We start from the raw sequence: 72,089 nt of genomic DNA, 5'->3' as shown, positions 1-72,089 counted from the left end.
GTTGATAAAGAAATCTTGATGGATCAATATAACCAATTAGATAACCTCTATTAATATTCTCTTGATCAGATAAATAATCTTACCAATGGATCAATATAACTTGCGTGTTTCCAATCTATTTCTTGGTGTTTCTCCTTTCGCCAAATATGCATGAAGTTCCATTCTCCAGTCTGTGATATTGTTCATTTGTTATTCTTCTTCATTGTCTATTATCATCACGTCCGCGTCTTCTTATTTTTTATTGATTGATGGTGACAGAAGTGTTTGTATTTTTATCCATCTCGCAGTTGGATCTGTCATCATACTTGAGATGAAAGCAAAAGCATCTGCGAGTCTGTTATCTTTTCTTGAAATGTGCCTCCATTTTATTTTTGGAATTTTCGCTGACAATTCTTCAATCAGCTTCTTGTATTTCTTCAAGGATGGTTCATTTGTAGTATACTCTCCTTTTATTTGGCGAATAACTAGCTGCGAATCACGAGTGATCCTGGCATTTTCTAGTTTCATTTCTATTGCGAATTTTAAGGCATGTATCACAGCTTCATATTATGTTTCATTATTGGTGGATGCAAATTCCAATCTGAATGAAAAAGCCATCTTTATTCCTTCTGGCGAAATTAAAACAATTCTAACTCCATTTCCTTCTCCATTTGATGATCCGTCTACCAATATTTCCCATCTATTTGGTTCTGTTAATAAATCTTTTGGATCTCCATGCTCTTCTTCTACATCCATCATTTCTTCTACTGCTTCATCTTCTTCTAAAGGAAATTATGCCAAGAAATCCGCAACAACTTGTGATTTTGGTGAAGACAAAATTTCATATTTAATATCAAAGTGGCCTACTTGTGCATTCCATCTCTCTACCCTTCCTGATCTTTTAGAATTCTTCATCACTGATTCAATTGGTACTTTTGTTAATACCTTTATCTTGTGTGCTTGAAAGTATATGCGGAGCTTAAATGATGCATAAACTAATGTTAAGATTAACTTTTCAATCTTTGAGTAATTATTCTCGGAAGTATTAAAAGTTTTGCTAATGTAATAAATGGGTTTCTCCACTCCTGCGTCTACTCGCAATAACACAACACTTAATGCATGCGACGTTGTCGCAAGGTAGATCAATAATTCTTCTCCTGGTTCTGCTTTTTGTAAAATAGTTGTATTCATAAGATGTTCTTTGATTACTTGAAAAGCCTTTTCACATTCATCACTCCACTTAAATTTTGCACCCTTCTTGAGTATATCAAAAAAATATTTGCATTTGTCTGATGATCGCGAAATGAATCTCCCCAGCGAAGCTAGAAGCCCATTCAACTTCTGTACATCTTTTATTGTTGCTGGTGTTGGCATGTCACGAACTGGTTGCACTTTTTCTGGATCAACCTGTATTCCTTCCTTTGATACAATGTAGCCTAAAAAATTTCCCGATGCAACTCCAATAATACACTTCTCAGGATTCAATTTAATGTTATACTGCCGCATTTGTTCAAAAATCTCCCTCAAATCTTGTACATGGTCTTTAGCTTCTCTACTCTTTAATAACATGTCATCCACGTATACTTCTAACGTCTTGTATATCCATTTTGCGAACACCTTCTCTACCATTCTTTGGTATGTCGCTCCCGCATTTCGCAAACCAAATGGCATTTTCGTGTAACAATATAAACCTCTAGGGGCAAAGAAAGAAGTATGTTCTTGATCTTCTTCAGCGAGAGGGATTTGGTTATACCCTTTGTATCCATCTAAAGATGATACCCTATCGTTTCCCGCTGTGGATTCTACCATTTGAGGAATATCTGGTAACGGGAAACTTCCTTTGGGGCAAGCTTTGTTTAAATCAGTGAAATCTATGCAAATCCTGATTCCTTTATTTTTCTTTGGGACAATGACCATATTCGCTATCCATTTTGGGTATTTAGCTTCTCTTATAATTCCTGCCTCAAGCATTTTCTGTAGTTCTTCTTCTATTTGGGAATGGTAAGTTGTTGCAATTTTTCTTATTCTCTTTTTAAATAGTCTCACACTTTTGTTAATCTCCAATTTGTGGCATGAAATTGATGGATCTATTCCTGGTATCTCATCCATGCTTCCTGCGAAAATATCTTTATATTCTCGCAACAAGTTAACAGTTCTTTCTTCTTCTTCTATATCCATTTTGGTTCCAATTCTCAACATTAGAGGCTCCTCTATAGTCCCAACGTTTATTTCTTTTGTTGGTTCTGCGGCAATGTAACTGGGTTTAGGTTATCCCATTGGTGTTGGTTCTTTTATTGCTTTTATGGGTCCTTCTCCTTCTTCCGAAATTTCGCTGGGTATTCCTTTGCCTTCTTTTGCCCTTATCATATATACTCTAAATTCTTCTTCCTTCTTTTCTTCCTTTGCCAATTTTCTGCGAAATTTTTTCTTTTTTGCTTGTCCTTCATAAATTTTTACTTCAATTTAATGACATAATTTCGCATTGTCAACATCTCCTCTGATTTCACCTATTCCAGTTGGAGTGGGGAATTTAATACATTGATGCAGCGTTGATACCGCAGCTTTTATCGCATGTATCCATGGTCTTCCTAATAACATATTATATGGCGATTCCATATCCACCACGCACAATGTTACATATGTTTCGATTTCTCCAAGTGGAATTCGTACCACTATCTCTCCTTTAGGTTTTGTTGTGTATTTTCCAAAGCCGTGAACAAAATATGTTGAACTGGACATTTCTTCATCTTTAAATCCCATTCTCCGGAATACGTGATAAAATATTATATCAACTGAACTTCCTGTATCGATTAAAGTTCTATTCAACATCCATTCTCCTGTGGATTTTATTGTTGTTTCCTTCTCTTTTCGTGTAATAGGCACTGTGATGACCAACAGAGATGTGTGGTTCAAATTTTCTTTTGGTATTTCTTCCGCCATGAATGCAATTTTTTGCTTTTCCCAATCTTTCAATGGTGATGTTTTTCTACCGCCATAACTTTCTTTCCTTCCTTCAAAATTTCGTTTATGTATTCTTCCTTTGATGTTTTCATGGAATTCATTAATCATCGTTTTTGTTATCATATTACACTCCAATCTTTTGCCATTTTCATTAATTCTGTTCATCTTTCGTCTAACTGATTCACTGATTTGTTTAATCACTTTCTTTACTTGAATATTCTCAATCAACAATCTTCAACTTTCGATCTTCAAGTCCCTGTTTCTAGCGCCATTATGTAGTTGCAGGAAATCCTACACTACACTCTTCATGTGATTTCATTATTAATCAACTTATTTTAGGTTTATATTCTTAATTTTATTGATTAATCTTTGGATATTCTTACAAGAAAAGATAAAGAACTCAAGAATGATCTCTGCTCTAAACTTTCTCTCTCCTATTTACTTGTTTCTTACTCAAACAAGATCTCCCCCTCATCTTTACAACTTGAACGACTATTTATAGGGAAATACATAGTGGATGACATCTAATATGTCCTTTATTTTCGGATATGGCTTGCGACATTCTCGCAACCTTACAAATGTTAATTTCGCAATCTCTCTAATTTTTGCAGGACTATCACATCTTTCTCATGATCCTAGCTAACGTCGTTTGTTATATTCTTCCTGAAATTGTTCTGCGACGCTATTGTGTTGTACCGTTGATAATTTCGCTGAGACATTATTGTTGCGAGATTATGATACTACACGTCCGACAATATAAATGTCCAAGCGTCATTGACGCGCTCCAGATCCGAAAAGAGGGGCTTTATTAGCTGTCCTCCACTATATAAAATCCTATAAAAGGAACCAAACACCATTGTATGAGGGAGAGATCTTTTTGGTGAGCTAAGGATAGATAATTAGGAGAGAGAAAGTTATTTGTTTTCCAAGTTAGGGTTTTATCTTATCATCTTTGTATTTGTTCTAAGTTTTAATAAAAGATCTTGAGTATTTCATCATGGTATCTTAGATTACTTCATAGATTATCTTTAAAGTGTAGTTGTAGGATTTTCTGCAACTACATTTTGGCGCTGGAAACAGCTTGGATGAGTAGGAGGGATTGTCCCTGCCTGTGAAGATTTTTAGAGAGATATATAAATTTTTGTTAATCTTGTTCTAAAAAGAGGTTTTACTGCCATTTTCGTTGAGTTTTGAGAGTTTTTTAGTCTTGAAATCTGTTAAACAAAATCAATATTTTCATCTTGGGAGACCAGTCTTGTTGATAAACTTTTTCAGACCTTTGAAAGATACCTTTTACTTTGACAAAAAGATATATTATTTCAGGAAAAAAAGATAGTGACACAAGCATCTACAGGATAACTCGCGACACCGATTAGGAGGAGCAGGAGAATTTCAGGACGAAGAAGAGGCGAAAACGCAGAATCATCAAGAATAGGTTAAAGAAACAACCAGAATCGACAAGTTCGATCTCAGATCCAGCAAGTACAAGAAGAAAACAACCACATGAATTATGATGAGGTAAGCGTTCACACTACAGATACAAATACGGCGGAGGAAGGAGAGCAAAGAACTGTGGAGGAAGGACCAGTATGAGATAAATGAGGACAACATGACGATAGAGGAACTCAGACAAAGACTAGCTGAAGAAGAAGTAGAGAAGAAGAAGCACGCACGAACTTGACGCGACAAAATGATGAGCTAAGAGAGGAAAACCACATATTTACAGGAACAAAGGTCACGGACAACATCCAGGACAACACGTGCGAGCTCAAGATCAAGAACAAGTAGGAGCACGTCCAGGCGAAGTCGATCTGATCGCAGAAATGACGCACATGAGCAACTTTTAAATAACAACTTGGTTGAGCATTTTCATGTAGGCGATAATATGCAGGAGGAGCGCAGCTATTATCGGAGGGAAAAAAACCAAATTGATGACAGGTACATACAAGAGGGTGAATATAACCGTATACAAGGAAACCAAAGGGGTGATCGACAAGATAGGCAAGGAGAATATAACCGCATCCATGATGATCAAAGACAAGAATATGACGCAGAGCAGGCGAGAGTGATACTCCATGGAAGATAAATGTTTCTTGATCAACGCAACCGTGAAGAAGAAGATGAAAGGAATAATGTCGCACAAGTGCGTGCAAGGAATGAAAGAAAACGACGCAGAAGAAGAAGAGAAGACGCGGAGGAACGCGAACTTGAAGAAGCTATACGTCAAAGTAGACATGAAAACAGACTAAGGAAAGCTAGGTTGAAAAGACCTATGCAGAAAGACGCGGATCAAACCATGAATGAAACAATTCTAAGAGAGCTAGCAGAAGTGAGAGCGATGATGACGATGCAGAAAGATGGAGGAAGGAGACAGTTGGATGAGGCCATAGAGGAAGCAGGAAAAACAACGTTCGCAAGGCAAATACAACTTGCAGTAGTACCAGCTAAATGCACTTTACCTGTATTTACTAAAATCTTTGATGGAAGTACATGTGCAGTACAACATATAAGAGCATACATCATATCTTTATTACAATGGGAGGAGAACGATGCGGTACTCTGTAAATATTTCCCAGCGAGCTTGACATGGGAAGACTTACAATGGTTTGAATGATTCCCAGTAGGGACCATTATGTCATCTCATCATTTACAAAGCATCTTCCTAGGGCAGCACATCAGCAATCACATGCTACGGCCAGAAATAGAGAAGGTATTCAGCTTAATAAGGATGATCAATGAAAGTTTACGCAACTTAACTGCGCGCTGGAGGACCATGTGCAGCGAAATGGCAGGAAGAGTAGATGAGAGAAATTTCATCTTGGCTTTCATTAACGCACTTTTTCCTACAGATTTGCTATATACGCAGGTATTCAGAATAAAAGATACCATAACCATGGCAGAGCTGCGTGAGTACCAGGAAGAGTACATTGCTCTCAAAGAAAAGCCAAGAGACATGGACTCGTACCCAGTTGCAGTTGCGAACAGAAAGGATGGGAATGCAAGCCTATTACCAAGAACAAAAAATGCTGTTGCAAGCACCTCCCAAGGACGCCAAGAGAATGCGATAGAAGAAGATAAGCAGAAGCAAGTAGCAATGAGAAGAAGAGATCAAGAAATGTATGAGAGAGAATATAGGTAAAGACAATATAACAATCATGCAGGTAATAACAAGATCCCAAGGTTCGACAACCAAACATAAGGATATGGTAGACAGAAAAGATATTAAAATCAAGGACCAGGTGGAAGCAGTAAAGTATATGAAGAAATAAAAATGCCGCATCTGAATACCGCAATAGACAAGATATGGGAGGCGGTAATTTTAATGGAAGAGATACCAACACCACCGAATTTGGGACAAGAGCCACTGTCAGGAAGAAGAAGCCGAGAGTTTTGTGCCTATCATCGCTTCCATGGGAAACACCAATGACTGTCGAAATGTACAAAGGATTATACTAAGGATGATCGACCAAGGAAAATTGAACCATTTCCTAGCTGCACCACAACAAAACTTACCACCACCACCAGAGGGACAGGCACCATGAATGGAGACCGAGAAGAAAACATATTTAATAGAAGTAGGAGAGAATGCAAAAAATATGTATTGCAATTCAAGAATTCACTCGTTCAGAAGCATCGAGGATTTTCATGATAATGTATTAAGCTGAGTGTATGCTAGAGATAATGAAGGAAAAGCGATATTCAACTTTGCAAAAGTGCCAAAACTCAAGGAGTGGCAGAAGAAACCAATCACATTCAGTGCGGAAGAAATACCAGGAGGAGGAGAAATAAATGAGAGTCCATTGGTAGTCAAGTTGGAAATCAAGCCAAAATTAAAAATGGAAGGAGAAGATGATGATGACGCAGACGCGTGGGCAATAAACATGATATTGATCGATTCTGGCAGTTCAGTAGATATTTTGTATTACCATGCGTATAAGACCATGGGTGGCAAAGATGAAGATCTTATTCCTTCCACTTATAAAATTTATGGGTTCAATGGGTCATCTAACAAGCCAAAAGGAGAAGTCACCATGTGAATCCCTCTCAAGACCATTACCACCGAAATAACCTTCTGTGTCGTTGATGTAGAGTCTCTATATAATGCCTTGATAGGCAGACCATGGTTACACAACATTTTGGGAGTGGCCTCTACATACCATAAATGCATAAAATTTCCATTATCCCAGGGCGTAGGAGTAATCAGATGAGATACTTAAGAAGTTAAAGTATGTGATGGAATTGATGTTGAGAAGAGTGAAGAACGCGCAAACAAAAGAAGAAATTGGAAAAATGAAGAAAAGGAGGAGGAGCGTCGAGAAAGGCTGACGGTTGATCTAGTGAACAAGGAAGAGGAAATGGATAATAATAACACTGAAGAGGTAATGTTGAAAGACAAAGAAAACATGTATACAGAGAAAAATAAAGACGCGGCTTCTAAAATTCAGACCCGCACAAAGGAGACATCATTCACATCAAATCATAACAACAACGGGCGCGTCAAACAAGGCGGATTCCAGTCTGGAGAACTAGTATTGAGAATAATACCGCACTACAAGAAAGGTAGAGATGAGAAAGGAAAGAGTGTATCGGACGGGCCATATGTCATAAAGAAGGACGTTGGAAACGACATGTATGAGTTGATGAATAAAGATGGAAAAAGCATAGAGGAAATGCTCGATCAGCCGTGGAATCAAAAATATTTTAAGAAGCACTACACTTAGGTGATGCGGCAATGAAAATATATTTCAACAAAGTAATCCCGGTGCGAAGATGATGAAGAAGAAAAGCTGCGAGTAGTAGATAAGATATCTTGAGTTACAAAATCTTTAAGTAGTTATTATGTAGGCGAATAAATGAAGAAAGAAGAAATCAACTGTTAGAGAATAGCTCGGTCGACCTCGCATGCGTTGCTATATCAAGCATGTTTGTCAATGTTAGTGATCAAAACTATGAGTCTTGATTTCTAGTCTATTATAGCTAAGTCTCGGACTAGGATAGAAAAATGTAGTTGAGCTCAAGGACTTCATGGCGATTCATTATACAACGACGAAGATCTACTCAAGGAACCGTGGAACTTCATCAACAAAAAGGTATGTGGAGACTTGAACTTATCTATCACTCAAAAGTCTATCTATTTTATCTCCTACTTCTTATGAGACAAAAAGTCGTATGCTATATAGACTGGATCATACACATTTGACATTTCGAGTTGAGTAATAACTGCTTATCTTTTTCACGAAATCGTGTGTTGGTAAAGCGTTTCGCTTTGGTCAAGTTTATCTTCACCTAGTGACGAAAGTCATGAAAAGTTTCAATTACTTTGAGAATTACTCTGACGTGAAATGGTCTGTGAATAACGGCTATATAATGTCCTCTGAGAATGTCTCAGTTATTGGAATGAGAGTTTAGATTACATACCATGTATTGCTTAATCCGAAGTTTTCGAACTTTGTTGATTGAGAGAAACCGGAGGAATTGGCTTTTCCAAGTCCGCGAACCCAGTTTGCAAACTCAGTCCGCAAACTGGTTATGATCTAAATATGTTCTCTGAACATGAAACCTAAATTTACTAAGGAATGCTTTATGCAAACTGTGGCTATAAAGTTCATGAGCCGATTCAATCGAATCATATTTGTTTTAATTGTGTCTTGTATAGTTACATAAGATCTCATAGCAATTGAACAACTCTCTAACTAGTTCATTTGAGTCAATTGAACTAGTTATGGTGAATAAGAACTAGGTTAATATGAATTTCTCATGTGGTTAACCTTTTGGGTTACTATGTTGAACCAACATACACATACACGTTTGAATCTAAATCAGATTTTCATCTAATGGGGAATATGGATTGCTTTGTAACTAAGGAAAAACCCTGATTTGAAGACTATATAAAGGAGACATCCAGCATTGTGCAAAACTAATCCCCACACGTCTGTGTGATACTAGTGCGCTCGCTAGAGTCGATTCTCCTTTAACCTTTGGTTTTCTTCTCTAAAACCAGGTTAACGACTTAAAGACTTCATTGGGATTGTGAAGCCAGACCGATACTACTTTTATCGTAGTTGTGTGATCTGATCTCGCATCTTCTATCGTACGAGTACAATCTATTGATTGGCTTGAGATCGTGAGAGTTCTCCGATAGGCAAGATAAAGAAGTCACAAACATCTTCGTCTTACTGTTTGTGATTCCTCGACAAAACGATTGTGTAGTCAAGAAGGATTGTTGAGAGGTAATTGATTAATCTAGGTTGTTCTTCGGGAATATAAGACCGGATTATCAATTAGTTCCTGTTCACCTTGATTTTATATCTTAAGACGGAACAAAAACCTAGGGTTTTTCTGTGGGAGACAGATTTTTCCTTTGATAGACTTTTCTGTGTGAGACAGATTTTTTTATTATCAAGTCTGCGATTTTGGGTTGCAGCAACTCTTGGTTGTGGGTGAGATCAGCTAAGGGAATCAAGTGTGCAGTATCCTGCTGGGATCAGAGGCGTAGGAGTACAACTGTACCTTGAATCGGTGGGAGACTTATTGGGGTTCAACTATAGTCCAGTCCGAAGTTAGCTTGTAGTAGGATAGTGTCTGTAGCGTCTTAATGCAATGTGTATTCAATTTAGACTAGGTCCCGGGGTTTTTCTGCATTTGCGGTTTCCTCGTTAACAAAACTTCTGGTGTCTGTGTTATTTCTTTTCCCATTATATTTTATATAATTGAAATAATACAGGTTGTGTGTTAAATCATCAATTGGAAATCCGACCTTTGGTTGTGATTGATATGATTGATCCTTGGACATTGGTCTTTGGTACCGTCCAAGTATCCTTTGTAAAGACTCGCAGATTTATTTGCTTGAGTAAAATCAAATCGAGAGATTGATATAACTCTTGATACTTTTATTGATTGAGTCTACTGTCTAGTTGATTCTCATAAAAGTATTTGGAGTTTCCATACAGATTGCTAAGAGAAATATTGGGTGGTGTTGTTAGACCCCCGCTTTTTCAATTGGTATCAGAGCAGGAAACACGTTAAAGACCTTATAAGTCTGTGTTTGTAGCGATCTGATTATGGACGAGTCTATCTCTAATAACGTACCAGTTCAGAAATTACCAGATGATTCTAAAAGCTTGGATTCACCTGAGAGAACTGTCACATCTAAGTCAATATCCAAACATTCTCTTGATGTAAAAACTGTTGATTGGGAAACTCTCCTAGAAGAACAGTTGGATGAACTTTCTGATGAAGGTGATTCAGATATTGATAGAGATGTTGATGAGGAAGTCTCAGAGTATGTTAAGTTTTTGGATTCGTGGAATATGAAGAAGATTACAACTTCTCATGTCACACCTCTTCTGACTCCTCTCTGTCGAGAAAACAAGAAATTGAGAAGATGTTACGCAGGTGTTTATTTTTCGAATCGTTCTACCGAATCGATCCTCAAGGATTCTGAGGAAAACCTACGTATGAAGTCACTTGAATGTGATAATCTTTATCAAAAGTACTTTTTGTTGGAAGAGAAACTTGCAGAATCTGAAGCAAGGTTTAACTTCCAGCAAACAAGTTTTGACGACAGAGAAAGCGCTTATCTCACTCGAGAAAAACGCCTTGAGGCTGATTTAGCTTGCTCTTGATAAAATCAAGATGTTGGAAGATGACTTGAAAAAGTTCAATACTAGTTCAAGCAAATTAACCACTATGCTAGGAGCAAGTAAAAATCATCGTGATACACGAGGATTGGGCTATAAGGGAATAGATGCTCCAAGTACTAGCAAAGAGGTAAAATTTGTCAAGGCTAGTGATTCTTCTCAACAAAAGGTTTCCACTGATGGAAAAGTGAAATACCTTCTCCGGAGTTAAGGTTCAAAAGAGCAAAGTTTATCAACCTCCAAAGTTAGCACACACGGATCGAGGTAAGAACATTCCTTATGTTTGCCACTATTGCGGAAATAAAGGTCACCTGGAAAGGAGATGTCGTTTCCGTATAAGGAATGAGAAACTTCATGATGTTCTTGTTTGGGCATCACAAGAAGTTGTGAAACCAAGATCATACGTTAAGACTGATCCTCTTAACGTTACAGGTTGTAATTGTCCAACCTTTAGGCAAAGGAATCAGTGCTATGATAGACCTAGATTTGCCTATAAACGTCGTACGAATCCTTTTCATAATCGTAATGGTTATCAAAAGGATAACTTCGTAAACGAAGACAATCCGATGCTCCCAATTGGAGAAAGACTAACTTGCAAAAGAATAGTCAATCCAATTCTCTTCCAAGAATTCTAGAAGAGAGTGATGGGAAGAAGGTTCCGACTGTTCCTAAACGCACTCAGAAGTGGATACCGAAGAAAGACAATGATGTTTTGAGTGTGAAAAGGAATGATCTTCCAGAAAACTCCATGACTATGGAAAAGGCAGTATCCATGATGTTGGAACTTAACAAGTTTTTTGGAAAAATGGAATTGGATGTGAAAGGTTCTAAAAGTGATCTCTTTCATGATAATCCAAAGGTCACTTGTGGTGAGCAACTTTGTTCACCCCAACGCAACTTGATTGTGTTGGAAGTGCATCCTCACCAAGGAATGCCCTGCTTTGTATACGGTGAGGGAAGCACAAGAATTGGGGCACACAGATTATGTTCGGTAAGGCGGTAGAATTCGATTGGATTCATCTAAAAAGGTATGTCTATAAACTTGAGCAAGATTTGTACTTTTATTTGCTTAGAATACTTATAATAATCTTGCTTATCGTTCATTTCTACCTAACTTGATCTGTGTTTAAGGTTCTTAAATGTTTAGGTTTGAAAATAATAGTTCGGGATGTTTGGACTACATGGTACACATACCAAGTATGCATAACAACATTCAAAATCAAAATCCAGGGGTTTAAGTTCGCAAACCCGTATGCATACTTGACGTCGATATTCGGTAAACTTGTTTTGGCCGTAACTTCTTCGTCCGAACTCGGATTTACCTCATTCTTTTTGCATTCTCTTCCTTATTGAATTCCCTTCAAAATGGAGATGAGAATTGTTGAATTTGGATGAGTTAATATTGGTCTTTGTCCTGTCTCTTGTTTTTTAGTGTTTGCTCCGTTTCGTTGCACTTGTTCTATTCTCTTGGACTTGGGCACTGGGATTCTTGGAGAAATCCTATTCTAAGCTATTTTGTGGCTGTTACAAGAGTGATGTTGGTGAATCACAAAGAAGGAAGTTCGAGAATGGGTAGTAGTTCACATTGCTATATATTCTTGAGTGTTCACAATCATCTCATGTGAACTATGGTGCATAGTCGTCAATGAATTTGTATGTTCTTCTTTGTTAAGGAAATATTTTTATACGACTTTGGTAACCACTCTTGGTATAAATCCGTGCGAAAAAGATTGATTCTACCTTTTAAGGGCAAAGATTGTTATTGCATTATTAATCTTTATGATTTTGTGATATTGCAATTGTTTATGGGATATGTATTGTTTTCATCCGTGAACTTGAAGGTCCCATATGTTGTCAAAAGTAAATTCGTTCATAAATTGGTATTCGTATTGATGAAAGGACGAATGGACTTTTGACAAATACAAAAGTTATGCCTATGCAGTCATTTATTTGATGGAAAATAGGGTAAAATATTTTGTGTGACAAGGATAAAGTCTATTATGTCGTTATGCAAATAGTGATGGAAAAATAGAATAGATCCTTGTATGTATTCCACAGTAATGATCATCACTGATCCATATCTTATGAATTACTGTGAGGCTCCGTAATGTGTCTTATGTCGAGCACGATACAACTAAGTTGATTATTTTGTGGTTAGCTTTGTTGGTTGTTCTGTAAGGTACTTTATGTCGAGCACCTTTGAACTAAATTAATCATCTTGGTTGGTTATTTAGTTATTTGCTCCGAAAGTCTTCTTTTGTCGATCAAAACAATTGACAATTAAATTGATTACTTCTGTGATTAGTTTGGTTGTGTTTTCCAATTAGATTAATTATAGGTTCTCTTGTAATTAGTCTAGTTGAGTATTCATATATTCCACAAGTCCTTTTGTTGAGTATATGAACGGCTATACTAATCATGTTCTCTTGGTTAATGTAGTCGTATATTCCATAAGGTTTTCCTTATGTTGAGTATGTGAACGATTAAGTTAGTCATCTCCGTATGCTTACCTTAGTCGTAGCTCCGTAAGTTTACTTATGTTGAGCACAATCAATTAAATTGATCACTTTTGTGGTTTGATTTAGTTGCGTATTCCAATTAAATTAATCATGGGTTTACTTGTGATTAATTTGAATGAGTTTTGGATATAGAAAATCATTTTCCGATGGTTTTTGGTGTCCAATTAAAAATCCTTCTTTTCTTTCGAAATTAAGGTCGCTCTTGTTGTTCTCTCGGGAATGACATCAAATGGGGGAGAGTTCTTTTGAACTTGTGCTTAATGGTAATATCTTGCGGGGTGTGCGGATGTGAAATTTTATAGGGGTTATTTTGTATCTTAAAACTCCTTGATGTATGCATTTAGCTTCGACTTTATGATTGCATATAAATTAAGTTGGTATGTATTTTTTCTTTTAGTCTCTGAAATATCTCTTGTGGAAATTTCATTATGATCCCGTTCTTTTACCTTTGCCAATTTTATTGACAAAAAGGGGGAGAAATAATGTAGTTCACACTACAAATACATATGGTTTTCGGATCATTGTGTAAGGGGGAGTGGTTTCCATGATCGAGATGGAGTATTGACTAAGGGGGAGTGATACATATCACCATAGTATTGTTTTTAAAGTCGTGATGCAATTGGACTTTGATGTTACATAATGATAATATGACACTGTATAATAATGATTGAGAATCTCGATTTCTCACATTGTTATAGCAACGGATCTTCAACAACAGTGGTGCTAAACTTACAACCTTTGGGATCATTGGAGTACTTGGAAGGACGAAGATTTCAAGGAACGTTGAAGATTATACTATGGAATAGGAGCCACTAAAGTTTATCTTTTTTGTATTCCATATGTATTAATAGTTTTGTCACTAAAAATGACAAAGGGGGAGATTTTCAGAGCATAGATCGGTCGACCTCGCATGCGTTGTTATATCAAGCATGTTTGTCAATGTTAGTGATCAAAACTATGAGTCTTGATTTATAGTCTATTATAGCTAAGTCTCGGACTAGGATAGAACAGTGTAGTTGAGCTCAAGGACTTCATGGCGATTCATCATACAACGACGAATATCTACTCAAGGAACCGTGGAACTTCATCAACAAAAAGGTATATGGAGACTTGAACTTATCTATCACTCAAAAGTCTATCTATTCTATCTCCTACTTCTTATGAGACAAAAAGTTGTATGCTATATAGACTGGATCATACACATTTTACATTTCGAGCTGAGTATTCACTGCTTATCTTTTTCTCAAAATCGTGTGTTGGTAAAGCGTTTCGCTTTGATCAAGTTTATCTTCACTAGTGACGAAAGTCATGAAAAGCTTCAATTACTTTGAGAATTGCTCTGACGTGAAACGGTTTGTGAATAACGGCAATATAACGTCCTCTGAGAATGTCTCAATGATTGGAATGAGAGTTTACATTACATAACCATGTATTCCTTAATCTGAAGTTTTCGAACTTTGTTGATTGATAGAAACCGGAGGAATTGGATTTGCCAAGTCCGCGAACCCAGTTTGCGAACTCAGTCCGCGAACTGTCGGAAGTTCTTGTACCGAGAATTTCTGCTGGGATTCCAAATTCGTTCGTGAAGTTCAAGTCCGCGAACCTAGTCTGCGAACTGGCGGAAGTCTCTTTGCCGAGATTTTCTGCTGAGTTTGGAAAACTCTGCCGGTTACCTTAATTCCGCAAACTTGTTTGTGAGCTTAAGTGGTTATGATCTAAAGATGTGCTCTTAACATGAAACTTAAATTACTAAGGAATGGTTTATGCAAACTGTGGCTATAAATTTCATGAGCCGATTCAATCGAATCGAATCATCTTTGTTTCAATTGTGTCTTGTGTAGTTGCATAAGATCTCATAGCAATTGAACAACTCTCTAACTAGTTCATTTGAGTCAATTGAACTAGTTATGGTGAAGAAGAACTAGGTTAATATGAATTGCTCATGTGGTTAACCTTTTGGGTTACTATGTTGAACCAACATACACGTACACGTTTGGGAACGGTTTTCACAAACCCAGTAAACGTCTACCCAAGTGTGTGTGACAAGCTAAGTTTTCGATCTAACGGTTGAGAAATATTAGCTTGAATTTAAATCCGGTTTTCATCTAACGGTGAATATGGATTGCTTTGTAACTAAGGCAAAACGCTGATTTGAAGACTATATAAAGGAGACATCTAGCATTGTGCAAAACTAATCCCCACCCGTCTGTGTGATACTAGTGCGCTCGTTAGAGTCGATTCTCCTTTAACCTTTGGTTTTCTTCTCTAAAACCAGGTTAATGACTTAAAGACTTCATTGGGATTGTGAAGCCAGACCGATACTACTTTTATCGTAGTTGTGTGATCTGATCTTGCATCTTCTATCGTACGAGTACAATCTATTGATTGGATTGAGATCGTGAGAGTTCTCCGATAGGCAAGATAAAAAAGTCACAAACATCTTCGTCTCACTGTTTGTGATTCCTCGACAAACTGCTTGTGTAGTCAAGAAGGATTGTTGAGAGGTGATTGATTAATCTAGGCTGTTCTTCGGGAATATAATACCGGATTATCAATTGGTTCCTGTTCACCTTGATTTTATATCTTAAGACGGAACAAAAACCTAGGTTTTTTCTGTGGGAGATAGATTTATCCTTTGATAGACTTTTCTGTGTGAGACAGATTTGTTTATTATCAAGTCTGTGATTTTAGGTTGCAGCAACTCTTGGTTGTGGGTGAGATCAGCTAAGGGAATCAAGTGCGCAGTATCCAGCTGTGATCAGAGGCGTAGGAGTACAACTGTACCTTGAATCGCTGGGAGACTGATTGGGGTTCAACTGTAGTCCAGTCCGAAATTAGCTTGTAGTAGGCTAGTGTCTGTAGCGGCTTAATACAGTGTGTATTTAATCTGTACTAGGTCCCGGGGTTTTTCTGCATTTGCGGTTTCCTCGTTAACAAAACTTCTGGTGTCTGTGTTATTTCTTTTCCGCATTATATTTATTATATAATTGAAATAATATAGGTTGTGCGTTAAAGATCATCAATTGGAAATCCGACTTTGGTTGTTGATTGATATTGATTGATCCTTGGACATTGGTCTTTGGTACCGTCCAAGTTATCTCTCTTTGATAAAGACTCGCAGATTTCCATTTGCTTGAGTAAAGATCAAATCGAGAGATTGAGATATAAACTCTTTGATATATCTTTTTATTGATTGAGTCTAACTGTCTAGTTGATTCTCATAAAAAGTATATTGGAGTTTGTCCATACAGATTGCTAAGCGAAATATTGGGTGGTGTTGTTAGACCCCCGCTTTTTCATCAACGATGTATGAATCGAAGATATGAATGACAATGAAAATATTTATTTCTTCAAAAATTGAATATTTCATAAAAATATACAAGTAGAAGAACGAGGCAACAATAAGACCTTAATAGGAGGCACTAAAAATTAAAACCTCTAGCTAGGGAGGCTAAGCAACCAATTGTGGTGTGCACCCTAGTTCGTATAACTACAAGAGGCAACAATAAGACCTAACGCGCGTCATAATTCGGGAAAACCTAGAATGCATGGCTCGGGTGAAAGCCATGCCATCCCATGAAACTGAGTCATGGAGAATTTGGGCGAAACGAAAGCCTATCCAGCAGAGACTCCTTAGTCAAAATACTAAGGTACTAAGCTCTCTCCTAAGGAGTGTAGAAACTCGATCAGGGCGCCGCAGTACGCGGTTGAGTCAAGAGTGCCTGTGGCGTCTGGAGCGTACCTGGCCATTCTTGACAAGTCATAACTATGATACACTCGGCCCCAAAGAAACCCCATTAGGGTGTCATCTCGTATGAGATCACGAAAACAACTGATTGTCGCCAATAACTAGATGGGAAGAGCCCACCCTAACCCGGTAGGGGTAAACTTCCTTAAAGGGGCATGATGGGGGAATATAAGGGTGACACCCTCCATTAGGGAGATGAATTGTGTCAAAAGACATCAATATCATGGGGCTATGACTCAAAGTAGAGTATAGGCCTGTCATATTGATGCGTCAATATATCCAGCAGAGGCAATACTACGAAAGATGATAAGGTGAAATCAATAGGTCGTTGCATGAAAGTGTAAAGACCGCCTGCGATTTCACCTCCCAACCATGAATAAATACCTTGGGAAAGCATAAGACCTATCAACAAGGGAAGGCATAATAAGACCTATATTTTGGGAGGCTCAATAAGACCTCATAAGAAATACAAATAGACCTATAAAATGTTACTAACATTATTTTGCAGGAAGGCAGCTCAGAGAAAAATAAATAAAAATATTAAGCGAAATTGACGCACACATATAAAATAGATAAGAGAAGAATAGAGAAATGCTAAAGCGCGAAGATGACAACTGAGGCAGGAACCAATAAAGACGCAGGGGAATGTATAAAAAGGTAAAGTATGCGAAAAATATTCAGATACCATGTAGAACTCGTAATTTCATTAATGTGCAAATTAACGCACATATTATAAGGATTCAAATGTGGCTTAAACACTGCACCCATGTGTATGTGAGCGGATAATAACACATACACCAAAAACTAATCAAATAAAGGCGAATAACAGAGGCAAGAATGGGAATGCAAGCATAAATATGAAATGTTATTCACCTTTATATTATTATCATCGGATTAATTCTAAATGTTATAAAGAATAGAACTTTGCTTTTAATTCATGGCTAAGTGCAGGATTAACACAAAGGTAAAGATAGAAGAAGATTTTGCATTGAAGAAAATAGCTTCAAAAGCGTGAGAATATACATCATATACAAATGAAGAAGGAAAATGTAGCACAAAGCAAATATAGAGACTACACAAGTAAGAAAAGGGTAACAAGAGAAAAAATTGGAAAACAATGCTATTCCCCGCCCATATCAACTCCGATACTTTTGGAGGAATCTTCTTCGAACTCAGAATCTCCTCCAGTCTCTGAACTACTACCATCTTCATCTTCAGTTTCTTCATACTCCTCAGATTCCGCTTCGCTATCAGAAATTTCAGAGTCTTCTTCATTAGCAGGAACTTCAGGAAAATCAAAATCCGGTAGAGGAATATTATGATCGGTACATATCTTGTCTGCATAACTCTTAACGTGTGCGTCGTGCAAACGAAGTGCTTCCTTAGTCAAATTAGAAACAGTGACCATCAACTTCTTCTTGAGCCTACGGTATTTAGAATCTCTAGAAAAGAATTTCACCTTCAAATTTTCAATTTCCTCAAGATACTTCTTATCGGAGTCTACAAAAGAAAACAAACGGATTAAAACCGCATGAAAATAAAAGTCAAAAGGAAGCACAAAAATTGAAGACATTATGGAAGAATTATGAGCAACCTTCTTTTTCAAAAATAATAGTCTTAACCAATTCAGTGTGATCAGACTCTAGGATAACATTTGTAGCTAAACCATTCCTACCACTATCAATAACCCTATCAGCCCACTCAAACTCATCGTCATTTTCTATAAGCAGTCGGGAGCGGACCATGTTCTCTCGATCAATTAATGCGTTGTTTTCGCTAATAGCCTGATCTCTCTCCACTTGAACTTGAAGTTGGGCTTCATGAAACTATTTTAAATCTTGCGCACCTTTAATAATAGCATCATCCTTCTCAGTTATAAGATCGTTATTTATTGCTTCCAAAGTTTCGATCTTCTCCTTGGCTTTACAACAGTGACGCCTAAAGCTATTACTAATGGATAACATGTTCCTATGCTCAACTTTAAGAGTTTCATATTTTGACTTCAGTTTCGCAGGGTTAAGAGCTTATATTTCATCATCAACAATGTTATTTAAGGAGGAGTAAAGATGCTCTAAAAGGATCTCATCTTCAACCGGATAATTATTGGCTTCATCACTTAAGTTATAAATCTCTGCAAGTACAGACAATTAAAAGGAGGTGAAAATGACACATCAATGTAAGAGCTGGGGCAACAAAAGAATACATACCAATCAACTGATTATTCCTCTCGCGGAGTTCCACAACATTATTAGAGTAAGTAGAAAAATAAGCCTTGAGTTTATGATTCTCAGTCTCAAGAGAACGAAGCCTTCTCTAAAGATCTGAAGTGACGGCATGAGACATGCGGGCACTCTTCGTCAACATGAGTGGGCGTTAAAATAAGCACAAAGCGTAAAAGCATAGTAATAGTGGGTGCGACAATATAGAAATTACCAAGGATCCAAGTGCGAACTGAAAATTTGAACTTAATGCGGAGGCAACTCCTCGTAAAGACTCATGAATCAAAGAAGGAGCATCACAAATTTTAGACACCGCCTCACATGTACGAGTCAATGCGTCATTATTGATAGATGATAAAGAGTCGGAGAAGATACTCGATAACTGCCTCATAGAAGTTGTAGATTCAGAATTATCAGGATGAAGCAGAGAGTCATCTTCAGTAGGAGAGTATAAAGGAATTGGAGAAGACGTCTTCCGCTTCTTATAAGGATTCCGCGAAGTGGACTTAGAGACAGTCTTCTTACCCTTGCCCTTAGAGGGAAGAGCACCAATGTTAGAACCCTCAACGTCTCCAGCCTCCACCTTCACGCATAATAAGAGATAAGAAACAGAGGCAACAATATTGTTCAAGTTCTGATAAAAGTATTTCTTACTTCATTAGCGCGCGCGAATCTGACGCTTGAGACGCATTTTCATTAGCTTTCTTTTTCTGCTTCGCAATCTGAAATCAAAGGAGATAGTAAGGGAAACGAAGAACAAAAGAAGGGAACTGAACAGAAAGACGAGGTTAAAACTAGCATACCAAATATTTTTCCTCGGGACATCTAAACTCCCAATGTTTGTAAGCGGTAAGATTCTCAGGAAGAGGAGGAATTGACCCATCATCACCCCTACCAGTAATGTAAGGACCTTCCAAAATAACGGGATACTCCACCCAACGAGTATCCTTTGAACGACGCCCGGAGTCATTAGCTGGATTGTAAAAATCAACATCCCGCATGATTCTCTTGTTCTCTGCGATACCATCCGTTCTCATCAAACGGATTCCCCAGCGGTATTGATCATTTTTTACGATGACGACATCGTAATTAGCAAAGAAGTTCTCTACTGTGTATTCTTCCTTGTTGTAGGGTTTACTCCACTTAGGATAAGAAGACTCCAATACATCCTCACGACGAGAATATTCGACCATTATTCTAATGCAATCGCCGTTCAACTGGAATATTCCACGCGAAAACCTCGCATCAGAAAGAAACTCATAAAAGAGAGGAACTTGAGGGTCATAAAGGGGAACGAGAAGACCAGCAGAAATTCACCGAGCGAAATAATGATTTTATGATCACCCCATTGATCAAGCGAAAACCATTCAGGTTTGAGCACAGAAGTAGATTCTGATCCAAGAGGAACTGATAATGTGAAACCCCTATGCTCAAATTCTCCTTTCAATCTATCGAATTCCTTAACATTTTCCGAGCTGGGTTTAAGACCCATTATTATAATGGGAATGTAAGATGAGAATTTAATCAAGATGATCAAATCAATCAAGATCAGGATGATCAAGAAAAGGACAAAATATCAAGGTGATAATGAAGAATAGAGTTTGAAAATGAGAAAAGTAAGAGGGGGAAAATGATTGGAAGAGAATGCGAAGTAAAAAATGGTGAAGAACAATCCAAGATTAGGCGGAAAGAGATGAACAACAGCAGCAGATAAAAGTTGCAGAAGAGGAGAAAATGTGAAGAGAGAAGGTAAAAGTAAAGAAGAGAAAGCGTGTTACAGTAAATAAAGGATTTTATCCCAACTCCTGAGATATTTCTTCCCATCAGTGCATTAATTGAGAACGGGCGGATATGAAGAGGCGGTTATCAAGGACGTGTCGTATAGCAAGTAGTCGAGTTAACACGTGTAAGCTGTCATGTCAAGATTCCAGAAAAATTATCAACCGAAAGGAATACGAAAGGATGAACTGGTGCGGAAAAAAAACAAACTAGAGTTTCTCACATCGCTCCTTCTACCAAAAGAACGATATGAGAAGAGGCAAAATGTGGGTGCAAAATACCGCACACTCATTGGGTATGCGAAATAATTCCTATAGTAGCAAGCGAACGCAAACGCGTACGACACATCCAGGATGACAAACTATATGACATCACCAAGTCACACCAAAAGTATGAAGGCATGTGCGGCAATGAAGAATTCGTGCGACAATATAAATGACCAAGCGTCATTGACGCGCTCCAGATCCGAAAAGAGGGGATTTATTAGCTGTCCTCCACTATGTAAACTCCTATAAAAGGAACCAACCACCATTGTATGAGGGAGAGATCTTTTTGCTGAGCTAAGGATATTTATTTTCCAAGTTAGGGTTTTCTCTTATCATCTTTGTATTTGTTTTAAGTTTTAATAAAAGATCTCGAATATTTCATCATGGTTTCTTAGATTACTTCATAGATTATCTTTAGGATGTAGTTGTAGGATTTCCTGCAACTACAAGGTAATTGAGACAATTCATAATTATACATACATGGATTGAGAAGCAATCAAGGTGATGAATAAGAAGAAACCAATGAGAGAAAGCGTTTTTGTAGCCATTGCTGAGATTTAATTACACTTGTGTTAGCAATTCGATTTGTGAAGACTAACAAACATCCAACCCCTCTTTTTATAGTTGCCAAACCACATTATCTAAGTCTAAACTCTTTCAAATCCTTGATTAGTAAATTTTATAGGGAGCGTATATTTATTTTTAATATTAAACTTAATTATTTGAATCATTAAGATAGAGTATTAGAGAATCACATGGATAAATCCTTGATTAGTTAATTAATTTTATAGGGCGCGTATATTTATTTTTAATTATTAAACTTAATTATTTGAATCATTAAGATAGGGTAATAGAGAAACATGTGGATAAAATAGACTCTAAGTTATGAGTAAGCTCAAAAATATATAAGAAATTATAATGTTAACTAGAAAGAATATTCATTAATACTTAGGGTGGGTAGTGGGAAGAATAGTTTTACGAGTGTGAATGGTAAAAAAGAGTGTGAAAGGCATAATTAGACTAAGAAACTTTCTTTGATTCCAAACCAGGAACCTGCATGATTACGGAGTACAACCGTAATGCCAAGTTGATTAGTATCATAGTCAAATGAGGCATCTACGTTAAATTTGTAAACATTCTGTAAAAGGTGGTTTCCAATGAGAAATATTAACTTCAAATAGTAGGGGTATGCATGTTATTATTATGAAAATATGAGCTTAAATGATAATTAATTATATGTGCAGTGTTGATAGGGTTAAGTGAATCTCCTTGAAATACACCATCGCGTTTGTCTTTCCACAAAATCCATGACCCAACCATTTGAGTATAAAACTCATTATTATTCTGATTATAACTAGTCGAGAACCAACTTTCAACCCATTCGGATACGTTGTTGAAATTGTCAAAGAGTGTATGGAAATACGTGAAGCTTTATTATGTGGTAAAGAGCTGCAGTTGCACGACATCCACATTGAAACCGATGCCAAACTGGTCATTCAATCAATAAAGGAAAATAGTCTTCACATCTAATAGGAAAACACAAACATTCTCAAGGAAATAAAACATTTAAGTTTGCAGTTTAGTAGTTGTCGTTTTTCTTTCGTGAGTCGAGATGATAATCAGGTTGCAGATAGTGTTGCTAAAACTGTTAGGGAATCAGCATTACCTGTTTTTCTTTCTAGTGATTTTCAGCCTCATATATGTAGTCTCCTGGAAAGAGACTTAAACATTTCTACACCTTAATAAAATCATTCTCCTTTATCAAAAAGAAATCTAGACGCACGACTTTTTTTTTTTGAAACTAGGCATAGGCCCGTCCTGCCCCTGGCAGCGTAGCCACTGGCTTACTTCCCCTGAGCAAACTCGGCCCCCTTCCCCGCAGTTAGTTAGTAATAATTACACGAGATCTCCAATGTTTGATCAAAGACTCGAACTGCTGACCTTCTACTTGAGAATCAGACTCCTAGCCAACTGGGCTAACCCCAGATGGTTAATGCACGATTTTGAAGGAATATTTATCTCTCATTCCAATTAAATCATTCTTGCAATCATAGGTAACAATTTAACGATAAAATTTCTATCTAACATATCGGGATTTATATTTCCTGCTAATAATAAAATTATATATTTTAAATAAACGAATCAAAAAAAAATCTAGACGCACGATTTTGAAGGAATATTTATCTCTCATTCCAATTAGATCATTCTTGCAATCATAGATAACAAATTAACAATAAAATTTCTATCTAACATATCGGGATTTATATTTCCTGCTAATAATAAAATTATATACTTTAAATAAACGAACGTGGAGCTAATTTTAGAAAGAGAAAATTTTAAAACGGTATTAAAATAATTTTTACCTTACAATCACCATTTTTCGTTTTATTAGGAAATTTTATTTTTGAAGCAATTTTTGAAACAGTTTTATTAGGAAATAATCTGTTAAATTTTTTTTGAAGCAATAAATTGTTAATACATTCATTTCATAATTTTGCTCATGATAATATTTATGCGCGTTTAATAATAATATCTTTTTTCCCAATTGTATGAAGTTACTTCCATAATTATATTATTATATCTTTTTCCCAATTATATGAAGATATTTATATTATTTTCAACATAAAATTTTTCCACATATAATATATTATTATTATATGTTTAATAATAATATCTTTTCTTTAGTATGCAAACACAACGAAATATGGGGAATGTTCTACATTTAAGACAAAGATTTTTTTACCATAAGAATTTTTTTTACCGAACTAGTGTACCAACCCTAAGGCAATACCGTGTTCAATAACTATGGTAGGTAAATTTATTTCAAACATCGAATTAGGCTTAGTTTGGTATTGTTGCAGCTTTTGTAGAAGCACTTTTCTGTTGTGCGTTGTTGTGTTGTGCTGTGAGAAAAAAAAGCAGTTTGATGTTTGGTAAAATATTAACTAAAGTTAAAGCTGATTAAAAAAGCAGTCAAAGTGTGTTTGGTAAAATTAGGGGTGTAAATTTTGCCCGGCAGCCCGAGGCCCAGTACCGTCCGCCCTGTCCCATGACAGCCCATGGGTGACCGTGGCCCTTTACGGGTTGGCCCGACCTAGCCATTTAAATAAGAGGGCGGGCACAGGCCACAATTCAAATTTTCTTGCCCGGCCCAATACCCTCCATATTATCCCGTCAATGCTACCCGCCAAGTTAGCCCGCCAGTGTTATCCATTTACCTAGCCTAAGTGACTGTTCTCATTTGTTTTATCCTAGAATATACTTGGTACATATACTTAATACAGTCAACCCTCATAGTTTTCATATGTATTTCTTAACTTTTATTCCATTGAAGTCTAATTTTGTTAACCATATAGAGAAAATATTGAGCAAAATCTAAGGAAGTTTCCTTTTCTGATGATTCAATTCAGGAAAAATTATAGGAAGTTTGGTTTATCTTATTCCCATCTAAATTCTCGTATTTGATTATTAATTTTAAGTAAAACTTGTGTATTATTACTACTTTCTTTTTATTTTTAACAATATATATGTATAATATATATATATTTGTTTGTAATATTCAAGGCCCTCCCGGCCCTACCCGCCCGAGCCCAAATTACAAAACAGACTTGGGTAGGCCATGGGTACTAACTGTAGATAAATAACCCTGCCCGCCCGGCCCTTTTAATTTCATGGATAAGAAATGTTCTGGCCCACCCTATAGCGTCCCATTTAATAAATAGGTCGGGCAGCCCGGCCCGGCCCAATTTACACCCCTAGGTAAAATATCAAATCCAACCATTGTTCTTGTAGCAAATGACAAAAACAGACATCTTTGAAAATAGTTTTATTCGATTTTATTGGTTTTAAAAATAAATTTATTTTTATTATTCAATATAAATATATATAATATTAAATTTACTAATTATTACTATTATTATGATTGTTAAAAAAATTATTTTACTTATCCACTTTTTAATATATATAATTTTCAAACAAAAAATCAAACTAAAATTAATTAAATAATTATTTAATATTTGTTTTTATTTTTATTATTGATAAATGAAATGAAATGGTAAATGGAATAGTTTGAAAATAAAAAATAATAATATTTAAAGACTAAAATATAAGAAATAAGAAATTGGTTGTATATAAGTTTAAAGGTAACTTTTGTCATTTATAAAATAAAATAGGGACAAAAAAGATAAATCAAGCATTAAATTTAGGTGGGACCAAAGCTTATGCTTTTGTAGCTTTTAAAAGGTCCTCCTCCCCAGCTTTTGAAAATTGAGGAATTTGGCTTTGGGTAAAAAGCACTTTGATTTTTTTTTACCAAACACCAATTCCAAAAATTATTGACATATATAGGTTTTGAAAGTACTTTTGGAAAAATAAAAGCATTACCAAAACCCAGCCTTAATAAAATTGTTTCAAATACTTCCATATTAAACGTTGAATCGAAATAACTTAAAAAAGAAAATCAATGCTATATAATCTTATGGTCAATCTTATCCCTTTTTATTGGTTGACAATGTTGAAGTTGAATGAGTTAAGTCGTTGGTTACTCATTTTAACGATCCTCATTAGTGAAGAATTAGTTGAAGGAAGAACAATTTCATATGCGGTAAACAAATCAATAATCAAAACCATTAAAGTGAACTATTGATTTTTACATTAGGAGAATATGGTTAACCTCATGCTTCTACACTTTTTCAATGATATCTTGGATTTTCTATTAATTTGTAGGTTGATGGTTAACCTCACGCTTCTACAAGTTTTCAATAATATAATGGATTTTATATTATTTTGTACGTTGAGAATGATGAGATCCTCCATTGTTATGATATTTACAGACAACCGAGTCTTAGTCATCCTTTGCTTCATAATCATACAATACAGGTAGAATACACGTTTTTCTTAATATAATATAATAAATATTTTCGTTGAATCTGCTAATTTTTTTTTTTATGAAACAGATGAAACCAAGTTCGTACCCAAAAAGGATGAAATCTAATAGTTTTGGGACACTCCAACTTACACAAACTTGGCATAAATATGGACTATGTCCAAAAGGAACTATCCCTATACGGAGGAAAGGAAAAAATTACGATCCTACACTATTACGCAAACATCGTTATCCAACATTATCACCTTCACAACCAGACAATGAAGGCGACCATGAGGTATATATAATTTTTATTTTTATTTTATTATAACTTATTTTTCTATGGCTAGTATTAATTGAAATTAATACGTCTTTGTATGTGCATGAATACATATATAGTACGCAATCATTAAGGTGCAAGGCAATTTTTTAGGAGCACAAGCAAAAGTAAACCTTTGGAAACCGCTTACCGAGACACCAACTGAAATAAGTATATCCCAAATCTTGGTTTCGGCAGGTGAAGAAAACAATAGGAACACTATTGAAGTTGGATGGGAAGTAAGTTATCCATCCAAAAGTTTATTTGCACAAATTTATATCCTTTCATGGATCATCATTGAAGTTTCCATCTTTGTTTTAATTATAGGTGGGCAAAGTAATATATGGTGACGAACAAACCAGATTTTTTATATACTGGACTGTAAGTACTTTTACCCCCTTTTTATGTACATGGGAAAAGCCAGTGCTAAGGATGCTCCCGAAGAACATCGACTGTTTTCATAAGAAGATAAACTCACTTACTGTATTACTTTTATTGTTTTCATAAGAAGATAAACTCATTCGTTGTATTTATTTTTCTGTTAGACGGACAATTACGTTGGCTCAGGTTGGTACAACCTCTTATGTGAAGGCTTTGTGCACACATCTTCAAATGTCTCCCTTGGTTGCAATTTCACCGAGTTGTCCACTTTCCAAGGAAACCAAAAAGATGCCACCTTCAGTATTTACAAGATAAGAAAATATAAGTGATCAGATTTTCAACCCCATCACAGCTTTGATCTAAAAATATATATCAAATAATTTGGCAGGACCAAAGCAGTGGAAATTGGTGGATAAAATTACAAGGAATTCCTATTGGATATTATCCAAGTTCCCTCTTCACAGAATTATCAAATACATCTACAGAAATAAATTGGGGTGGAGAAATCACTAATGAAAAAAGTAAAGGACGACATACTTCGACTCAAATGGGTAGCGGTCATTTCCCTTCAAAAGGTCATTTAAACATATCTAGTTATTTTAATTGGGTGCAAGTGGTTGATGAAAATAACGTGGTCAAGGATCCTCAAAATGTTGCAAAATCAGTGACAAATTCAAACTGCTATAATTTGGAAATCGAACGATCACCATCATAATGGTTATGGTTTTTACTATGGAGATCGTGGTTATAATGATAAATGGCAATGACTCTATATATAGAAATTAAGAGTTTAGTTTATTAGTTAACGATAATATGCAAATAACTTGGTAACTAGACCCTAACAAATTAGGCAAGTTAATGGAGAGTTAACATAAGATCGGGCATTCCCATTCGAGCAAAAGAACAAAGGATTTTCATGTATTGATATTGCTAGTTCTCTGCTTTTTCTTTTTGTTTGTGTTGGCAATCTTGTGTATAAACTGCAATAAAACAAACATAGAAGAAGAGAAAAATGATGCAAACCCAAATTAGACAAATCAAAGTCGAGGAAAGGATTATATCCTCTAGCCTTAAGAAAGATTCACCCCGCACTGGTGCTTACGGATTATCGATGTCTGTCTCCCAGGATACAACGACTAACTTCTCGATGTAGTAACACTCCAAACTTCGAGAAACGGCGAATCAAAGCAAGTGATGAACTCTCTCTTTAACACAAAACTTGAAAGGTGATTTTAGAATGCAGTAGACTGATAATTAGGTTTCTAGTTAATGTTCTAACCTAATTGTGCAGGGTATTTATAGATGTCAATAATACCTCTTCGCTGAACCATCACGATTCTTCAAGGAGTTTCCATCAAGGGTTTTCTCTGAAAGGTTGTTTCCTCTCACGTTTCTGAAAGGGTTTCGTTTGGTTTCAAACTTTAAACTACCCTAACCAAATGGACCAGAAACTTAATTGGGCTAAATCCAATCAACTCCAAAACCCGACTCCTTAAGGTATTAGACAAGGGATTTACATTCATCTGAAACTACTACTTAATTTTCCAACAATCCCCCACATGAATGAAAATTCATTGACTAACAATGCAAAAGAAAATGCACACAGACACTAAATAGAGTTCAAACGAAAATAAATTGCATGGGGATAGGTAGCTTTAGCCTTGAACCTTCCTTAGTGAATAGTTATTGGGCTTACTACTGGGTCAGTGTGCCATAGGCTTTGAACTGTCAGTTTTTAAGTGTAAACCAAGACAACAACTATCACACAATTTATTTTCTCACCAAGTTGGTTCTCATGGTTGTGTTCGTTTCGGCCCTGAACAGTTCCCGGACTTCATGAAGCGCTTTTAGATAAACCTAGCCTATCAAAGATTCTCACGGAAGCGGCCACACTTCTCACTTCATATAGGTGATTTCCTATTAAGAGTATCCTGCCATACCCTATTTGGAATTTTCCAAATCTTAGGAATCATTAAAAGCGATGCTTATCCTTAAATACGCGACAGGCTGCACTGTTTCATCATAGGAATGGGTAGAAACATATCTAGAGTTATGTTCCCCAGTGCTTCATGTGTGAATCGTTCTTAATTTATGTTGTCCCGTTGAACATAGATCTTGGGATCTCCATTCAACTAGGTTGGGTTTCCCTTAATACGATTCGTTAAATGTAGGCTTTAAGCCCATTCCCCTCGATGATGCAATTATAAGCTCTCTCTAGAAATTATATCCTTTGTCGACTTGATATAATTCTCAAATACTATTTCTTTTAGATGCGCGCACATTTGAGAGCAATTGCTTTATGGTTCTATGTCATCGATGCATTTGTCGAGACATTCCATAATACCTAATTAAACCATGTGTTATTTCGATTGTGCATATACTTTGGCCATTAGTATATACTCAAGGAAATTCCAAAGTCACTCTTACTTCTAATCCGACTTTGCGTCCAAAGTTTCGGAATCCATGGTTGATCTGGCAAACAACCCTTGTTTGGATAGTTTCCTTGCTGTCGCACCCTTTTTACAATAAAACATACAGTTGTTGATGATTTTGAATCACCAATTACTACTAATTCAATGTTCTGGGATTCTCACTCATATAATCCCATTTGCACTTTTATACCCACTATTTGATAGGGTATATCTCTAATTTTGTTAATCCATCGTGATTCAAAAGAGACTCAAAAGTTTAACCTCGCAATGAATGGTTCAGGCCGTTCCATTTCCTGGCAAAAGATGTTACAAAATAATATCACCAATGAAAACCCATGACTTGCGTCATATCAGAACCGTTCAAAATGCTCCTCACCCCACCCCCACCCCCACACACACACACACATTTCATGACTATACATGCACCCTGTGTGTAGCCATAAAGAGCAAACGATCCAAACAAAAATTAAGAGTCCACCTCTTAATTAAATCATTTTTAAAAAGATATTCACAACCATTGTATCCCAAAGAAGTACTATGAAAACCTCCTTTGTCTGTTCATGGCACACTTAGTCAAGTAACACCAGAAATAATTCCCTGACCTGTTCTTAGGTTAACCAAATTTCTATTAGAGAAAACCATGAAACATAGCGCAGTAATTAACTTAATACAGGATATTAAAAATTCACAAGGAAACTAGACTAGATAACTTATCTGTGTTTGGATGGTGGTTTCCGGTAACAAACAATTCGTATCTGTGTACCAGTTTCCGAAAACAACATCCATAGCGTATCAATTTCCTGCAACCGAATGCTTTTTAGTTATTTCCCACTTTGCTTTTGCTTCCTTGTTACTCTTGCACGAAGAACACAATTTTTGACAAGGGATTTCCATTCATCTAAAACTACTACTACTTAATTTTCCAACACTTTGTTTTGATAATAAAAGCAAATTCATTTATTAAGCAAAGAGAAAGTTACACGGTAGCAATGTCTTTCTCCAGATAAGAGGAGATAAGACTCGCATGATTTAAGAACATGAACACACCTGACTCCCTAACTCTACTAATATCCGATAGAAGGTTGCAATCTTGCCTTTTAGACAGTAAATTGCTACTTCTCTGATTCTCCTCCCAAAATTACATCGATTTACTTCTCTACGATTTTATCTACAAGTGATTTTGAGGATGATATAGTACCAAGCACACCTAAAACCAAAGCTAAAACCATTAGACTTGCATTCACCAATAGACGATGTCTTGAAATTTGGGACCAAAACATTTTGGTATAAAAACCACAAGGAAATATAACCGAAACTCCAATACTAACAAGGGAGCCAGTTAGGCCAAGAACTTGCTCAAAGTAAGGAACTGTTAAGGCCAATATTAGGACAATTATGAGCAGCAAAGACCCTACGAAACCCCTAATGAACAATCTTTTATTTGCACTCACAGATGAAGGTAATCTTTGATCGTATAACTGCGATGCTAATGGAACGAGTGCGAATGCGTATTTTGTTATAGGTGCTATAACAGTTGCCCATAAAGCAATCTTTGTGACAAAAATATGGCGAGGCATGTTCAATGTTACTTGTGAGTTCAGTTCAGACCCGAATAGCTTTGCTCCCATGAATGCCATCGTTGTGTAAAAAAATGTGACAATTGTGAAGCTCACAACCGATACCTGATTGATGAAAACGTACACACATGGGAAATTTCAGTGACAATTATGTATATGAATGGAAAAAGTATTAAAAGACTATTTATCATGATAAAATAACATTTAATCGGAATGTACCTTTGTGAATTTGGAAGGGTCCTTCATGGATTTGTAAATATCGGGGAAGACAACATGAGTCGAAAAACTGAAAATATATAAACCAGATATGGCAGGAATGTTTTGTATTTGAAGCACGGGTATAGATTTGTTAGCCTTGATACCTCCGAATATCGTAATATATACCACACTGATATAGATAAGGAACGAGCACAGAATTCCCACGATTGATAAGAAGGATATCTTGGAAAGATCTTTCAACCATACAGTAGGTAATGCAATAATAACTACTACAATAGTCAAGAATTGAGATGTTGAGAGCTGATGAATCCATGAAATACTCAAGTGTTTTCCGGTGAATATTGTTGCCAAATTATCATTCACTGCAATAGTGAAAGAAACAAGGGCCATAAAGACTTCCAAGTAAACAAAGGTTGAAGCTATATTTTTACCTATAGTACCGAAAGCATCATTTCCAATATCAGAGTAGTTTCTTAGCGTTTTATTTCTCTCGAGACATTTCTCTAAGAGATGTGCGGTATATGCACACAATATACCAAACCCTACCAGGAGAAATGAAGATGTCCATCCGCCTTTTTGTAAAGCATATGGAGTTGATAGCTGGCCAAGTCCTACAACGAGTTGAACACAAATGCATTAGAAGTGCTGCATGAAATATTTATCGTATCACCCAAACCATATGCCTCCTAATTAGCACTAATTGTTACTCGGCGACACGTTGATCGTTCAGGAAAAATCAAGCTTAAAAGGATGTAATTAACTGGGAGAAATTAAAAAAAGAAAACGCATGTGTACCTATAAGTATAGCAGACATGTTTATTACGGACCCAACAAAGGAACTATTGCCCGCTTTTACATTTGCCATTGCCGATGATTACTTCTAATTCTTTCTCATCATGTACATGTAGATGTTTATTGTTGATACACGTTTGAACCATTTGTTCCTCAGGGTAAACTGTAGAAGTATTCATAACTTGAATTTTTTGGTTAATTGTGAGAAAATCTCAGTACGTGGTTAAACACTTTCTGAGACAAAAATCTTAAATTTATTCAGAATCGGAAACTGTCTACTCACATACTTCAAACACTACCATACTTGAAAACTATTTATAGCCGAAATAGTATAGGTACTAGAATATGTTCCAAAACGAAGTCAGGTCAACGATTAAGCTTAAACAACAAAAGATTCTTGAAATGAAAAATCCTAGTAAATGATAGCTAGTGCCATTGAAAGTTCTAAGAATAATCGCACGCAGAATTTAAGTCTAGCTATCCAGCTAAGTAGTTTTATTCACCAACAACCGGTTACCGTACCTTTTCATTTCAATTAGAAAGGGTAAAAGTAGCCGATGTCACTGTAATAAAGTGGTAAAATGATCATTACCAATGACTTGAGTTTGAAACCATCGTGAACATATATATTGAACTGAGTTCGAAATTCGTCAGCACCACATAGTTTATGAATATAAGAGAGTAGTAATTAATAGACTATCCCACTTGAAGGTTTGATTCTATGTTGCCCAAAACAAACCTACCGTAAAATCCTTGGCAACCATAGCTACTCGGTGTATTTTATTAGTGTGAACGAAATGAACATTAAGGCTTCATTTTATTGATTCCCATTGATAATTTGTTTTTTCTGTTCTTCCTGAATTATTGATCTCGGATTGGCAATTTCCAACCCCATAATACATTTGTGGTAGCATTTTGTCTTCAGCAAAAGGCCACCACTGACCTACCTAACTGGTTTTTCAGATAACCGAAGACGTGTTATAAGGTATACCAAACTTAAAACAAGAATAAGGAAGTTACAGAGAGCTCTAGTCAAAAACGAATCATACTGCTGATGCGATTTTTTGTTGCACCAGCAAGATTCATAAACAAAACTCAAAATATCACAAGAGACCACCTAATAAAGACCGAAGCTAAAACCACAAGACTTGCATTAAGCACTAGACAGTCGTTTTGATTCGAGACCAAAACATCTTGGAGCCTAACTAACAAGGAAGTCAGTTAGGCTCAAATGTGTAAATAACTCGGCAAGGGGAAAATGGATAGTGCATTACACATCCAACACACCGGAATTGACATTTTGAGTATCCATTTCAGAATAAGTTTGGGGAAAAAAAAAACAAAGCAAATATGCATCAGTGTACAGTATACAATGGGTTTACATGAGTGGTTTTCCCTAGAAAAGAGAAAAAAATAAAAGTGTCATTTTCACCATCTGAAGATCACATTGAGGTTACAATGGGGTTACATGAGTGGTTTCCCCAAGAAAGAGACAACCGAAAACAAAATTGAAAAAATCTTTACCCCTGATAATCTCCTTGTTTCCAACAATTGCTTCAGTATCGTACGTACAGGCCCTCTTGCAGTCGGGACAGTAAGTAACCTGCATTTTCGTGGAAATTAAAATTGAAACATCTAGAAAATGTCGACAAACACAAAATTAAGTAATCGGGGTAAATATGGGTTCACAATGAGTTCCAAGGTTCGAAATATTGTAACAGTAAAAAATATATAGAACTATGATTGACGATTAAGTTGTTTTGGTTATATACCTCCAATAACTTAGGTTTGAAAGATGAGTCGAGCATTACATCCACACCATACATAGCCCTGGACATTGGGCTATGCATTTCAGGATGCACCACTGCAGCGGATTCAAATACAGCTCTGATCATTTTTCTAATGTTCTGATGGATATCCAACCAGTTGACTGTAATAAAGTAAAGTAGAAATGAACGCGAGCTTACATTTATCATAAACAAGAAATGATATATTAGTAAGTACAAATTATAGATAGGGGGGTCTTGGTACCATTATGTTCCTTCTCGAACTCCTTCACGAAATCAGGTGTGTTCATGTGGTTCAGTTTACCAATGTAGTTCTGAAATTTACAAGACAATTGAAGTTAAGTAACATAGGATGCACGAAAAGAAGTAAATTGAACAAATATAGAAAGAAAAATAGACATATGTCAACTATCAAGCCATCCTCAAACTTCAACCTTTTTGGTCCAGCACCAGTTCATAAGAATGCTGAGTAGAAAATAGCTCAGCACGCAAAACTTACCATAACAGTGAAATGAGTCTCATACTCAAAAAGAGTTCTTTCGTCCACTGAATATTGGTTATTTGCCAGTCTTACCTGTTAACACATCAAATCAACGTATGCATCATATTTACAACTCAAAAAGAATGTCTATATTTAGGACAGAACCAATATATCGAAATTCATATTCTATATTTACAACCAATTTGTACAATTTATAAAGCATGCCTCTGTAATATTATGGGAAGGATATACATACCCAGAAAACATCTGAAAGGAATAATTCCAGAGGGCGGATTTGACGAACCAAGACTATGTATCGTAGATCAAACTTCCTTCCATTGAATAAGGAAGGACGCTCTATATACTTCTGACATATCTTTGGACCTGTCTCCATAAGTCTTATGATAGCAGATATATTGCTAGTAACAGTTGTATCAATAGTTCTTGCCATATTCCATGGTTTCAAAATCCACAGATTGTCATTCCCATCTCTTTTGCGCACTGTATAGTCACCAATAAGTTGGGCTAGATGCGTTTCTAAATTATAGGTGGGTTGTAACCACTCGGGCGATCCCAACGCCTGTTTGAAAAGGATAAAGAATGTAAATAAACGAAGCATACCGATAAAGACATGCAAGAAGGAAAAGACAGAGCCCAGTAACCATCCTACCGATCATGCCTTTACCTTATTTATGACAAGGAAAAGCCGTGATCTTAAGCCGCGCTATTTTATAGAGCTTCAACTCAGCCTACTTGAGCTATGGCATTGCGTTTATACAGGATTACCAAGAGACATAACTTCCTCACAGTAAGAAAAAAAAAAAGCTTCTAGCGAACTGGTGCAGTTAAAGGTGTAACGAGTACTATTTTATAGAGCTTGAACTCAGCTTACTTGAGCTATGTCATAGTTTTTATACAAAATTACCAAGAGACATAAACTTCCTCACAGTAAAAAATAAAAATAAAATAGCTACTAGTGAACTGGTGCTGTTTAAAGGTGTAACGAGTACTATTTGATAGAGCTTGAACTCAGCCTACTTGAGCTATGGCATTGCTTTTATACAGGATCACCAAGAGACATAAACTTCCTCACAGTAAAATAAAATAAAATAGCAACTAGTGAACTGGTGTAGTTTAAAGGTGTAACGAGTTACCTTCTGTACGGTATCTGCCAAATAGTGTTTCATGACAAGACAAGCTTCAAAAGGAAACTGGTTTACGTATTGGCGGTCTGTAATTCCAGTAGCTTTTCTCGTTTCGTCATCCACTTGCACAGAAGTCCAGATAATATCAGCATCTGCTGGATCAGTTGCTGCAACAACAACAAAAAAAAAAAAAAAAGTGAAAGAAATTCGTTAGGCAAAAATTCTGAGACTTATGAATCAGAAAACTCACAACTGGCTTGGTCAACAAAAGAAGATTTATTTAGGTTGTGCTAAAGACAAATGTATCATCAAACGTACAAAGGAAGTATCTTCTATTAGTAAAAGAAACACACAACAGAAATAAATTTTAAAATCACTTACTAAGTACAAATTCGGGCCGCGTCAAAAAATCATCTACATGAGGTACATCAGTGTAAACACGAAGTGCAGCCCCATCATTTCGAGTAAGACTTGCAGGGCTAGAGGTTTCCACACAGGGAGAGGCAGGAACGGAACTCCTTGAGGCAAGTTGGTTCTTGTACATCTCATACTCCTAAAAGAATGCATATACGATAAGAAGATGAACAGCGAAAAAAAAAACAGTTTTTGCATATACGATGAGAAGATGGCAGCGAAAAAAAAACAGTTTTGCTCAGTAACAGTATAAATGGGAATACCTGGATAAAAAAATTCCGCGGGGTATGAAACCAAGCAGTATACCTTGCAGACCGTTGCTTATCTTCTCCAATACCAAATAGGAAATCACGAGTACACTCATCTCCTTTGCGAACATTGTGGATCGGCCATAAAATGGTAAAGCTGTAATATTTTATCCGCGTTAAACACATTTTGGGTAATAGTATAGCTAAATTTATTAAAGAAAAATGTGCTAAATAAAACATAGGTTATTAGCTTCCAGAATTCTATATGCATATTTCGGATCCAGCACCAGGGACAGAAAACTGCAAACCCCAAATAAAAACTGCCTGGATGTTTTTATGGCACATGCCATTAACATATGATGTAGCATATATGTGGCCATTAAGTATGACTATTTCCCATGGTATAGTAGGAGCATAGCAGTCAATGGGATCAGATGATCCTCACAGAGCAGCTGCATGCAAATTATACAATAGGTATGATTGAGATACATAGCATGTCACGCAGCTAATTGCAAATGTAAAAAGAATTTCAAAAGCACCTTATTGCTGATGCCAACTTCCCATCTGGCATATAGAGAAATGGAGACACCCTGAAGTTAGGCTTATCACTATGGCGCAAAGCTGAACCTAGCTCGTCCATCACGTACCTAAAATTAATTTCAAAATAGGTAGTTTAAATCAGTCTCTTTGCATATAAATGCAAAATACTGAACCCTACAGTTATAGTTAATTAGCACAAACAGACAGATAACTCAAAATACAAAGAATCAGCAAAAAAAATGGTTTCACACCCAAAAGAAAAGAAAGAAAAGGCTTATCTAATGGTAAGCTGAAAAACCCATGGTTAACCTTAGTAGGAAATTTTATGACCCACACAACCAGCAAAAGTCTAGTGCAGAAATCGAGCTTTGAGTATAATAAAGCAAAATCAGAAAGAATATGAAACAGAAGCGCATACCAGACAGAGGTTTCATCAATTTTTTCCTCGTCAGCAAGTCTATATGTCATCAAATACAACCACATTGCATTGACAACACGGTCAACCAGGGAATCATCTCTAGTCCATTCGGGCAGGCGTGGCTGGAGTGCTGAATCAATCACATGCTTTCCTGTTTCTAAAATTATTGATGCACTGACGCCATTAAACTCTAAAAGGTTTGGAAGGCATTCAAGAATTTCAATAGCACTTCTCCCAAGAGGACCAGGAATATCCACCTAAATGTAAAATTAAAGGTTAATGTGAATCATATCATTTCCACAATTAATTTAAAATAATTGTGAATATATGCAGAACAGATGTACCTCCAAAGTTCGTAAAGTGGTATATTGCTTCAAGAACTTCAACAAGTCCGTAACACAGTTCTGGTCCAAAGGATTCCCGCGCAAATTTAAATGTGAAAGAGAGGGGAGTTCTATAGGCGAAAATGTCTGTCCTTAAAGATAAGCCACAAAAAGAAGGAAATAAAAGAGGAATAAATTAGTACATTTTATAAACTTACAACACCAACATGATTAATTATAAACTTACAATGTCAGAGAAGTGACTAAAAGATTAAAAAAGTCATAAAACATCCGCTAACATAGACAGAACCTACAGGTATCCATCAAACAAATACTAAACTAGACGTGAAAGAAAGCGTGCACATATATAGAAGAACGAAGTCCCAAAACTTATGACAACGAAGAGTGAAATAAGAGAACATGTAAAGAAAATAATCATACCTCAATCAACAGATTCCGGATATATCTATTCGATAAATCAAGAGAGGTCAAGCTCTCCAATGGACGTGCTGTCTCATCAAAACAGCCAGCATTATCCTTGCCATATATTCCTCCACAGAACCCCAATGCCCACCGACTAAACTTATTAGTGAAATGTGAATTGTATATTTCCAAACCGTGAACTTCTTGCACAATTGTATCCTCCATTTGACCATCACTAGAAACAATCCAAAGGAAATAGTTAAGTCTCTTAATTAACAGAAGGTTACTAAACTAAAACGGAAAAGAAGAGATAGACATAAAATCCGCTGTTAAGAAATCAACAATAAAATTCGCAACACCACAAGCTCTTCATCTCTTAGTCAATGGATAACGATATCAATGTTTCTCAGTAAGAAGCAATGATAACATCATCTACAACATTTTAAGACCAGGTAAACATAACTTTATATAGGTAAGAATCGGCATTTATTAGTTGATAATTGTATTACTTGTATCCACTGATACAGAAGGGGGTCTGTTCTGATAAGCTAGTGAAATTCAAATTTATTCGATAATTAAAAAGCTACAGACAAAATCACTAAGAAGCGTAAAGCAAATAGGAAAGATGAACTCAAAAACATAAAAATGCATTCCACATTATTGATTGGACAAAGAGACAGAAATACTTACTACCTTTGCAGCACTGGGTTCTCATTCAACCAAAGAGCTCTTAAGTGCTTGAATTTAGTAATCTCACGTACCACTATTTCTGGATTCTGAAGCTTGTTGCCATACAAGCTAAGTGCAACCAGATTCTGATGCAAGAAAAAGGGCAAGATAATTACCACCGTGGAGATTGTAAATATTGATTAAAAAATGCATCAGTATGTATTATTCTTTCTTTAAACCAAGTTAATGCTTATAAGAAGGAAACGAACAAAACACATGAATACCAAAAGCATCTGCTATCGATTCAAGATAACGTTACTACACAGTACACACATGTATAAAAGCTGTCCTTTATACTCAAAGATATTTCATCATCTACTCCAAAAGGAATAAACTATCAAGCGATCAATAATTAAGGACTAAATGCACCCCTTTGTTCTGGTGATCCATATGATTATATCTGAGTATAATACTACACTTTAACTTGTATCATTAAAGAAGGATATGTGTTAGATTTGAGGATGGAAGGCATCAAATGCCAGCTCTCATCAGTACGAAACAACAATGCAGTATTCGTAGGTGGTAAAAAAAGTAAATATTAAGACAGAACGAACCGGAAACTTATTGGATAAATCCAGAGAGCAAAGTGTAGCGTCGTCTATGTCTAGCTCATCAAGCTCTAACCACCTCACACCATTAGAACCTTTATCTCGCGCTTCACGAATCTCCCTCTCTATTATTTCTTCCACATCTCTTCTAGTAATGTTGCCATGCCCATTTTCAGACTCGGTGTTTACCTCCTCCAAATCTGAGGTTACATCAAGATCTACACACATCAATGAAGCCATTCTTTGAGCTAAACCCGGGACCTCCAGCAGCTGCATTTACCAACATATGAAGACGTGTTTAGTTTATGTAACACAAATGGCAAACACACAAAAAAAAAGGTTGGATAAATATAACGATGAAGAATAAGCTTCTGCTTTAAACCCCATGTACCCAACTAACCCAACATCTAAGATCTAACAATGCAGACTAACGTAGCTGCCTGAAAATGACACCTTATAACTTGTTATCTTGATTTGTTGCCAGAAATTCCCATTATAACCAAAAACTAAGCTGCATACGCCCAATAAAAAAAATGCAAATTCTTGACTGCTACTTAATATTGACAATATACATTCCCACTTGTGGAAGAAGCGATATACCATACTTCGATTTAAGACAGTTTTAATACAATGCAATAACAAAATGTAACAAAACAGATCCAATCAGATTGTAGCATTGAATTCCGACAATATAACAGATTGCCAATAGATTGCAGCACACAAATAAAACTCTTTAAAGTGTTTAATTTTAAGCAAACTTGAACTAGTCTACAAAATTTGATCTGAATTACGATCTCCCAAGTCAACAAACATAGTCCAACGAGTTCAAATCAGTCCAGTTTTGAGAAAATCATAGAGTCAAATATAGTCCAACAGGTTAACTCCAAGTCAAATAAACCCTCAAAATCTAACAAAATAATCAGTAAACTTTTCCCAATTAAGCTCAAAAATAACACAATTTCAAATCAATCAAGAAAAATGAAATCAAAATCTAGTAATTCTGATGATAACTACTCACTTGTTTCCGAGCATCAGAGAGGCGAAAAGTCCAAGCATGATCAATAAGAAAGATTTGAGACTCTTTCTCAATGTAATCAGATGTGAAAACAAGTTTTCTTTGTTTATTATCAAATTCTTCACATGATTCAATCTGAAAGAAATTTCCACCATCGAAATTCTCAGTCGAAAGTTTTTGATAGAGCTGAGGGTAAAGAGATGAAGGAATGCCTGATGCTGCTAAGAGTATAGCATGAACTCTGATGAAATCCTCTAGGGTTTTGATTTTTGATGTCGCCATTAATGGAGTTTTAAGTGTTTCCGGAACTTCTAGTTTCGGCTGTGGGAGAGAGAGGGTACAGTGGGAGTGTGAAGCTTATTTTAGGGCGTAGGGTAGCTATTTTCGTGGGCCTGAAATTTAATTGATGGGCTTTCTTGTGAAGTCCATTGTCTTTGTTTGTTTCTTGTAAAAACCACGGGGAGACTCATTTTTCAGATTTTCTCCACTATAAAATCCATGTCCAGAAAAACTCAGGCGCGCACCCATTTTCTGTAAGAAAATTTCTCACAAACTCAGAATTTATAAAATTGTGCTCGGATCTTTTTCTTCTTCTTCGAGTATTCTATTTTTCTCTTCTTTCTCTCGTTTTCTACTTATCTCGTTTTTAATCATAATCATGTATTCGCAAGAGATTAGCTTTCCCAACACAATCGAAAACCCCTCGATTTTCTCCCCAAAAATTTCTCATCTCCTTCTCCAAATCTCAGAAATTAGGTTCACTAGAATCAAGTTTTTCTCGTTGTTCTTGTGAATTTCAGGATCAGATCTAATTGGTGTTTGTAATGGGCTGACTTGAGCGGCAGAAAAGTTGTGGTGGTATTGCTGAATCTCTTAATTCCGATCTATTAGATCGGGTGTTGAAAAAACAAAATTATCTTATTGAAATCTGATTGAAATCATTATCTCTTACCGCTGCGGATGAGGATTGATGGAATTTGGAAGAATCGGTAGTGAAACTAGAATGACAAAGATGAATAAACCTTCTTTAGATGAACCGCCTTCAAATAATTCATGTTCTCATCTTCCTAAACATGTTTCAGATACATGTTTCTGATAAAATGGCAGTAACGGGTTTCAAATTGGTTCTTGAGATAGAAAAGAGAAGAAGCAGATGGTTACTGCAAGCATAGAAGCTGAGTTGAAGTCGGGAAGAGAACGAAACGGTCCAATGTTGTGTTGCTGTTGTTGGTATGGTTTAATGGCTAGTGTTGCAACTGAGTTAGCTGGTGGTGGACGAGATATAGATGCTTTGTTGTTGTTGGTGCCTGGATTGACAGTGTAGTTGAGAAAGGCAAAAGCGTATACAATGGTGAATATGGAGAAGATTTGGCTCAAATTGCACCGAGCATCAACTTCGAAGACCAGTACCAGATGCCTCCTCACTATCCTCCAACAGAACTGACGACAGATGAATATGATTAAGACCCATACTGATGGTTGAGCTTCTAAGTGTTAAGATATTACCACCAGCAGATGAGTAAATTAGTATGGCTTCTTTATTTTCAAAAAGTATGGTTCTTGTTTGTCGGTGTTAAAATTATCATAAAACCATCTATAAACTCTCTTCACTTTGCCGGTTTGCGCATTGTTCTATGTACTTTCTGCTAGTACTCGTATTAATTGGTTACCCTGCAAATAGTGGAATTTGTTTTACATTAGGAAAGTATTTTGTATTTGTATAGTTGAATAATCTGTTATCCATCTATGGAATTGGTTGCATAACCTGTTATGCATCTACAAAATTTGTTGCATAACTTGTTATGCAGACCAGAAAACGGTTGCATTGCACGTTATGCATCAACTTTTTCGTCACTATTAAAACCAACAAAAACAAAGACTGCATAACTTGGCATGCACCTAAAATAATATCTGCATAACAAGTTATGCAGTCGTGAAAATTGATGCATAACCTGTTATGCATCCGAAAATATGGTTGCATAATGCATTATGCATCGAGAAAATTGTTGCACAATCTTTTATGCATCGAGAAAATTGATCGAATATGGTTGCATGATGCATTATGCATCAATTTTTTATGTACGCACTAAAATCAACCAAAACGATGGCTACATAACTTGTTATAGATGCATAATTTGTTATGCAGATGCATAATTTGTTATGCAGACGAGAAAAAGGTTGCATAATTCGCTATGCGTCTGCAGAATATGTTATGCATCTTTTTTGCTGGCTGCATAATGGTTATGTATCAAGTTTTCGAAAAATTTTCCTAAAATGATGATCATCTCCGATTTTTTCGTGATTTTTTTTTTGATATTCTTGTTTGTACTCGTTGCGTAGCTCTCTTAAAAAGATTTCCAACGATATAAAATTTGTAAAATTTCAAGGCGCGGATTTTTAGATATGTTATATCCAAGTTGTGTTACCAATTATACCCCTGAAAAATTAGGTTGCATAACGAGTTATGCCTGTAAAAAATAGTATGCATAAAGAGTTATGTATTGATTCTTATTAATTTCAGATAATTTTGGGTGTCACGGTATCTAAAATTAATTGTGGGTCTGACAATGAGAATATTATTTATTTTGGGTCTCCCCCTAAGTTCCCCTTGTTTCTTACACTTCTTCCTGGACCGCTAGACCCTAGTTAGCAATTTGGGATACGGGAAACGTTCGGAATGTGATACGTACGAGTATTATACGGATTCGTAAAATTTAAATTCGGTCAAAAATCCGGTCAACGATTCGTGATACGAAAATAGTTCGGAACGGCATGCGTACGTGTATAATTCGTTTACAGATACGAGTTCGGGACGTAAAATTCGCCAAGTAGGGAAAACATAAATTTCATGAGTTATATAAATATAGTTAAAATAAATATACAAACATAACAGCAAAATTTAATCACAACCTTGTGGTTTGGGGTTAAGTTAGTGCACCTGAGGTGGTGAGTTCGACCTCCGCTTCATACAATTTTTTGGAAAAATAACCTTAAAGTATGAGAATCGGTGCCGTCCAAGTAGTCCTAGTTAGAGTAGGTCCAGTACAACGAACAACGAACGATTTAAGTAAACCAAGCCCAGTTTAGCCAACGAATTTTCTGCCCGAATAAATCACGACTCCGTATATTACGCGGATTATTCGGCCACTCCAGAAAAGCCGCGTACTGAGTGCGGGAATTGAGTCGGACGGGTATGATACGCGTTTCAGTATAATACGGATCAGTTCGCGTATTATATGCCGAATTGCTAACTAGGCGCTGGACAAACCGGAAGTGTAAGAAACAAATATTTTATTAGAAAAACAAATTTTCTCCTGGTAAGCAACAACAACAAATTGGATCAAGTTATCAACAAATATTATCTTTGTTTTCACCTGGTAAGCAACAAAAACAAATTTTATTCAAAAGAACCTAAACACCAATAGCGTGCTCGGATCAAGTTATCAACAGGATTATAGGATAATCCATTTCCAGGAATTGGATTCTCGGAATCAAGATTATAGGATAATCCATTTTTGGTGATGTTTCGTTGGGAGAATCGGGCCCATTCCCTCGGAATTGAATTGTTTGGCTCCCGATTCCCCGAACTGAACGCGCTGTAATATGTGAGAAAAAATAATCTAACATTTGATCTTTCAGAATCTTATTCGTATGTAACTATGTTACCCCAAGTAATTGTCGAAACTGCAACAATAAAATATTGAAAGTAATGATGTTAAAAACATAGATTTCTGATAACTGAAATAAAAGCTCAATTGAAATCAGCAAACAGAGGACATAATCACTTGATCATCCAGTAGTCCTTATCACGATAGTTCATCAATACGCCTCAAAAATGATTGATGCTAACACCATGCGATGGAGTCGTATCCAAGATAAAACTGCCTGTTACAAGTACTGTAAGCACTACAGGAATCGCCCGCTATTACGAATACAACAGCAAATACAAGGAATTTAAAAACCACACAGAGGAATTTAAAGTCCATTGTATGTTGATTTTTCTCGAACAAGTTAGAAAAAGTCACCCTCCGTTCCTGCAAAAATGTTATTATCATTTTTCTCTTCATTTTAGGTAAAATGAAAAAAATAATACTAGCATTTTTATAGAAATAGAGGTAGTATTTTTTTTATCGAGAAATAAAAGTCTCAACTCTGGAGGAATATGTAAAAAATCGTCCTTAAAATGATAATGTTAATCATCTAAGCCCAAAACGATTTTGGTGAACCATAAATAAATAAAGTCGATGTTCAATAATACCAATAAGTATTATAAATACAAAGCTATGTTGTAAAAGACGTTGGGCGAGACGAGACGTCAAGCCCATCGCCTGGTCTGGCCTAGAGCTTAAGCCTTCCTTAGGTGCCGTAGGCGCTCAAAAATAAATAAATAAATATATTTGGTCATGTCTCCTCGCCTTGGCACCTTTTATTTCTAGACGCTGGTCCAGAGTTTAGTGGGTCTGGGTCATATTACAACATAGATAAAAAGTATAAGATTTTCCAAGACATATTTTGTAAAATAATCGTACGTTTTTGGTCATATTATAGGGTCTGGGTCCTAAAACATGCCTTTGATGTGTTTGGATTGTAGACTAACGGAAGACCGTTAGAAGCCCGCTACTTAACCTTTGACTTTAGTCAAATGCTAAGACTGTTTAAAAAGATTAACCCTGTTTTTTATTACAATTGGACACCCAATCTCATCAGTTGATTGTCATGTACTTATGTATAATGACATTATTGGGTTGATGACGTGAGGATAAACCTCTCTTCATTCGTGAGAATCAAACCTCTCTGAGTTCAAATGAACACAATCTGAAAAACAAAGTTCTATTGATTAATAATCTGCTTGATTTTCTCTTACAGACTCGATTAGCTTATAAAGATAGAGACAAAACCAAGCATCTACATCTACAATGCCACCAGATGTTTACATCTAACCCACTCATCACAATTGATAAAGACACCCACTTCTAAGCTAAATACCAACAACAACTAACTACCCCCTTGAGTACGATGTGGGCACTCCAATATTATACTAGGTATATGACATTGATCAGCAGCAGAAAAGTTCTTTTTTTTTGCATATGTGGTTGTCTGATTAGTTTATACAATTATAATTGTCATTACTTCACTTCCAAACTGATCCAAAGCATTGTAGTAGCAGTTCCGAATATTCCTTTACCACTCTTCAAGGGTTTTCCAATTAATGGGGGCAGAGCCGATCCTGAGTCTAGTAGGGCCTTGTGCAAACTTAATCGTAGGGCCTTTTATTTAGTTCAAAAAAAAAATTCCTCAGATAATGTAGTACACATATAAGATTAGAAAAACAAAAATATGACGAGAAAAAGTTGAAAGACTCGTTTTTCACTATGAAGAATCGAATCGTACGTTAAATTAAAATTTTATGGTGAGTTCTAACATATAAGATTAGAAATTTTACATTTAAATGTAGCACAAACATATTCTATATATAAATTCCAAAATAATAATGGTTATCGTATTCACTCTTGGCAATAAAACAATCATGGTGAATAAAAAAAGAGATTTTTTTTTCTTTTTTTTTTATGTTTCTCGAACATATATAAGGGCGATTGGTCAGGCGACGCTGACTTAGTCAATTTCAAAAAATTTCATCGTCTTCTTCGATTAATTTCTCTTCTTCTGTTTAGATTTGTTCATATTCTATGTTATTATAATCTTTTCTTAATCCTTATCTTCCCAATGATCTAATTGTTTTAATAGTTTCTCTTAGATTTCTTTCTCCTATTTAGATTTTCAAAACCCTAGTTTCTGTTGGTCTAGTCTTATCAGATCAATCTTCTTTTTTATTCATCTATCAATTGATTACTTTTGAGTTTAAATTTGCTTATTGATTTTGATTTAAATCTCTGTATTTTCTTCTTTGGTTAATCTTATTACAATCAATTTTCTAATCCTTTTAATTTCTTATCTTTTCTGATTAGGTTATGAGATGAGGTAGGCGGCAGCATCGGGTTCGGTTTTCATCATCATAAGATTAAACAAGAGATAGATGAATTATTTGATTAATAGAGGTCTCTTCCGGGTATGGTTCATTGCTCCCATAAAAGCTATTTTATTGGTTTGATTGATTTTTCTCTGAAGATTGTGCTTGGATGTTATTCTTAGCATTCTGAGATCCTACTTCTTGTAGGGATTTGTTTTTTAATGAATTGGTATCACAACTTCTGAACTTAGACTAACATCTTGGTTGAATTATTAAGAGATTTTATTTCCCTTGGATTGTGCTTAGGCTAATAATTTCATGTTCTCTAGACTTATAGGTTCTTCTTGTTTCTTGCTTTGTTTGAAGAATTCTAAGGGTTTGTCTTTGGAAATTGCTAGTACCAGTTTTCCCAATTGAATAGTGCAAGTTTAATATTGGATAATAATTTTGAAGATTAAAGTAACAATTATTTTTTAATAATTCCTGATTATACTAATGTTTCAACCTATCTAGAGAGCAGTTTTGATCATAATTCTTGTAACACTTGGCAATTTTAGATGCTAGAAATCTTGGGTCTGTTATTTCTGCTGATAGTATGTTGGTCTGTGGAGTACAATTTTTGTTTTTGGGTAAGCTAAATACAGACTACTCAGAGAAGATACATTGAATTGGGATGCAAGTAAATTTATTTATGTTTCTTCTTTTACATTTTATAAATAGATGCTTCATATTTTATGAGTCTCTTAGTTCTTTTTCTTCAATAGAAAGCTTCTCTCTATTTTGTTTTTTTCATTAGTCTGTGTTCTTTTCAATTCTGAGTGATTATGGTTGTGCCTGAAGATAATGTGAGGGTTCTAGATCTAGATGAAGATGTAGAAGAATTTATCTTTTAGGTTAGCAGGTTTGATGTGTGATCAATATCGTAACTACCACAAAACTTCAGTTAAGCATCATTTGAACAGAGTGTGTACAATTAACTCTGCTGACTTTAAGCTAGCTAAGCCTTTTATCCAAGGGATGGAGGGTTTCTTAAATCTTTTTGTTATCATGTTCAAGAAAGTTCTGACCTGGATTTGGCCATGGCTGCTAGGTCAACTTTGCTTTTTGGTCAGCTTCTTGCAGTTCAGCCCTTGGGTGAGCTGGAATCTGTATTTGACTAGTGTCTTGCCCGTGCATTGCACGAGGATAAATTAATGTAACTCGATCATCTTCTCTGTATTTTTATTTTTGTTGAAAATGTAGAGATGGGTCGTTCTTATTGTGTCAATCTTAGCATCTACTTTCATAGATTTCGCAGAGTATTATAAAATCGATAGTTGTAGGAAAAAATTTATTTCCAGTTATTAGTTGGGTTATTATATTAGCTGAAAATATAGAGATTGCAGAGTATTAGCACGTCAGATAAAACACAGATAGACAGAAGGCCCAATTTTTTTCCAATCTTCAATAAGTATTTTGAAGTTGACAACTAACATAGTTTACAGTTCGGCACTATTAAGTATTGACATCAGGAATCCTACATAATTCACCACCTCTTTCTCAAGAAGTACTCAAATAACGAAACAACTACTAAGAAACAGTTACTTGATATTCATTTTGCGACTACATGGATATTTTCCTCCCTATTTATATCAACGTTTACATTGTTGCTTCTTATTACATGAACATGGCGGCAAATTTTATACAGATCCTATCACCGCACACTACAAACTGTCTGTTGTTGTAGATGTCTTTCCGACCCAGAGACTCCATCTTTGCTTACGTCCCCACTATCACCATAACCACCTCCACCACCATCGCCGCTGAAATAATAAAAAAAAATAGTTATTCCAGTTCGGTTAGTGACATCTCAAAACAACATGAACTGAGAATTTTAGATGTTTTGTCTCGAAGTGTTTTACTTTGTGATTTCACCTGATATAATGAAGAAATATGCATTTATCTCACTCGCTCATAAGCATAAATTACTAACAATTAATAGATAGTCTTGCCACTGGTAAGTGACCATGAAAGCATGTCAATATATTCAAAAAAATCATTTGAACCTGATGACTACAGAAGGCAAGATCAAAAACACTATCAACAAAATTCACTATCAACATTTTTTTTCTTAACCTAGCTACTTGGCTGACAACGATTATATTACAATCAAAAACACAAATTTCATAAATATGGGATAAGAATAATGAAAGTTATGCGACAGTGGCTTACCCAAATTGACAACATTAATGCAAATAACAGTGTTCTCGTAACTTGAACTGGGTTAGTATAAATACATCTTACCGGATATGCTTCTAAAAGCACAAAAGAGTAGATGTACAACCACTAACACATTCCAGTTAGGAATTCAGTATTATCCCTTGAGACCATGTTGACTATTAAGCATGCAGGAGATCTTCCATCTTCTTGAATGAAGTCTTCCGTTCCTTTCGAAGATGCTCACCCGCGGCGAGACAACTAACAAAACCTAGCCTTACTAAAACACTCATCAAAACAAATTTCACCATAAATTTCATTCTTATGTAGCATAATTAATTGAAATCATGGTCATCAAAGAAGTTTTAGCAACCGAGAAATTGAGCTTTAGCAGTACGTGTATATGGAAATTACCTTTTAAGAATCTTTGTTTTTGTCAATCATTTGTTGTTTTGAGGAATAATAACTATAAGTAACGCAAAATGCATGATTTTACGCAAAATGCAAAACGAAGCAATGTCAGTGGAGAAACAAACAATTGCTGAAGTGAACTTAATGGTTATGTCATCAAGACATCAACAAAATTGCAAATTGATCAAACAGGTAGTTAATCAACTAAGAGTATGTTACAAAAATAAGAAGAACATGTTTAAATTTTAGCAAAAAAATTAAATAGAAATCGGCCTAAAAGAAAACCTAATCGATAATGAGATTTTTTCTACCTTGCATAAGACAAAAAAAAAATCACATAGATTAGATAATTAAATGGCGAGTAAACAATGACTTCAAATGTACCTAGTACTGTAAAAAACAGTAGTTGGAGACACATATTGTAATAGAGTGATGTCCTACTAATGTTTTACTTACTCAGAATTTAGTTCATCTCAATCAATACAGTGTATATATTTCATAGCAAGCATACAGCTTTTTCAAAATTGAGCATAAACATTCAAATATGATGAAATTATTAAAAAATCTATAACTTGACTAAAGGGTGAAAATTATCCACCTACAGGTCAAAAGACAAAAGTTACATTGTATAAATACTTCACCAAATGAAGCGTTTAGCAAAAATAATGAATCTAGCATATTGTAAGTTCCAGAATCCAGATACCTCATGGTGTTTTCAAGGTAGACCCCGTCGTGAAAATCATCACCTGCCACATCAACATACAAAGAAGCTACTTCACCTATCAAGGAAATATACACAGTTACTGTTTGTTGCAAAACCTCTTTAATATAGCAGTATACGCACAGACAAATAAATAAAAAGTAAAATGCAAGTAAGGAAAAACTCTAAGAAGAAGTGCTTAAGGCCCCAATTGAAGAAAACAGAAGCAGGGATACAACCCTAAACATGTCCGCAATATGACTATAGCGTGTGTAATGCTTCCCACACTAAAGGTTCCTGATCTATCAATATCAAGAAAATACATGAAGGGAGATTAGCTAGCTTTAAGATTAAAAGTGAACACACTAAAAGAACAGTTAACTCTTTAGCTTACAGATGAAACGAAAAAAAACTGATTAAAAATCCTAACAAAAAATTCAGAAGATATTGAATGATTATAAGGAAACTTTAACAAAAAAAAAAATCAAATAGATGAACGGAAAAAATTTGGATAAGGGGTCGGATTTTCTAATACCAATACAAATATTTTGTTGTTTTAATTGAGCGTCTATATGTGTTGTTGTTCTTTCCCTCCATTACTCCATTACACGATAGAGATAAACCTTGCAAAAACCAAAGATGAAAAAATGAATACCAATACAGAACAATAGAACAAAGAAAAAGAAATCATTAAGAGTTAGAACACACAGGAGAACGAAGAAGAAAAGTAGGATGCGGGAAATAGAAGAAGAAATAGGGTTTGCGTAGAAGAATTATGGCTTGGAGAGTAGATAACAACGGTTGCGTGGAGCAATGGGTCTGTGTGATGTTTATCCAAAATTGAAAAATAAATTAAAATCCTCTATTCCTATTGGTCGGGGATCAGGAGCTCTAGAATTCAAGCTTTTGGCCTAACTTTCATTCTGGAGCCATTATTTCGACCTCAAATTATATATACAATTTGGTTTGGGATAAAACTCTAATGCCTGTCCAACTAACTATCCCAACTGCTCTCATTAACAAAGGCAAAGCTACGGAGATTATAGAACAGTTTGGTAAGATTGAATCTGTGGAAACTCCTATGGGGAACTTTTATGAAGCAAAGGTTATGGTGCCTTTAAAGTCTCTAATGGCCAAGAAAGTGGTTTTCAACACTTCTGGGAAAACTTATACTATGTCTGCTTTTTACCCCAAGTTACCTTTTCATGCTTGCACAAAATGTTTTGTATTGTATCATGATGAAGTCAAGTGTGAGGAAATCCAGTATATAATTTTTGTGAGAGCTCTACCTGCTGCTTCATCTAATGCTACTCATGTTGCTTTATCTAAGGTGGTTTCTGAAAAGGGGAAAGTTCTGGTGTTTCAAAGAAGACTATGATCTCTGCTTCTGCTGGCTCGGGTTCCCCTATTGATGCAGCTGCACAAACCTCGGCTTGTGCATTTAGTCTTCAGCCAATTGGTAATGTACAAGGTTCATGTTCTCATACTCTACCTTTACTGTCTGCTGTTTTACCGCCTTTTCCTTCTGTTGCTGCTTTGACTATTAAGGATCCTAGTTCATCTCCTGTTAATGGATTTGCTCAGTCCTCTTCTTGTCCTTTGATTTTATCTCCGAATATCTCTACTTCTGCTGAGCATGGTTATTCATGATAGAAATGGTAAAAGATCTAGGCCGAATGTTGAATCTGTCTTTGTTGGTTCTAGTTCGAGTTCCTCTGCTTCTTTTATGGTTCCTACTCCCTGCTGGCCTCATTTGGTATCTTTACCACCTTTCTCTCCTCCCATTGGGGTTTCTTTCAATATGGGTAGAAGTAGTGTGTTGGGTCCGGAAATTTTAGAATCTAATGTCTTTTAGTCAGCTTCTTGTACTACTATTTATCAAACTATTTTCACTATCTCTGGAGTTATGTTTAGCTCTTCCACTGAACTTAGTTATACTTCAGATATGATTGTCAATCAGTCTTCGGAGATTTTAGGGTCAAGCAGTCAAGTTTTAGATAGTTGTCTGGATAAAGAAGTTGTCTATGAACCTACTCATATCACAGTTTTACCTCCTGAGCCTCTTATCACTGAAGAAGAATTTGAAAATGAAGTAAATCACATGATGATGGATTCTATGGACTCTATGGATGTTGAGCCTGCCTCTGCTCATAACCTTGTAAGTTTTCTTTAAACCTTTAATCTAATCAGTATTTTATTTGTCGTTTTCTTCTTGCTTAATAATTTATATTAGTTTAGAACCATGAAATTTCTTTGTTGGAATATGAATGGTTGCTGCTCGGATAAAAAATGGCTTCATGCGTTAAACATTTATAAGAAATTTAAACCCAAAGTAATTTGTCTATTAGTAACTATGGTAGACACTGAAACAATACATAAGTTTAATCATCATCTTCCTTATGATTCGTGGTATGTGGTACCTTCTGTTGGTAAATCTGGGGGTCAAGCTTTAGGATATTTTGCAAATTCTAATATTGAAGTGATTGGTAATGCATTTAACATGATTCATATCGTCTGTGATATAACTCCGGCTATCATAAATTGTATGGTTTCTTTCATCTATGGTTCTCTGAATGCTCTAGGTTTAAGAAATCAATGGAATTACTTAAATCATATGTATGAAGATGGAAATAGACCTTGGATTTTATTAGGTGATTTTAACTTTATATTGCATGCTTCGGAAAAGCAGGGTGGTAATCCTGAAAGTTCTTTTGCTCCGGATTTTGTTCGAAATAGCTTAACTCAGTTAAAAATGAATGAAAATTTTTCTTTCGGAAATCCTTTTACTTGGTGTAATCGAAGGTTTAAGAATCCGTCAGAATTGATTTTTAAAAAACTAGATAGGGATTTTATGAATGGTAAATGGGTCTCGGTTCTGCCTCATACTAGGGTAACTAATCTAGGAAGGAATTTTTCTGATCATATTCCTATCTTATTAAAGTGTTTTCATTATGAACAAGGTCTTAATATTCCGTACAAGTTCTTTAAATGTTGGCAGCTAAGCCCTGACTTTAAGAATGTGCTTATTAATTCCTGGAACAAAGGAGCTAATGGTTCGCCAAGTTTTATTGTTGCTGGTAAGCTTAAAAATCTTAAGCAAAACCTTAGCAAATGGAACTTAAATTCTTTCGGTCATATTAAATCTACTATAGCTAAGTTAAATTTTGAAATTGAGAAGATTCAGTCTATGCCCTATACTCCATTGATAGGTACTTATATTTTGAATTATTCTAAGCAACTAGATTTCTGGTATGAGATTGAAAACTCTTTTTATAAACAAAAATCGAGAATTGACTACTTTACTCAATATGATAAGAATACAAATTTCTTTCATAACTCAGTTAAGCTTAGGAAGTACTTTAAGAGATAATCAGGGTAATTGGTTGGAGAGCAGAGAGCTAGTTGTTTCTCTACTATCAAATCATTTTAAAGGTATTTATACTTCTTATTTGCCAAGTAATGTTGATATTGATGAAGTCTTCAAAGATGTTATGCCAATTATTACAGAAGAAATGAATGCAGACTTAGTAGCAATTCCTAATATTGAAGAAATCCACTCTACTGTAACGATATGGCTCCTTGGAAATCTCCGGGACCTGATGGTTTTTTCCAGGGGGTTTTTCAGGGATAATTGGGAGGAAGTTTCAACTGAGGTTATAAATCATGTTCAATCTTTTTTTCGCAATAAGTTTCTTCTCAAACAGTTAAACCATTCTTTCATTGCGTTTATTCCAAAGGTAAATAACCCTTCCTATCCTAATGATTTTAGACCTATTAGTTTAACTAACAATATTTATAAAATTATTTCAAAAATTTTAACAAATCGTTTAAAACCTCTTCTTGATTCTCTTATTTCCCCTTTTCAATCTGCATTTATAGCAAATAGACAGATTCGGGACAATATCATAATTAGTCATGAAATCTTGCATTCTTTTAAAACTAAAAAGAGAAAAAATAACAAAAGTGGTTTTATGGCCATTAAACTAGATCTTTCGAAAGCTTTCGATAGACTAGAATGGTCCTTCATAATTTCTGTTTTTAAAAAGCTTGGTTTTTCGGAAGACTGATGCCAAATGATATATCAATGTATTAGTACGGTGCCTTATTCAATTTTAGTTAACGGCTTGCCGGGAGAGGTTTTTTATCCTATTAGGGGTATTAGTCAGGGAGATTGCTTATCTCCTTATATTTTTATCATTTGTATGGAAACTTTATCTCAGCTATTACTGAAAGGTGAAAATGATAAAATTATCCAAGGTTTTAAATTGAGGAAAAATAGTCCCTCGATTTCTCACTTATTTTTCGCAGACGACTGCATGCTTTTCTTAAAAGCTTCTTTAGCTTATGCAAGAAGTCTTATGAAGATTATAAACATTTTTGCGAAGGCCTCGGGTCAAGCTATCAACTTAGAGAAATCTGGTTTTTTCACTAGCAGTAAGATGCATCATAAACATGTGAAGTTACTTTCAAAAACTTTGGGGATTAAATTTCTGAGTAGTTCTGAAAAGTATCTTGGTACTCCTTTATTTGTTAAAAGGGATAAAACTAAGATGTTTCAGTTCCTTATTGAAAAGTATCTTAATGGTGCTGGTAGAACAGTAGTTACTAAGCATGTTCTTTCTAGCTTAGCTGTTTATCATATTTCGTGTTTTCCTTTTCCTAAAAAAATTAATTTTAAAATTGATTCGATTTAGAGAGTTTTTTGGTGGTCAAAGAAAAACCCAAGACGAGCTGCTTATTTTCACTCTTGGAATGATATTGGTAAGTCTAAATTAAGTGGTGGTTTAGGTATTAGAAACTCTTATGCTACTAACATGGTTTTTATTGCTAAATTCGGTTGGAGAATCTGTAAAAATCCAGATCAGTTGGTTTCTAGATTTTTAAGAGATAAGTATTTTCCTAATCAAAACTTATTGGAAATATATAAGGCTGTTGATAGTTCTTCTTGGATCTGGAAAGGTATGGTAAAGGGTTTGGCTTTCTTAAAAGCTAATATTGTGAGTAAGATTAATGATGGAACTTCTACGAAAATCTGGTCTTCTAATTGGTTGCTTGGTAGTAATTCTCCTCCAGTTTTGATTAGTCCAAATTTTGATGATTACACTTTTGTTAGTGAACTTATAGATGCTCAGAATAACAATTGGAATTTAGGGCTTCTCAGTTCTTTGTTTCTCCTGATGATGTTATAAAGATTAGGTCTTTAAGAGTCAATATTAGAGAAAAAGATAGTATTATGCAGGCTCATACAAAAAATGGTGAGTTTACTATTAAGACAGCTTACAAAGTTTATATGAATGAGTCTAGTTCAGTTGAAGAAGCTTCATTTTGGAAAAAAAGTTTGGTCTTTAGATTGTCTTCCAAATATTAAATTCTTTATCTGGAAAGTTTTCGCACATATGTTACCAGTAAATTCAACCCTTGTGCTTTATAATCCTGTTGTTGATGACTGCTTCCCATTATGTAGAAATGATGTTGAATCTGTTATGCACCTGTTTTTTCTTTGCCCTATTGCATCTCATATTTGGTTTGCTCTATCTCTGCAATATTTAGTGGTTACTGATTATGATTGGATTGAAGATATATTTCTGTGGTGGTTTGATAAAATCTTGGGTATATATCCTTATGCTGTAAACTGGCCAAGCATTGGAGCTACTGTTATGTGGTGTGTCTGGATTAAGATGTGATGTAGTGTTTAGAAATGTTTCGATAAATCTTGACAGAGTTATTGTGGATGCTAGAAGACTAATTAACACTTATATTGCTCCTCCTTTGCCTAAAAAATCTATAAGATTGGATGTTAGAACTTATATTCAGGTTGTTGATCATATTATGTTTGTTGATGGATCTTTAAAGAATTTTAATATGGGTGTTGGTATTATTCTTTGTGATAATGCAGGAAGAATAAAACAATCTAGAGCGGATTTTGGATTGATTTCAGGTGTTGTTGGTGCTGAGACAACATCTCTAATTTTGGTTATCTCCTTGGCATTGGAGATGAATCTATCCAAAGTCCAGTTTGTTAGTGATTGCCTTCAGTTGGTGGATTTTGTTAATGAAGGCAAGGGTGCAATAGATTGGAAATGCATGCATTGATCTGTTGGAGGAGTGCCGGATTTCCTTTTCTAGTTGTAATAGTTATAAAGTTTTTATAATAAGCGTCCTAAGAACAAACTAGCTGACCGCCTTGCACGTCAGGCTAGAAAGTTTAGTTTGAAAAATATTTGGGTTTCTTCTCCTCCTTTTTTGGACAGTTTGTTGAGAAAAGAACCTTTGGATGAAGTTTGTAATTTTCTTTTAAGTTAATGCAATGGTGTGTTTCTCAGCAAAAAAAAATAAAAAAGAGATAGAAAGAAGAGGCGCCGTATCGACTTCTAGACTTCTAATGCGTCTTTTTCTCCGTTGCTCAAGTTTTTTGAGTCAAAGGTATAATGTACGAACTTCTAGACTTCTAGTGCGTCTTTTCAAGTTTTTTGTTGCAAGGACATAATGTCGTTTAACTAGTTTGTAAGGGTATTTTTGTAAGAAATTTGACAATCAAAATTAGTCTACCACCCTAACATAACAACAACATGTTTCATGATCTAGATCCTAATATGCCTAAAAATATAGGATTCTTTTACAAAATATCTCATTTTCAAACTCTTTTACAAAAAACCCAATCGTAAAGAAAAATACATGATAAAACCCAAAAAATGTTATAAATAGATGACATTTGAATTGTGGCCGCCCACCACTTGATCAAGCAGATGCAACCAGTTGAGATATACATCACTACAAGAGACAAATACTAAGAGCATCTCCATTGGGACATTCTCAACTTTCTATTAACTAGGCCACATAGGATTTATACGGTTTTTAATCAAAATCCTTCTCCAACGGGAATGTGAGGGCTAAATGTGACACAAAATTGGTTAAAAAGACCAAATCAATAATTCCTAGGTGAAAAAGACATGTAAAATTTGATACTGTTTAAATGGACGAGAATGTAAAAATAGTCATGATGTAAACAGTTTCATCCTACTCATTTTCAAATACTTTTTCTTATTTTTAATTTACACCAGGATGCATCCAGTTTCATCTTCGCTCTTTTTTAAGTCTAAGTCAGGATGAATCCAGTTTCATTCTTGCTATTTTTTTGGTGTTCATTTCACCCATAGTATTTTTTACTCGTCCATTAGAACCATGTTTTAAAAATATTTGGACAAATGACCCATTTTCCATAAATGTGAAGGTAATGTGGAAGGTAGTTACACTAACATCCTCAAACTCATCCTCTAGTTTTAGAGGTTCTTTTAGAGAATGTAAACATCCTAGTCACCAATATCTATGGTTGTTAACATATGGATTAAATATTTACTTTTAAAATCAAGGGTTTAAAAAATTCCTAACCAACGTAGAAATATTTATGGTTGGAAACTATCTTTCTGATATTCCTAAAATTATGAAAATATTAGACTTTAAGTTCTCAAAGGATGTGTTCTTACATGAACATGTAGGAAGCACACCAGAACCCGTTGGAAATGCTCTAAACAGCTGATCCTTATCCAACGTGATCAGGCTTAACTAAGTAAAGCCACTTGGACTTCCAGATGGTAGGTTAATGTAAAATAGTCCAATACATTCGAAACTATATAAACCCTTTCATGGGTTATTTATGTAATGTAATTTTAGCACTGAAACGTAGAAAATGGTTGCACGGACGCTATATTTTTTGAGCAGTGTCTGCGTTTGATTCGCGTTGGACACGGGACGCGTTTGGGCCGCTGACACGACGCTTGTCCACGCACCAATATGACTCGGGTTTGAAGCGTGTTTTTCTTTTTTTCATTTTCATTTAAACTTCTTCTCTTATTTTTACTATTATTAACTAAATGAAGAAAGACAAACATTGAGATCAATCATTTAGGTCTTTATTAGAGTTTTGTAATTGGAAATGACATCATGTATACCTTTGATTGGGCATTTGTTGTTCTAAGAATACATTTTGATTGTGCCATGTGTTTAATAATGATTGATTGCTTGATCTTCGGCGTGTATAAACAAATGATCTCTTCTTTTCTTTTGAAATTTATACACATGTAACATCATTTTCTAATTTTTAGGATTGAAACACTTGACTTTGCTGTATAAATATATGATTGTATATATAAATAAATATATATACGTGTGAGCGTCCTAGTTTTTTGAGAATTTTGTAATGTCCGCGTCTATGCACCCAGGTAGAAATGAAATAACATTTCTCCCTTACCAAATGATTTTGAAATGTTTAATCAAATTTTTTTGATAAACAAATGTTTAATCGATGGACACTGCCAATTTGCACAGAGCTCGAGTTGATGCTGATAGTTTGCGTCTTTGGGGAAAGATCAAAGATGTTCCACTTTGCTTTTTCCGATTAGCAGCAGCCGTTTTTACTAGATAAAGATGAATAAGAAACGATGAAGGAGAATGGCCATTAAGCAAATCTGGTTTGTGAAAGATCACAGGGTCATGAAGAGTTTATAAGCTAGATGGAAACAACGAGTATCTTTTTAGTTTCCAAAAAGTATGAAAGTGATTAAACCAAAACTGATTTTCCCGTAGATATTGTTTCAAGGATCTTTGAATTTCGGTAAGCATGAAGATCCGCCACAACTGATTTCCCAGCGGTGATATTTTGATCAATTTTTGAATTTCCCAACAGTAGGAATAATAACTACAATGAATGCTATAATTTAGGCGTTGAGTATGGACAAAACTGAATCGCAAATTCGCAATAACTATTGGTAAATATTGGATTTACCTGAAGATATTTTCGGAAATATTGCTGGCCATGAACAAACCCCGTGAAAATTGGATTATTTTTTAAAATTAAACTGACCGTAAAAAATGGATTGTTTTTTTATTTTAAATAAATTATTTTAACCAAATTAAATAAAAAGGATAATATAGTCACGAGTAATGTTGTCCCGCACAACAGTGCGTGGAGGAGTTATAAGCTAGCGGGTTCAAATTCGTTGGATGATAATATTATTTGCAAATCTAACCATTGGTGATGACTGTACAATTGTCATAAGATATAATTGTAAATAAACCCTTTACCTTAATTTAATAAATTTATTACAGCCTTGTAGATTATTATTTTTCATTTATAATGACGTCTTCCTCTTCCCCTTTCAACCCAATATATAAAGTTCCGTGAGGATGTTAAACCCAATCACAAATTATTGAAGATCGGTCTGTTAATGTGAAAACAAAGTGCATAAGAAGATCAAACCCGTACATGTTGAAGTACAAACGACTAATGTTGATGTTATATATATGAACACTTCAAATCATTAATTTCAATTTTGTACTTAATTTTAATTTGTTTTTATTTTCCATTGATTGTGAGTGAGTTTAATAGTATGTTGATAGTTGAATAAGATTAACGTTGATGTTGATGTTCAAATATAATAATAAGTGAACAAATTTAAATTCATTGTAATTGAACCTAGATTTTTAGTGCTTTTGAATTTTGGGTCGATATCGGTGGTGCTATCGGCAGAGGGTAGGAGTGCAGATGGTGGTAGTAAAGAGAATACACAGGATCTGGTTACTTAAACTCGAATTTAATTAGTGGGTTTGCGGTGTTTCAAAAAATAAATAAAAAATTAATGGGTTTGCAGGTGGTGAAGATCAAAATTAGTGTTGTAGTAGACGAAGGGTTTGAGTAAGGTGGAATACTAATAATAGATTAAGCTGGAGGATCTATTAAAAATTATTCACACTTCCAAAATGGCCCCAGTTGTCACTTTTTAAAAGAAAAAGTAAAATAAAGATATCTTCTCCATCCATTTCACATCCAACGGCTGTCTACCTGCTAGCTTATAACTCTTCCCCGAACGACAGTGCGGGATAGCACGATGCGAAATTTAAATTCAATCTAAGATTATTGATCTTAACCGTAGATCTTATACTTTGGGCCACACATATATACCATTTTAATGATAGGTTTCTGAAAAAGAGAGGAACCAAACTTGGGTTCCTCAGAAATTTCCACGTTAATTAACATATGTTGCTAGTGCTTTGAACGTATAACATTCTTTTCAACATGTAATACGTGCCTACTGAAAATAGAAAACAAGGAGGTTGAATAACCTGGCTAAATTAGGGCATATGCTACTTTACTGGGGCCTACAGATTACTTCATCTAACCAATTCAATGACAAGGAGTGTCTAATATTTATGTAAACTACCAAAATTACCCTCAAAAAATATTAATATTACTAAATTATCCCCATCAATCCTTAATAAACCTAACTAACAAAAATCAGTTTTTATTTTTCACATAAAAACCGATTCATCTCCTCCTCCACTCCCTCTTTTTCCATTTTTTTCAAACCAAAAATCGTCGATGATCGACGACGATTAATCGTTTCTTTCTTCTATAAAATGTCGAAACCAACAACAAGAATGAAGTATGCTACTAACAGGAATTATTCTAGCGACGACGATCCCGGACTTGTTGAAGCGATTCAAAATAGAACGAGGGAAGTGCAAGAACAATCCGAAGCCACTCGTATCGCACAGGAGGAAGAAATGGGTTGAATCAGGTACTTTTCTATCAACCTAATCCTCTAAACTAGGTTTTAGTAACATGATTTAGGTTAGAAATCGAGAATTTTAAAATAAAAAAATTTCAGTGTTCACAGAATCGGATTATGTTAGTCATGAAGTAAACCGATTCTTATTAGAAACGGATTTTGCTCATAAACTTATAGCCCGATTGTTCTGTATGTGAAAAGGAAACGGGGAACGTTATTGTATAAATAGCCAATGTTCCTGGATCTTTTTTTTTTAGGAATCAATTACATATGTCTGCAAAAAAACCGATTGTTTAGTTTAGAAACGAACTTTATATGTATATCGAGTAAACCGATTCCAGGAATCGGTTTACATTAGGACATAACAAAACCCGGTTGTGGATTGCATTATGTTAAGAATCGGGTTTTATATGTATATCGAGTAAACCAATTATTTACCATGACTTTAAAAATGAATTGTATTCCATTGTTTTTTGTCGCTTAAATCCGTATTCTATAGGCAAAAAAATCAAGCCGAAAATAAATATATGAGGAAACATGACCATGCTACTCCTAAGCCTTTGGGACCTCGTCAAAAAGGAGGTAAAAATTTGAATGCTTCTCACGGAAGGGCCACGGGGAGTAAAGCCAAAGGGACCAGCATCAATGACCCACCATCTCAAGCGGAGCAACCAACACATGAAGAACCTGATTCTGATACACCTACTGAACAAGAAGGTGGTGAGGAGGAGAGGAATGAAGAACAAAGTGGTGCAAAGGAAGGTGGTGAAGAAGAAAGTGATGAGAGTGAAAGTGAAGAAGAAGAAGGTGGCAAGGAAGGTGGTGAATAAGAAAGTGATGAGAGTGAAAGTGATGAAGATGCCCGTGGCAAGAAAGGTGTTGAAGAAGAAAGTGATGAGAATTAAAGTGATGAAGGTGCCCGTAGAAAGAAAGGTGTTGAAGAAGAAAGTGATGAGAGTGAAAGTGATGAAGGTGAAAGTGATGAAGAAGAAGGTGACGAGGAAGGTGATATAGAGATAAGAGAAGTCGTTCAAGAACAAGAAGGAGACCCTAAAGGAAAACCCGATTGTGATGAAGAAAACTCCCGTAACTTTGAAGCCAAGAATCGGTTTTCATCAACCAATATGTAGCCCGATTGCTAAGAAGAAAAGTTCTGTAACTCTTAGAATCGGTTTACATGTACACAAATGTAATCCGATTTTTTTGAAGAAAAGTTCTGTAACTTTGACATGTGCATTAAAAAATCCCGATTGTTGAGAGGCACAATTTATATGATTTTGTAAGAACACAATCGGTTTATGTAGACATACATAAAATCCGATTGTTTGATTTGAATTTGAAAAAAATAGCCGTTGAGTCCTTATCTATATAAGGACAACCTCTTTCACCAACTCCCGTATCACACACTTAGCCTAGAAAATGGAACGGGAACCGCAGGGAGATTTATGTCTCGTTAAATCCTTTGCTAATACGTTTCGTGAACGTCCGAATGAAATCTATTCAATTTTTTGGAAGAGAGTTAAAGAGTTATTTTATGGTCATACCGCGAATCCTAACAACCGCAAATGGAGAGACTTGGCATTTCGATTCCAATACATTAAAGGGTCAATGCGAGAGTACGTAGTAGTTAGAAATATGGTGTACCACTATCATCCAAGAGCTCCTCTTAGGGAAAAAGTGAGTAATACTATCATTTTTATACCCATGTCAACTACACTAGTTTCACATACTAACATATAAAAATTCATTGAATTTCAGCTGGAATGTTTCAACGGGCTATGGAGAATTCGTAATGGGGAAAGAAAGTTCATTCACCACAAAGAATATACGACGTTGTACCGACGTGCTCGGAGGTTCATTGATGAGCATTTGATGTGTCAAATTCTAAAATTCCCATACTGAGTCCTATATATATATGTAGTGGGCTAATTTCATAAACTATGTAATGAATATTTTGTTTCTGAAAGTAAAGCATAATCGGTTTACATATGCATCACAAAAGCCCGATTTTAGGAATCGGTTTATGTGGTTATTGATTAAAATACGATTCTGGGTTTACATCTTCCTAAGCGTAAAACTCAACCCAGAATCGGGTTACAAATGCACTAACATAAACCGATTCTGGATCGAGTAAAAATTAAATTTTTTTCACAAGTTTTGATTCTCGATTAATGAAAGTTAATTTCAGGATTAACGTGATTAAACATTATTTAATAATCCAAATTAACACTAATTTAATAAGGGTATATTGGGCATTAATATAAATATTGGATAAAGGGTTTCTATGAATTTTCTCCCAATGACCCTATTTTGTCATGTAGTTATAGGGCCCAATTAAGTGGCATAGGCCCCAATTTAGCCAGGTTGAATAATAGTATAAGGAAAAAAAGATCTTTCCAAATTAATCTTGTTCTATATATGGGCCCAACATAGCACAAAATACACTCAACCTTGTAAAAAGTACCACCACCAATAGCACAACCTCCACGGTCGCCAACATCAGCACCATCACAACCACAATGATCACCCACCAACACTACCATTATTAGCGTCACCATCACTACCTCTGCACCCACCACCACCACCATCATCGTCGTCGCGACCACCAGCACTACCGTCATTGTGACTATCACCACTCAATACCACCTCCACCATTGTCGGAACACCATTATCTTTGCGACCATCACCGTCACAGGGCCGTTCCGGAGAACTTTTTATCCCGAAGTGAACTAATTTTATTTTTGCCCCTATATTTTTTTTTTACAAATACAAGATCATTGTTTTTTGATATTAATAGTTAAAAGCTAAAAAAACTATACCTATCAACCTATCCCGATAATCAACCAAAAGCAAATTCAATTACCAAAATGTCACAGCTGTTTTAATGCACAAATTCTAAAAAATTAAAGAGCTTTAGATTCATTCCATCAAATTAAACTTTATTAACATCATAGTTACTCATAAGTAAAGAACCCCCACTGTCAAATAGATGATTCATTCGATTTGTAAACATCCATTAGGGCAAAAGCAGGGTTATTTTGTTTTTGGTACTCAAGTTTTGTCCAACTTTTGAGTTTGGTCTAACATTTGTCCAACTTGATGTTTGGTACTTGGAAATCACGTTGATCCGGATTGACCATCTTATATGTTGACTTATGTTAACAATTTATTAAAAGATTTATATAAAATGAAATTATTGAATAAATTTACTATTACACCCTTATTCATTCATTAACCCTAATTCCTTCAAAAGAAAGAAATCCGAATTCTTCCTCCCCGAACCCTTCACCGCCGCACCACCATTACTTTATTTCTCTCTAACCAGAGAAACACCGTCATTATTGTTTTCTCACTTTCTCCTTTTATTTTTCCTTGCCAAGCCATCTTCTATTCTTTCTACAAACCCTAATATTCATAAATAAGATGAAGTTTCTGGTCTTATTAATGGATCAATTTAAGTAAGTCACAGTGAATAATAGATTGATGCTGAAAGAGCTTCCTTGAAATTGGTAAAGGGGTTTTTACTGAATCACAATGGGTTATGATAAGAATATGATTTTAACCAAAAATTGAAGAACTCAAAATTCAATTTAGGATTTTGGGAAGATGAGGAAACTGTAAGATTCAGTTAGTGAATAAAAAGAATGGTAATCTTTTTATTGTTATATTTGCAATTCATGGAGTTATAAACGAGAAAGTAAATATTTCCAGGGGTGAAGCTTGTCCCAGTGTCACTGATTAGGGTTTTAATCTTCTGCATCATAACTCATCTCTCTAATCAGTTCAATTAAGAATCATAAACAAAATCAGAACATGTATTGTTTCGTTTTTAGCTTCATCACCTCAATCATTATCAATAAAGTTAGCTCATGTTGATTGTGATAGTGGGAGATGCAGATTAAAGAATGATCAGAGTCCTTGAAGAATCAGGAGAAGTGGGTTTGTTTTGGAATCCAAATTGACAGCACAGACAAGAAGCATGAAGCGAATCGATTGATTTTTTGGGGAGAAGTCATTAACGGAATGGTTGTTGCGATTGATTCTTGGGCAACAAATGCGATTGATATTTTTTGTTCTAGCCATAATCCTACTGCTCATAATCGTTAGGTAAGACTTTATTTCTCAGATTGATTTGATTGGGGATTTGGGGGTTTTAATTTGAGCATCAATTTACAGAAGTGTAAAGTGTTGCTGCAGATTTGGGTTGTTTTTCAGAGTACAATGGGTTTTGGTGGAGGTGACGGACGGTGACAGAAATCAAGAGACGGAGATTTCCAAACATAATATTTTTCATCAATATTCGTAAAGTGGAAGGATATAACAGTAAACTTGTATATTAATTAAATTTTATATAATATTTTTAATAATTACTAAAAAGAAGTCAAAAGTTAACCGAGTCAACGAGGGTCAACGTCTTTTCCAAATACCAAACACCAAGCTGGACAAATATTAAACCAAACTCAAAAATTGGACAAAACTTGAATACCAAAAACAAAATAACCCGCAAAAATAACTGGCCACAAGAATATTAGAAAAAACAAATTACAACATCACTACCTATAGCCTAACTTGAGTTAATGATAATTGTAGGGGGAAAAAAAGCAAAGCAAAAAAAAGAAGTTGGTGGATACCAACACTCTAGCAAGTATAGTGCTTAATCGAGGTGGTGGTGCGGACGGATATGGTGGAGGAAGAAAACTAGAAATAGAAAGAAAAGAAAGGAGGTAAACAGAAATCAAGCACAACCAACTGCTTAATTTTTCTTCAAAGATCCCCTTAATATTATTAAATTTCCATCCCTACTATTTATTTTAATATCATTTTAACCCTCAAAATGATTTCCCTTTTAAAAATACCCCGAATATAACAAGGCATTTTATTGCCCCCGGGCCTTTGTTGCCCCGAAGTGGAGCTTGTCCTGCTTCCCTATCAGGACCGGCCCTGCTGCCATCAGCACAACCACCATCACCTCTTCAACCAGTACCTATACCACCACCATCACCACCAATATCAACATCTCCGTCACCACAAAACAGTTTATATCATGAAAGAATTTCGTTACTTCGACCGATACTCGATAGAATGAAACAAAATCATATGAAATGAAAACCAACTTGGTTTCAACCCAAAATATTGATCACCGATAACGTTTGGTTTCGCTAACAGATACTAAGCAAATTGAAGAAAAAAAATTAGATGCAACTGAACTAGTTTCAACAAAAACCTATTATACTACCAACAAAATTTGCCAAATCGATTTGTTTTGGATGAAGTTAGACCTTGTTTCAACAAAGCACTTTTTATTTGTATTACAATATCTTAACGCGAATTCCATTAGATTTAAGTTTTCTTCACAGACGGCTAATGATAACCCGCCCAAGTGAAGATTGCTATCACAAGAGGTTAATGCTCATCCTCTTGTTCTCTCACTTTACCATGGTTCAAAACTCGCGTAGGGCAGGGGGAATGCCTCAGTGTAGTGGTGGTGAAGGAAAATAGGAATAAGCTTCGCCCAAGAGTGTTTTATTTTTATAAAATACTAAAAGTGGGTCCAAAATATGAGAAAATATATTTTATTAGATTTTTCTTATAAAAAGTGAATATGCGAGGATTGGAACCTGGTTTTTCTACTTTTTTTTAGTGAGGATGTTATCCTAACATGTGCCAATCTTCTCTCTAACCTTCCCCGCTTTCAAGGAGAGCGAAAGCACCTGAAGAAAAGTTTACACCACGGTTTAAGGTTTCCTCCATAAGAGTCAGCCTTAGTTGCTTATTGGTTTTGAAAAGGATTAGAGTTTTTCAACACTCAATCATATAGCACTTGCTTTAACAAGAAAAAAATCGAAAAGACGAATCCATCGGAGAATATTTAGAAAGATTAAATCTTGGTATATCAACCTCAAATTTGAACCGTAACTGCGCGCAATGTCCTAATTCGTGTTTTATTAAATTGAGGAAAAAATTTAAGTCCTTGGAAAGTAATTTCGTGATGTCACTAAATGATGGGTTTAAAAAGAATATAAATTAGGTTTTGAATTAAAACTTAGATGCTTTCTAATAAAGCCCAGATCAGAGATTAAAGAAAATCAAGTTTTGCAGACTCACTTACATACTATGACTGATTTCACTGATAACCCTAGAAATATTTGGAGGTATATATCCACTGGAATGATTGACTACGTGTTTCTCTCTACTAGTAAGAGAGGGAAATATGATACTAGGGTTTTATGGTGAGATATTCAGGTTAAAGATATATACCAGGGGTATCAGGGTTCGATGTTTAGGTTAACGATGAACTTAAAACCAGATTTGTGCCCTTGCTACACACAAGGCATTTTATTTCTTCTTTTGACCATATTTTTGGTTTGGTGTGCAGGGCTTCGCCACGTCCCGTGACGATGCATTAAATAGGGAAGAAAAGATAAGAAATATGTGCAAATTTTATTTATTTTCTCCTTTTATTTGCGCAGAAAATATGAGTGAAATATGTGGATTTTTTTCCCTTAATGTATTAATTTGGAAAAATGAATCCTAGTATCATAGAAACCCGACTTCCGAATTGAATTTGGACTTTCATAAAATTCCAAACACGGTAAGTTAAGTTTTCCTTTTGAGTTTGTATTTTTATACCAATCATACGTTGCCAAGTGTCCTCACCAAAACTCTTGTTTCACAATAACCACAAAAAATTTATTTCGGGCAATAGGAAACGAGGATTTCATCACTGTTCAACATGTGAACCTTATTTTTCTAGGCCTTTAAGTCTTAAGAAACTTCTGACGAGCATAAAAGAGCCAATATAGAATTAAATGAAATAGGAGAAGAAAACCTTGCAAGTCGCTTATAAGGGCGATGGTTTTATTTCAAACTATAAATATTATATCCAAATATGCATGGAAGATCTAAATAACTCATATTAGATTACAATTTAGGAATGCAAAGGTTTTGGGAGATTCGGTTTGCAGATTGGGAGAAAAAACGTTTATACAAAGCATTTTTGGGAGAGGGATTTGAGATTCCAAAGACACATACTATACCAGTAGTATGTGGGTCACTTAAGCAGACAATCACATATTTTTCTACAAGCAATAACTCAATACTAGACGGCAATCAATACAAGAAAGATGGAACAAAGTATAGCATAGCTTTTGTACATGATTTAAATGAATTTGACATACCATATTCCTTCTCTAGCTTAGGGGTGAGCATGATCCGGATTGGACCTGTTTTAGCCTCATATGTATCAATCCAATATACGACGGATCTCAAGTTTAAAAGAACCATTTAGTCAACATCCAATGGATGAGCGGATAGATAGAATGGATGCAGATGATCCAACGAGTTTCTTTTATAATTAGTATTTTAAATAGAAAGAGACAAAACCAACATGGATCGAACATGGCCTTTGTTAAAAAAAAAAATCTGATTTCTTAAAAGCTAAGCCAAATTTCTTGTAACTTTCTCCAAAATATTACAACTTCAGTACAAACTCACTAAAATAAACTAAAAATTTGTGATAATTCTTCCAGATTCAGACCCAATTCAGTCCAATTTTCAGTCGGCTGCCCACCATGACAATGATCATCAAGTTTATTTTTAGCCGTTCAGTTCTAATACCAAATGCCTTTATAATGGTAAACTTACATCCCACAAAAAAAAAAAATGTGTCTACCTACTTGAGAGGGGGTCCGATGCTCAAACTAAGAGAAGATAGCTCATTTTGTTGGAGAAGATACATACTGCCAATTGTAAGCATTGAAAGAGTTATAACTTCTGTGCCCACTCACTTCATCAATTGGAACTGCAGTAGAAATCTCGCTCATGTCTTCGAGTGTGAGCTTAACCTCCAACGATCCAATGCTATCATCTAGGTTTTTAATCTTTGTTGTCCCTGATTAAATTTCATTGATGAGTGACAATATAAAAAAACATAAAACGAATCAGCTCTTCCGTTATTGTAGATATATAACCATTAAATGAAATGCTAGATGACCTCTACTAATTCACCGGTCATCTAAAGAAACTAAATTGCAGTGAAATTTAGATAAATTACCGTAATTTCCTAATGCAGTTGGAAGGCTTCGGTTTGAAGGAATTAGAAGAAATTTAAAACGTCGTGCAAGGTTGATTTTTCATTTCTACGATTTTAGCGGTCATCTGAATATATTTTGTTGAAATTTGAGTACATTATAGTGAGTTAGTAATGCAATTGGATGATTTTCGGAAAATTGGAATAACCTTTTTTCAAATTGTATGATTGGAAGATTGTTGTGAATTTCAGCAAACATAGTGAGTTTGAAGTGCGATTGGAAGACTTTGGAGAAAAATTGAAAAAAATAAGCTTAAACTTTAAGGAATTAGAAGAAATCGAAAATTAAATAAAAATTCTAAAACCGTGACTTTTCAATTGCTTGAAAATCAACGGTCATATGAAATAATTGCATTGGATTTTACTAGTAAATTACAGTGAGTTGTCGTGCACCTAGGAGATTCTGGAAAAAATTTGGCTCAATTTTGAAGAAATTAAAAATATCGTGATATGTTGGTTTTCAATTTCTTCTAGCTCAGTGGTCATCTGAAGGTATTGTAGTGAAACTTGAGTATATTACAGTGAGTTTGTGATGCAATTGGAAGATTTTGAGAAGATTTAATAAAACATTGGTTTAGATTTGATATAAGTATGAACAATTAAATTAAAATGGTTTAGATTAATTAGGAACAATTAAATGTATCGTGCTTCATGACAAAAGTTTTGTCAACATTGGTAATTTTCTTGTTAAAAAAGAAACATTTGTAATTTTTTTAATTACATTAAAAAATCTACTGTTCTTGATGTGGATCTATGAAATTGTATGTTGATGATGGTGAACTGGTCTGCAAGGCATATTCATGAGAAATTAGGGTTAGTAACGACCAAAGGAGATAGGGGTTTCTGTCGAAATTACGTTTAAGAGGAAGAAAATGAAGAAATCAAGAAGAATCACTACAAGAAAGTGAGTCTATTGCCTCATTATGTTGCCACACATCTATAAATAATGTGGTAATAAGGGGGGTTTAGCCTCACGCCATAACAAGTGTGGCTTTTAAATAAGAGTTTTTGCTACACATGTGAACAGACGAGGCAAAAAACACGTTTTTGCCTCATGTTATTCTTTGAAGACGCAATAGCTTAATTTCTAGCCACATAGACGTGGCAACAGGTTTAAATAATATAGAATAGGATAATTAGGAAATTTTAAATTCCCTTTTTGAGGCTAAAAATATTTATTAAATATTCATTTTCTTTTTTCAATAATTTTATCAATTAAATAGTTACAATAATGACAATAATATCCGGTTAATTAGAAAGGAAAAGAAATCACGTGATTCGCGTGCCTTTTTTTTTTTGGAAAAACCCTGGATACGTATTCTTGGTAATGTCGAATAGCCAAAATCTCATCTTTTTTTCCCTGTGCAATCTTCCTTCCTCTGTGCAACTTAACCCTAGAACTTAACCCTTAAAATATATTAAGAAAAAAAAACAAATTAAAAAAAAAAACATAACATGGATTTTTCTTGGTATATGTCTTAGCTTGAATCCAATGTCCACTAACACAGATGAGCCATGTACTAACAAAGGTATAGAAGTGTCTGTCTCACAAAAGGTTAAAAATTCGGATTAAAAATGTCAACTTTTTTTTTTTGGTTCCTTGCTTACACATGGCCTGACAATTTATCCTCGTTATCTCCAGTTCAAATCTTTTTGTATTTGAACCCTAATATTTTCATTCTGGGCGGGATGAAATCAAAAGAAAATCCTTTTGGGCGGGATTATTCACGCCTAGTGTTTTGGAGTAGATACACCTTTTATGGGGGATTATCAGTTCCGAGATCAAAAACATCAAGGTATATCATTTTTATGCTTATATCAATAGTTAAATAACTTCCAATTTCATAATAAGTTATTCTTTTTTATTTACAGATTTACACAGTTCTTCGGATTAATTTTGGTTTTCACTCTCTAGAGACTATTCAGGTCATTTTCTCACCTCCTTCCGCTCTGGAATTTTAATTCGAAAAGGGGTTTTCTTTAATTTGGGTTTTCGATTTTCTGACTTTTTTTTAATTTTTGTTTGTAGGGTTATTCAATTTCTGAAGATGGAATTTGAGGAAGAGTAAGTTTTCAATCCCTATTATCTTTCCCTTTCTTATGAGGTTTATGTTGTTTTTGGAAAGATTTTGTTTTTTGGTTTGGTTCTCATATCTTTCACGGTTCATGAAAAGATGATGTTAAAGTGAAAAGTCAATGATAACAGTTGACACTAAAAGAGATTTTGAGAAGTTATATACTTACCGCCATGAATATATAGTCTGAAACAACCCAATCAGAGAATGATCAATCAATGAAATGAAATAAACACAAATGTATTGCATTTGATCTGTAATACCAACACCAATTAGCACTTCTGGAAACAAAGTTGTATAGAAATACAAAGTCATTCTTTTGATCTTCTGAGTTTTTAAAGAGTGCAATGAATCGGTCTTAAATAAGACGTCATGTGATGGAATTTTGCAAACTTAAGTCTTAAGATAACTTCTATACTTGTCTCTTTTTTCCATTAAATATGATTCTATATAATAACAACCAACCGTGTTGAAAAGTCACAATAGTCTTAGTTTACGTAAGGATTTTTCATCTGTTTTGTTTCAGTTCTTGTTTGGATTTTGTTTGAGAATTTCCAATTGTGTTTAGATGTGATGTTTAAAGCATTATCTTCTGTTGGTATTAATAAGACAATATGTTCTTGTTGAATTTTAGATGTTTAATAAGACCCATTTTCATAAGGATACATTGTAAGTCTATTGTAATGGTTTCAAAGTATCACTAGCAAAGTTCATGAATTTTCTCCTTATAGAAGATCCTTTTGCCTATTTTATTTTTTTCCTGATATACATAGGCCCAACTGAGGGAACAATCCGGGTTGGATGAGAATGGGTTGGATGAAGATGGTAACTAACAGTCAATCAGTAATGAAGTCTATGCAAATGTAGTACCTACAAACAGACATAAACGTATAAGAGCTCAAAAATGCAATCTGGAATACTCGAGAAATGAGGATTTTGAGAGAAAAAAGGAAGAACGAGAGGAAGGATTTAAGAGGCAAAGAAACAACGAGATGCAGAAAGGGAGAGATGAATGGAAGCGCAAAATGAGCAGTATAACATGCGTCAAAACCAAATGATGGAGTATGTCAGATTGTGCAGGCCAGACCTATTTACGAGATCGGGGCAATCTTAGGACCTTCAGATCACCTCTTCATAACTGGGGAGCATCATCACAGACCTTAGGAACAACTATCTATACACGGGCCGACGCCTTTCATACCTTTAGAGCAGCGCCAAAGACCTGGAGAGAAGCCTGGCAGACCAGAGGAGCAACTTTTTGGACCTGCGAAGCCGCTTTACAGGCCTGGGGAGCATCCCAACAGACTCGGGGCGACGCCCTTCATACCATTGGAGCAGCGCCAAAGACCTGGGGAGCAGCCTGGAAGACCTCATAAGCTACTCTTTGGACCTGCGGAGCCGCTTTACATATCCAGGGACCAACTCAACAAACCTCAAAATGATTGTAAGTCTCTCTTCCTTGATAATAAAGGTATTTGTTGATGTTCGATTAGACATGATGATTCTCTACATTTGTTGATATTCTTTTTGCTTGGTGGTCTTGTTTAGCAGGTACGCGGGGAACAGGAACAGACGTCTGGGATTGGATACCTAGGCCGCCTGGGAGTTGATTTAACATGGACTAGGCCAAGTTTGATTTATTAGGTTTCTTTAGTTTTGATTGTGTCATTTTTTTGTTTCCTTATGGTTAAGTGGGATTCTCTATACATTGTCACAACTACTTTTATTTAATGGAACTTAAATTCTATATTTGGATTCACTTTTTGTTATTGTTTTACTGTTTTTTGTTACCGTGCATAATTTAAAACATAATATTACTATGGCCAGTGAATCATTATATGAGTTTTAGCTACATATAAGTTGTGGCATCAGGGATTGTCTTGCCACACTCATAGCCATGACAATGATGTGGAAAAATAATTTCAATGGTGTGGAAAAATAATTTTTGAATAAAATGTAATTCAAAATAATTTTATATTAAATAATAATAAATATTTTTGCCTCATGTTATTGCCTCACCAGTTAATGTGGTAAAAAAATTAAAATAAATAAATTTAAAATAAAGAAAAAAGAAAAATAGAAATACCTTTTGCCTCATGTTATTGCCTCACCATTTGGTGTGGATGGAAATCCAGCTTTTTGCACTGTACCTTAAAGGGTGGAAATTATTTCTTGCCACCCAGGTTGTTGCCACGGGTGTGAAAAAATATTTTTATGTGGCAAAAAGCTATAGCCACACTATATACGGGTTGTCGCCACGTTTGTAGGATCAGAATCTCGCAGCAATAATTCCTCAGCGAAATTATTAACAACACAACA

At 35.2% G+C, this 72,089-nt stretch overlaps 3 protein-coding genes across 4 annotated transcripts; 1 reads left to right on the top strand and 2 right to left on the bottom strand.

The window, feature by feature from the left end:
* Positions 1 to 30,255: 30,255 nt before the first annotated feature.
* Positions 30,256 to 31,768, bottom strand: LOC113339692 (amino acid transporter AVT1H-like). The gene is made up of 3 exons (XM_026584927.1): positions 31,699 to 31,768; positions 30,904 to 31,514; positions 30,256 to 30,789 (listed from the first exon to the last, which is right to left on the bottom strand). The coding sequence occupies exons 1-3, from the start codon at positions 31,766 to 31,768 to the stop codon at positions 30,256 to 30,258; spliced, it is 1,215 nt and encodes a 404-aa protein (XP_026440712.1).
* Positions 31,769 to 32,987: 1,219 nt separating this feature from the next.
* Positions 32,988 to 40,783, bottom strand: LOC113340006 (tubulin--tyrosine ligase-like protein 12). Of its 2 annotated transcripts, none has more exons than XM_026585217.1 (15): positions 39,770 to 40,783; positions 38,758 to 39,021; positions 38,165 to 38,289; positions 37,493 to 37,709; positions 37,073 to 37,198; positions 36,729 to 36,985; positions 36,310 to 36,417; positions 35,786 to 35,927; positions 35,490 to 35,661; positions 35,118 to 35,275; positions 34,220 to 34,543; positions 33,982 to 34,056; positions 33,727 to 33,796; positions 33,468 to 33,625; positions 32,988 to 33,298 (listed from the first exon to the last, which is right to left on the bottom strand). In XM_026585217.1, exons 1-15 carry the CDS (start codon positions 40,046 to 40,048, stop codon positions 33,149 to 33,151), a joined length of 2,625 nt encoding a protein of 874 aa, XP_026441002.1. In that variant the 5' UTR covers positions 40,049 to 40,783; the 3' UTR covers positions 32,988 to 33,148. The 2 variants fall into 2 exon arrangements, with proteins under 2 accessions (XP_026441002.1, XP_026441003.1); XM_026585218.1 differs by having other exon boundaries at positions 38,168 to 38,289.
* Positions 40,784 to 60,133: 19,350 nt separating this feature from the next.
* Positions 60,134 to 60,736, top strand: LOC113339691 (neurofilament light polypeptide-like). The gene is made up of 2 exons (XM_026584926.1): positions 60,134 to 60,383; positions 60,594 to 60,736. The coding sequence occupies exons 1-2, from the start codon at positions 60,134 to 60,136 to the stop codon at positions 60,734 to 60,736; spliced, it is 393 nt and encodes a 130-aa protein (XP_026440711.1).
* The last annotated feature ends 11,353 nt before the right edge of the window (positions 60,737 to 72,089 follow it).

Source organism: Papaver somniferum, unplaced genomic scaffold (genome assembly GCF_003573695.1).
Source record: "Papaver somniferum cultivar HN1 unplaced genomic scaffold, ASM357369v1 unplaced-scaffold_21, whole genome shotgun sequence".
Lineage (NCBI taxonomy): Eukaryota > Viridiplantae > Streptophyta > Magnoliopsida > Ranunculales > Papaveraceae > Papaver > Papaver somniferum.
Note: the sequence above shows the minus strand (reverse complement) of the source record. Positions and strands in the feature narration are given on the sequence as shown.

Bases quoted from the DNA above. Each gene is read 5' to 3' on its own strand.
- LOC113339692 (XM_026584927.1), bottom strand. From the start codon at position 31,768: ATGGCAAATGTAAAAGCGGGCAATAGTTCCTTTGTTGGGTCCGTAATA. The intron at 31,515-31,698 runs GTACACATGCGT...AACTCGTTGTAG, and splicing joins CATGTCTGCTATACTTATAG to GACTTGGCCAGCTATCAACT. The intron at 30,790-30,903 runs GTACATTCCGAT...TTCATCAATCAG, and splicing joins ACCCTTCCAAATTCACAAAG to GTATCGGTTGTGAGCTTCAC.
- LOC113340006 (XM_026585217.1), bottom strand. From the start codon at position 40,048: ATGGCGACATCAAAAATCAAAACCCTAGAGGATTTCATCAGAGTTCAT. The intron at 37,199-37,492 runs GTATGATTATTT...CTTTAAGGACAG, and splicing joins TCCGGAATCTGTTGATTGAG to ACATTTTCGCCTATAGAACT. The intron at 33,299-33,467 runs GTATATAACCAA...ACGAAAATGCAG, and splicing joins TCAAACCTAAGTTATTGGAG to GTTACTTACTGTCCCGACTG.
- LOC113339691 (XM_026584926.1), top strand. From the start codon at position 60,134: ATGAGGAAACATGACCATGCTACTCCTAAGCCTTTGGGACCTCGTCAA. The intron at 60,384-60,593 runs GTGATGAGAGTG...AAAGTGATGAAG, and splicing joins GGAAGGTGGTGAAGAAGAAA to AAGAAGGTGACGAGGAAGGT.